This window comes from Hyla sarda, chromosome 7 (genome assembly GCF_029499605.1).
Source record: "Hyla sarda isolate aHylSar1 chromosome 7, aHylSar1.hap1, whole genome shotgun sequence".
Lineage (NCBI taxonomy): Eukaryota > Metazoa > Chordata > Amphibia > Anura > Hylidae > Hyla > Hyla sarda.
The window spans coordinates 34,124,733-34,185,680 of NC_079195.1; the positions used below are offsets into that span (position 1 = coordinate 34,124,733).

The window sequence follows — 60,948 nt, forward strand, 5'->3', positions numbered from 1 at the left end:
GTATACTAAAGAGAAATCCAAAAAAGAAATGCATTTCCTCTGATGTCATGAGCACAGTGCTCTCTGTTGACCTCTGCTGTCCATTTTAGGAACTGTCCAGAGCAGCATATGTTTGCTATGGAGATTGTCTCCTGCTCTGGACAGTTCCTAAAATGGACAGCAGAGGTCAGCAGAGAGCACTGTGGTCATGACATCGGAAGAAATGCATTTCTTTTTTAGATTTCTCTTTAGTATACAGCCCCTACAAAGTACTGGAAGGATTAAGATTTTTTTAATAGAAGTGATTTACAAATCTGTTTAACTTTCTGGCACCGGTTGATTTAAAAAAGAAAATGTTTTCCTCGGGAGTACCCCTTTAAAAGAGAAAACATCCGGGACTTCATGTGGTTTCTGCATCAGCAAAATGAAGGAGGAAATTACATGCAGGAACATGGAGGAGTTTGATATGTGACAAATCATTTTTTGTCAGCAGCAGATGACTGTATGGATACATCTTTTAGGGTGTCTGCCAGCTTTAAGTTATTGTCAAGTTGGCCAGGGAATAGTGCAATCCTGCTCTCACCCAGATCCACTATCCCTGCCCACTTCTGTAACCGCCCTAAGTGATGATTCCACCACTTGGAGCCGGTCCCTACTCTGGATTTGGTGCAGGGGTGATAAGTCAAAACAATAAGCAATACACTACAATTCAAAACAATACACTACAAGTCAAAACAATAAACAATACACTACAAGTCAAAACAATAAACAATACACTACAAGTCAAAACAATAAACAATACACTACAAGTCAAAACAATAAACAATACACTACAAGTCAAAACAATAAACAATACACTACAAGTCAAAACAATAAACAATACACTACAAGTCAAAACAATACAGTAGAATCCAGGGGAAAATGGTCGGGAAACAATGAGTAAACATGCACAAGATACAAAACACAGAGGGTAACAAACTGACAAAAAGAGAAAAGTCAGCAAGCCAGGTCAAACATCCAAGAAAAGTACCAAATTGCGGGACAAGGGGTTGACCGGGGGAAAAAGCCAGAATCAAAATACCAGAATATCAGAATCACATGCAGGAAGAAAGAAGCTGGAGGGAAAACTCTTTCACAAGCAAAGTCTGAAAGACAACCAAGAGCCTTTATAGCCAGGCTCAGCAGGGTGTGGACGTCAAGACAACACACCAGTGGCTAAACTTCCACAACACCTGATTGGCTAGGGCATCACCACAGCTACGCATAATGCTGCAGCCAAACACTAGAAAGTTAAGTCAATGTTACAAACTGAACATTTACGTATTAAATAGTAAAACACTGGGTAAAAGTGATTATTATTAATGATTATTGGTGTTCAGCAAACTCAACTTTGGCAACCAGTGGTCTTCTTTAGTAGTCTCTCTGTACCTAAACTTGAGAGTGTCCTTGAGAATGTAGACTTACTTTGTATGGTACTAGTTTGTGTTCCATTTGACTGAGAAAACTGGGAAGGATCTTCACAGGGTTGGGCCATGGTAAATGTGCTGAATTCCCCCCCCCCCCCCCCCCCCCATTTACTTCTATGGACTTTGCTGGGACACATTTCCTTTGGTGTATCCAGTAGGAACTCCGCCACATAATGGTGTGCTACTGGACCAGAACCTAAAGCAAGCCGTGCCCAGTTTTATTGTGTAATTGGGCCTTAGAAATCTAATTCTCCCACATGTTCCCCTCATCCTGGTATTCCTTTCTGCAGAATCTTTGCATTGGGATAATGGCTAGGCAGATGTACTTAACAGGACGAGCTCTAACTACACCAAGACTAAGTCTCCTGCTGACTGACTAACATGTTCTCTGACCAAAGGCCAGGACTAAACTTACTAACAAGAACAACATTTACCAACCAGTGGGTTTCCAGCTGTTGCAAAAGTATCATTGTCATCAGTGTCACCTGCAATAAACAGGTTAGTACTGGTGACACTGTTGACAGATTCCCTTTAACATTTTGTAAAGTCAACGCCTGAACAGTTTAGCAAACTTAAAGGGCTACTCCACCCCTAGACATCTTATCCCCTATAGTGATGGGCGGCCATATTCAAATTCGAGATATTTCGCGAATATATGGACGAATATTTGTCCTATATTTGCGAATTTCGCATATTCGTTCACTTTTTTTCATGCAAAATTTGGAATGAAATTCGCAAAATGCGCATGCGCGATAATGTCTTTCAACTAACTACTTTCCTATTGGTTGCTAGGGATATTGCTAACCTCTGACAACTATATTTGCATCTTTCTCATTGGCCCACAAGCTCAAAGAAGGGAGGGATCAGTGTCCCCTGGAAATGTGCCGATATACACGAATTTTCGCATATTTGCATATTCACCTTCTTTGGACCACAAGCTGGAAGCAGAGAGGGATGATCACTTTTTATTTACACAGAACACATCATTGTGATATGTACTGTGGGAAAAAAATTAATATTTGTCATAATGAATATATTTTGCAATATTCTAAATATTCGCAAAGTACCGTCATTCGCGATAAAAATTCACTATTCAAATATTCGCGCTCAACACTAATCCCCTATCCAAAGTCACGCCCCCTCCCATAGACTTGCATTGAGGGGGCCTGGCCATAACATCACAAGCGGGGAGTGACCGTGATGTCACGAGCGCTGCACCAGACTTGCCCTCCAATGGGTCCTAGGGGAAGAGTACCTCTTTAAACCCCTCAAACTGCAAAAGACTCAGTGTATGTGTTTTAGCACAGAAACACAAAAATAAATTTGCAGTGTAAGGAAACTCCGAGCTATAGGCCTTAGCACTCTAGACATATCTTTGACTGTCCAGCCATCCAAGACTACAGCCACCCGAGCTAAGTTTAGTGTAGCAGCTGGTACAGCGGTGCTGGGCCACCACACAGAGACCTCCTTTTGCCAATGTATTCACTCCAAGATGTAGCCCTCTGCGATAAAGTATTTTCATCTTCTTCCTTTAGTTTCTTTTATGTTCTTTTAGTCCCAGCCTTTCAGAATTAGATTTATATGCCTCGTGTATTGTCAGGCTGCTCTGCGGCCATCATTAGCGATTCCAAACATCAAGTGTTCAATTATCAGGAGCAGCTGTTGAAATGAGAGGACACTAGAGCAGAAGACAACAGGCAGATCTATTAATATTGTCTGAAATAAAGACAGAATAAACTTAGAAGAGACCAGCAGGAAATCACTGGGGTGCACATTGTCTGATAGATTTGGAACATCTTGATTAGTGATGAGCGGCATATGCCATATTCGAATTCGCGATATTTCGAGAATAGATGGATGAATATTCGTCATATATTCGCGAAATTCGCATATTCGATATATACCGTATTTATCGGCGTATAACACGCACTTTTTAGGCTAAAATTTTTAGCCTAAAGTCTATGTGCGTGTTATACGCCGATACCGCCCCAGGAAAGGCAGGGGGAGAGAGGCCGTCGCTGCCCGCTTCTCTCCCCCTGCCTTCCCTGGGGTCTAGAGCCCTGCTGCCGTCCCTTCTCACCCCCTGGCTATCGGCGCCGCTGCCCGTTCTGTCCCCCTGACTATCGGTACCGGCGCCGATAGCCAGGGGGAGAGAAGGGGCAGCGGCACCCATTGCCGGCGCCGCTGCCCCATTGCCTCCCCCCATCCCCGGTGGCATAATTACCTGAGTCGAGTCTGCGCTGCTGCAGGCCTCCGGCGTGCGTCCCCTTCGTCGTTGCTATGCGCTGCACGGCGCATGACGTCAGTGCGCCGCGGCGTGCATAGCAACGACGCAGGGGACGCACGCCGGAGGCCTGCAGCAGCGCGGACCCGACCCAGGTAATTATGCCACCGGGGATGGGGGGAGGCAACGGGGCAGCGGCGCCGGCAATGGGTGCCGCTGCCCCTTCTCTCCCCCTGGCTGTCGGCGCCGCTTCTCTCCCCCTGGCTATCGGCGCCGGCAGTGGGGCGCCGGTACCGATAGTCAGGGGGACAGAACGTGCAGCGGCGCCGATAGCCAGGGGGAGAGAAGGGCCGGCAGCAGGGCTCTAGACCCCAGGAAAGGCAGGGGAAGAGAAGCGGGCAGCGACGGCCTCTCTCCCCCTGCCTTTCCTGGAGATGTATCGGGGTATACACGCGCACACACGCACCCTCATTTTACCATGGATATTTGGGTAAAAAACTTTTTTTACCCAAATATCCTTGGTAAAATGAGGGTGCGTGTTATAGGCCGGCGCGTGGTATACCCCGATAAATACGGTTCGTAGTTATTTATCTATCTATCCATCTATCTATTTATCTAACCATCTATCCATCCATATTATCTATCTCCTAATATTCTTGGCCTATACAGAAGTGATAATGGGTCTATGACATTTTTTATTTTGAATATTGTCATTTCATATTTGCGAATATCGTCACTATCTACCTATCTAATTTTAGTGACGATATTTGCGAATATTCGCTCTCCAGTCTAATACAGTAAATAGTATTGGAGCCTTCTTTAGACCACAAGCTGGAAGCAGGGAGGGATGAGATCACTGTGATGTGTTCTGTGGGGGAAAAAAAAATTACGATTATTAGTAATTGCGAATATATAGCGCTATATTCGCCTTATTTGCGAATATGCAAAATTTGCGATAGATATTCGAATTGCGAATATTCGCGCTCAACACTAATCTTGATAGACATGGAGATACTCTTCTCTTATGCCACCTCTTGGTTGGCTAATTGGGTTGTGAAACCCAGATAGTATGGTGACCCTGGGGCCATTGGATGGGGAGACTGTGCTTGGACTTCTTGTAGTTACCCAATAGCAGGAGAGGGACCTCTAGCCCAAATACTCTATTGGGGTGCACTGGTAGCACAAGTCTTTGTCACCCCAGGGTACTCCCTTCACAATATATCTGGTGGATGGTAAATAATGGTTCCCATGGTGTTTAATTTGCAATGATGTAGCAAGACACAGTTTTTACTTAACCCCTTATGGACTCAGGGTTTTTCCGTTTTTGCACTTTCGTTCTTTCCTCCTCACCTTTTAAAAATCATAACCCTTTCAATTTTGCACCTACAGACTCATATGAGGGCTTTTTTTTTTGCGCCACTAATTCTACTTTGTGATGACATCAGTCATTTTACCCGAAAATCTACTGCAAAACCAAAAAAAAAATCATTGTGCGACAAAATGTTAAAAAATGTAATTTTGTAAGTTTTAGGGGCTTCCATTTCTACACAGTACATTTTTCGGTAACAATGACACCTTATCTTTATTCTGTAGGTCCATACAATTAAAATCATACCCTACTTATATAGGTTTGATTTTGTCTTACTTCTGGAAAAAATCATAAGTACATGCACGAAAATGAATACTTTAAAAATGTTTTATTTTTTGCGCCATGATCTGAAGTTTTTATCGGCACCATTTTTGTTTTCATCGGACTTTTTGATCGCTTTTTATTCATTTTTTTATGGTATAAAAAGTGACTAAAATACGCTATTTTAGACTTTGGAATTTTTTTACGTGTACGCCATTGACCGTGCAGTTTAATTAATGTTATATTTTTATAGTTTGGACATTTACGCACGCGGCGATACCACATATGTTAATATTTATTTTTATTTACATAGTTTTTTTTATTTTATGGGGAAAGGGGGGTGATTCCAACCTTTATTAGGGGTTAAATCCCATTTATTAACAATTTTTTTTACACTTTTTTTTGCTATGTTATAGCCCCTTCAGGAGACTATAGCATGCAGTACATTGATTGCAGACACTGATCAATGCTATGCCATAGCATTCCATTGATCAGTGTTATCGGCACTCCACTGCTCCTGCCTGGATCTCAGGCACGGAGCAGTGAATCAAAGATCGGACAACGAGGAGGCAGGTAGGGACCCTCCTCGTGTCCGTACAGCTGATCGGAACACCACGGTTTCACCGCGGTGGTCCCGATCAGCCCAACTGAGCTGCCGGGAAGGTTTTACTTTCCCTTTAGATGCGGCGATCAACTTTGATTGGCACATCTAAAGGGTTAATGCCGATCGCGGTCATGTCCAGTATTAGCTGCGGGTCCCAGCCATTGATAGCAGCCGGGACCGACCCGATATGACGTGGGGTCACCGCGTGATCCTGTGTTATATCGTGGGAGCCGGCGCAGGACGTAAATATACGTCCTGCGTTGTTAAGGGGTTAAGGTAGATCTCTGGCAAAAAATAACTTCATATACTATGGGAGTTCCATGTAAATTTTGGTAAAACAAGTATGAGGAAATTAATTTTACTTTATTTATTAATGTTTTTCCCTGTAATCTCTGTTCCTTTACACTGTTTACCATTTTCAGATAATTTTCCAAAACGTGGGTTTGGTTTTTAAATTTTTTTTAATAGGTCCTCCAACAGGATAATGGCCCAAAACACACAGCTAAAAGCACCCAAGAATGGCAAAGAGGAAAACATTGGACTATTCTAAAATTGCTTCTATGAGCCCTGATCTGAATCCTATTGATCATCGGTGGTAGGAGCTGAAACCTGCCGCCTGGAGAAGACACTATCAGACCTGAAAAAGCTGGAGCAGGATCTTATGAGGAGTGGGCCAAGATACCTGCATTCTGGAGAAGACACCTTCACACCTGAGACAGCTGGAGCAGTATCTTATGAGGAGTGGGCCAAGATACCTGCAGTCTGGAGAAGACACCTTCACACCTGAGACAGCTGGAGCAGTATCTTATGAGGAGTGGGCCAAGATACCTGCAGTCTGGAGAAGACAACTTCACACCTGAGACAGCTGGAGCAGAATCTTATGAGGAGTGGGCCAAGATACCTGCAGTCTGGAGAAGACACCTTCACACCTGAGACAGCTGGAGGAGAATCTTATGAGGAGTGGGCCAAGATACCTGCAGTCTGGAGAAGACACCTTCACACCTGAGACAGCTGGAGCAGGATCTTATGAGGAGTGGGCCAAGATACCTGCAGTCTGGAGAAGACACTTTCACACCTGAGACAGCTGGAGCAGGATCTTATGAGGAGTGGGCCAAGATACCTGCAGTCTGGAAAAGACACCTTCACACCTGAGACAGCTGGAGCAGGATCTTATGAGGAGTGGGCCAAGATACCTGCAGTCTGGAGAAGACACCTTCACACCTGAGACAGCTGGAGCAGGATCTTATGTGTAGTGGGCCAAGATACCTGCAGTCTGGAGAAGACACCTTCACACCTGAGACAGCTGGAGCAGGATCTTATGAGGAGTGGGACAACATACCTGGAGACAAGTGCAGACGTGTCATAGAGAGTTACAGAAATCACTGGATTGTAGCCATTGCCCAAAAGGTTGTGCACAAAATATTAAGTTCAGGGACCATCATTTCTGTCCAGTTTTAATAATTTATTTATTTATTTATTTTTTACATAATTCTGCTGTGCATTCAATTCAAAAGCAAAGTCTGATTGTATCAGTAAATTGTTATTCATTTATTATTTTTGTCAGTTCCAAGTCATTTCAGGAGCATTGTGGGTTTTTCTCTCTTTAATGAAAGGGTACTAACAATTTTGTCCACGTCTGTATACAAAAGTGGCTAAAATCAGGTGAACAAGTATAGCACACTATCAGGTGTTCTTACCTCTATGGGCCATATTCCTGTTACGCCGAGCGCTCCGGGTCCCTGCTCCTCCCCGGAGCGCTCACGGAGTTCTCCTCTCTGCAGCGCCCCGGTCAGACCCGCTGACTGGGAGCGCTGCACTGACATTCACGATGGGGATGCGATTCGCATAGCGGGGCGCGCCCGCTCGCGAATCCCATCCCAAGCCACTTACCCGTCCCGGTCCCCGGCTGTCACGTTCTGGCGCGCGCGGCTCCGCTCTCTAGGGCGCGCGTGTGCCAGCTCTCTAAGATTTAAAGGGCCAGTGCACCAATGATTGGTGCCTGGACCAATCAGTCTATTAGCTTCCACCTGCTCCCTGTCTATTTAACCTCACTTCCCCTTTACTTCCTTGCCGGATCTTGTTGCCTTGTGCCAGAGAAAGCGTTTAGTGTTGTCCAAAGCCTGTGTTCCAGACCTTCTGATATTGCTATTGACTACGAACCTTGCCGCCTGCCCCGACCTTCTGCTACGTCTGACCTTGCTTCTGCCTAGTCCTTCTGTCCCACGCCTTCTCAGCAGTCAGTGAGGTTGAGCCGTTGCCGGTGGATACGACCTGGTTGCTACCGCCGCAGCAAGACCATCCCGCGTTGTGGCGGGCTCTGGTGAAAACCAGTAGCAACCTAGAACCGGTCCACCGACATGGTCCACGCCAATCTCTCGCTGACACAGAGGATCCACATCCAGCCTGCCGAATCGTAACAGTAGATCCGGCCATGGATCCCGCTGAGGTGCCGCTGCCAAGTCTCGCTGACCTACCCACGGTGGTCGACCAGCAATCTCAGCAAATTGCCCAACAAGGACAGCAGCTGTCGGAGTTGACCGCCATGTTACAGCAACTTCTGCCACTGCTACAGCAGCAACCATCTCCTCCGCCAGCTCCTGCACCTCCTCCGTAGCGAGTGGCCGCTCCTAGCCTCCGCTTGTCCCTGCCGTACAAATTTGATGGGGACTCTAGACTCTGCCGTGGTTTCCTGTCTCAATGTTCCCTACATATGGAGATGTTGTCGGACCAATTTCCTACAGAACGGTCTAAGGTGGCGTTCGTAGTTAGTCCTCTGTCTGGAAAGGCCTTGTCTTGGGCCACACCGCTCTGGGACCGCAATGATCCTGCCACAGTCCAGTACTTCTTCGCTGAAGTCTGTAGTGTCTTCGAGGAACCAGCCCGAGCTTCTTCTGCCGAAACTGCCTTGCTGAACCTGGCCCAGGGAAATTCTTCTGTAGGCGAATACGCCATCCAATTTCGTACCCTCGCCTCTGAATTATCCTGGAACAACGAGGCCCTCTGCGCGACCTTTAAAAAAGGCCTATCCAGTAACATCAAGGATGTGCTGGCCGCACGAGAAATTCCAGCTAACCTGTCAGAACTTATCCTTTTGGCCACCCGCATTGACAAGCGTTTTTCTGAAAGATACCAGGAGCTCCGCCAGGAAAAGGACCTTGATCTCTGGGCACCTCTCTCCCAGTATCCTTTGCAATCTACCCCTGTGCCTCCCGCAGAGGAGGCTATGTGTCACGATTCGGCTGGCTGGAGGTGGATCCTCTGTGCCAGAGAGGGATTGGCGTGGACCGTGTTGGTGGACCGGTTCTAAGTTGCTACTGGTATTCACCAGAGCCCACCGCAAAGCGGGATGGTCTTGCAGCGGCGGTAGCAACCAGGTCGTATCCACCAGCAATGGCTCAACCTCTCTGACTGCTGAAGATAGGCGCGGTACAAGGGAGTAGACAAGAGTAAGGTCGGACGGAGCAGAAGGTCAGGGCAGGCAGCAAGGATCGTAGTCAGGGGCAACGGCAGGAGGTCTGGAACACAGGCTAGGAACACACAAGGAAACGCTTTCACTGGCACAATGGCAACAAGATCCGGCGAGGGAGTGCAGGGGAAGTGAGGTATAAGTAGGGAGTGCACAGGTGAGAATACTGATTAGGCCTGCTGCGCCAAGGAGCGGGGCTGCGCGCGCCGGGACAACACAGGCGGGGAACGGGTCAGGTACGGGAGCCGAGATGCGCATCGCGAGCGGGCGCGTCCCGCATCGCGAATCGCATCCCGGCTGGGAGTAATATCGCAGCGCACCCGGTCAGCAGGTCTGACCGGGGCGCTGCGAATGAGAGTACGCTGCGAGCGCTCCGGGGAGGAGCGGGGACCCGGAGCGCTCGGCGTAACAGTACCCCCCCCCCTTGGGTCTCCCCCTCTTTTTGGAGCCTGAGAACCTGAGGATAAGACTTTTGTCCAGGATGTTGTCCTCAGGTTCCCAGGATCTCTCCTCAGGGCCGCAATTCTCCCAGTCGACCAAGAAGAATCTTTTACCTCTGACCGTCTTGGATGCTAGAATCTCCTTCACAGAAAAGACGTCAGAAGATCCGGAAACTGGAGTGGGAGAAACAAGTTTGGGAGAGAAGCGGTTAAGGATGAGTGGTTTAAGGAGAGAGACATGGAAGGCATTGGGAATACGGAGAGAAGGAGGAAGAAGGAGTTTGTAAGAGACAGGGTTGATCTGGCACTTGATTTTGAAAGGACCAAGATAGCGTGGTCCCAGTTTATAACTGGGGACACGAAAGCGGACATATTTAGCGGAGAGCCATACCTTGTCTCCGGGAGCAAAAATGGGGGGAGTTCTTCTTTTTTTATCAGCAAATCTTTTCATCCGGGATGAAGCCTGTAAAAGAGAATTTTGGGTCTCTTTCCATATGGTGGAAAGATCACGAGTCACTTCATCCACAGCGGGCAAACCAGAGGGCAAGGGAGTAGGGAGGGGAGGAAGAGGGTGACGGCCGTACACCACAAAAAATGGGGATTTAGCAGAAGATTCGGAGACTCTGAAGTTGTATGAGAATTCGGCCCATGGTAGAAGATCTGCCCAGTCATCCTGGCGGGAGGAAACAAAATGCCGTAAATAGTCACCCAGGACCTGATTAACTCTTTCTACTTGCCCATTGGATTGGGGATGATCATTTGATCTTGAGCTGTTTACAGAGGGCCCTCCAGAATTTAGACACGAATTGGACGCCTCTATCTGAGACGATATGCGTGGGCAAACCGTGAAGGCGAAAAATGTGTACAAAAAATTGCTTTGCCAACTGAGGCGCTGAAGGAAGACCAGGAAGAGGAATAAAATGTGCCATCTTGGAAAATCGATCAACGACCACCCAAACAACTGTGTTGCCACGGGATGAGGGCAAGTCCGTAATAAAGTCCATACCAATCTGTGACCAAGGCTGTTCAGGAACAGGCAGAGGATGAAGAAGACCAGCGGGCTTCTGGCGAGGAGTCTTATCCCGGGCACAGACAGTACAGGCCCGCACAAAATCAATAACATCAGTCTCCAGAGTCGGCCACCAATAAAATCGAGAGATGAGTTGCAAGGATTTTTTGATGCCCACATGGCCTGCGAGGTGGGAGGAGTGTCCCCATTTGAGAATCCCGAGACGCTGGCGTGGAGAAACGAAGGTCTTCCCTGGAGGAGTTTGCCTGATGGAAGCTGGAGAAGTGGAGATCAGACAGTCCGGAGGAATGATGTGTTGCGGAGAGACCTCTACTTCAGAGGCATCAGAAGAACGAGAGAGGGCATCGGCCCTAATGTTCTTGTCAGCAGGGCGAAAATGGATTTCAAAGTTAAAACGGGCAAAGAACAACGACCACCTAGCCTGGCGAGGGTTCAGTCGTTGGGCAGACTGGAGATAGGAGAGATTCTTGTGATCAGTGTATATGATAACTGGAAATTTTGATCCCTCCAGCAGGTGCCTCTATTCCTCAAGCGCCAATTTAATGGCCAGTAGTTCTCGATCCCCGATGGAATAGTTTCTCTCCGCCGGGGAGAAGGTCCTAGAAAAAAAACCACAAGTCACAGCATGCCCGGAAGAATTTTTTTGTAGAAGGACAGCTCCAGCTCCCACTGAGGAGGCATCTACCTCCAATAGGAAGGGTTTAGATGGGTCAGGTCTGGAGAGCACGGGAGCGGAAGAAAAGGCAGACTTGAGATGTTTAAATGCGTCTTCCGCTTGGGGGGACCAGGCCTTGGGATTGGCATTTTTCTTGGTTAAAGCCACGATAGGAGCCACAATAGTGGAAAAGTGTGGAATAAACTGTCTGTAATAATTGGCGAACCCCAAAAAACGTTGGATAGCACGGAGTCCGGAGGGGCGTGGCCAATCTAAGACGGCAGAGAGTTTATCTGGGTCCATTTGTAGTCCCTGGCTAGAGACCAAGTATCCTAGGAAAGGAAGAGATTGACATTCAAACAGACATTTCTCCATTTTGGCAGAAAGTCTCTGAAGAACCATGCGGACATGCTGGCGGTGTTCTTCTAAGTTGGCAGAAAAAATCAGAATATCGTCCAGATAAACCACAACACAGGAATATAGGAGATCACGAAAAATATCATTAACAAAGTCTTGGAAGACGGCAGGGGCGTTGCATAGGCCAAAGGGCATGACCAGATACTCAAAGTGTCCATCTCTGGTGTTAAATGCGGTCTTCCATTCGTCCCCCTCCCTGATGCGGATGAGATTATAAGCACCTCTTAAGTCCAGTTTGGTAAAGATGTGGGCACCTTGTAAGCGATCAAAGAGTTCCGAGATAAGAGGTAAGGGGTAGCGGTTTTTTACCGTGATTTTATTAAGTCCGCGGTAATCAATACAAGGACGTAGGGAGCCATCTTTTTTGGACACAAAAAAAAATCCAGCTCCGGCAGGAGAGGAGGACTTGCAGATAAACCCCTTTTTTAAATTCTCCTGGATGTACTCCGACATGGCAAGAGTCTCAGGAGCAGACAGAGGATAGATTCTGCCCCGGGGTGGGGTAGTACCCGGGAGGAGGTCAATAGGACAGTCATAAGGCCTGTGAGGAGGCAAAGTCTCAGCTTGCTTTTTGCAAAAAACGTCAGAATAGTCCATATAAGCCTTAGGAAGACCGGATACAGGGGGAACCACAGGGTCACGGCAAGGAGTACTGGGAACCGATTTAAGACAGTCCTTGTGACAAGAAGTACCCCAGTTCTTGATTTCTCCTGTGGACCAATCAAGGGTTGGGGAATGGCGTTGAAGCCACGGTAATCCAAGAAGAATTTCAGAAGTGCAGTTGGAGAGGACCAAAAATTAAATTTTTTCGTGATGAGGTCCGATGCACATTAGGAGAGGTTCCGTGCGGTAACGCACGGTACAGTCCAATCTTTCATTGTTAACAGAATTGATGTAGAGGGGTCTGGCGAGACTGGTCACCGGGATGTTGAACCTGTTGATGAGAGAGGCCAAAATAACATTTCCTGCAGATCCGGAATCCAAGAAGGCCGTAGCAGAGAAGGAGAAGGTAGAGGAAGATATCCGCACAGGCACAGTAAGGCGTGGAGAAGCAGAGTAGACATCAAGAACTGTCTCATCTTTGTGCGGAGTCAGCATACGTCTTTCCAGGCGGGGAGGACGGATAGGACAATCTTTCAAGAAGTGTTCGGTACCGGCACAGTACAGGCATAGGTTCTCCATGCGGCGTTGTGTCCTCTCTTGAGGTGTCAAGCGAGACCGGTCAACTTGCATAGCCTCCACGGCGGGAGGCACAGGAACGGATTGCAGAGGACCAGAGGAGAGAGGAGCCGGGGAGAGAAACCGCCTCGTGCGAACAAAGTCCATATCCTGGCGGAGCTCCTGACGCCTTTCGGAAAAACGCATGTCAATGCGGGTGGCAAGATGAATAAGTTCATGCAGGTTAGCAGGAATTTCTCGTGCGGCCAGCACATCTTTAATGTTGCTGGATAGGCCTTTTTTAAAGGTCGCGCAGAGGGCCTCATTATTTCAGGATAATTCGGAGGCAAGAGTACGGAATTGGATGGCGTACTCGCCAACAGAAGAATTACCCTGGACCAGGTTCAGCAGGGCAGTCTCAGCAGAAGAGGCTCGGGCAAGTTCCTCAGAGACACTTCGGATCTCCGTGAAGAAGGAGTGTACAGAGGCAGTGACAGGGTCATTGCGGTCCCAGAGCGGTGTGGCCCATGACAGAGCTTTCCCAGACAGAAGGCTGACTACGAAAGCCACCTTAGACCTTTCAGTTGGAAACTGGTCCGACATCATCTCCAAGTGCAGGGAACATTGCGAAAGAAAGCCACGGCAAAACTTAGAGTCCCCATCAAATTTATCCGGCAAGGATAATCGTAAGCCGGAAGCGGCCACTCGCTGCGGAGGAGGTGCAGGAGCTGGCGGAGGAGATTGTTGCTGGAGCTGTGGTAATAGCTGCTGTAGCATCACGGTCAGTTGAGACAGCTGGTGACCTTGTTGCGCTATCTGTTGCGACTGCTGGGCGACCACCGTGGTGAGGTCGGCGACAACTGTCAGTGGGACTTCAGCGGAATCCATGGCCGGATCTACTGTCACGATTCGGCTGGCTGGAGGTGGATCCTCTGTGCCAGAGAGGGATTGGCGTGGACCGTGTTGGTGGACCGGTTCTAAGTTGCTACTGGTATTCACCAGAGCCCGCCGCAAAGCGGGATGGTCTTGCAGCGGCGGTAGCAACCAGGTCGTATCCACCAGAATACTGATTAGGCCTGCTGCGCCAATCAGTGGCGCAGCGGCCCTTTAAATGGCAGAGACCCGGCGCGCGCGCGCCCTAAGGAGCGGGGCCGCGCGCGCCGGGACAACACAGACGGGGAACGGGTCAGGTACGGGAGCCGAGATGCGCATCGCGAGCGGGCGCGTCCCGCATCGCGAATCGCATCCCGGCTGGGAGTAATATCGCAGCGCACCCGGTCAGCAGGTCTGACCGGGGCGCTGCGAATGAGAGAACGCTGCGAGCGCTCCGGGGAGGAGCGGGGACCCGGAGCGCTCGGCGTAACACTATGCAAGTGGATCGGTCTCGCCTGACCCATGAAGAGAGGACTCGCCGCAGAGATAAAAATTTATGTCTGTACTGCGCTAGTACCAAGCATTTCTTGGTGGATTGCCCTATTCGTCCTCCACGTCTGGGAAACGCACGCACGCACCCTGTTCAAATGGGAGTGGCGTCCCTTGGTGTGAATTCTGCTTCTCCACGTCTCACTGTGTCCGTGCGGATTGCTCCTTCTGCCAACTCCTCCTTCTCAGCTGTGGCCTTCTTGTACTCTGGTTCTGCTGGAAATTTTATTCTGCCCTCTTTGGTTAATAGGTTCTGCATCCCGGTGACCTGTCTCGTCAAGCCGCTCTACATTTCTTCGGTCAACGGAGTGAAGTTGGACTGCACTGTGCGTTACCGCACAGAGCCCTTGCTTATGAGCATTGGACTGCATCATGAGAAAATTGAATTTTTTGTTCTGCCCAACTGCACCTCTGAAGTCCTCCTCGGTCTGCCATGGCTCCAGCGTCATTCTCCCACCCTTGACTGGACCACCGGGGAGATCAAGAATTGGGGTCCTGCTTGTCACAAACGATGCCTCACATCTGCTCCTCATAGCCCCCTTCCTGGTGACACTCTGCCCCGTGACAAGCTTCACCCTCTGCCCCCCCTCCCCATTCCCACTTCTTCTGGATTACCTGCCGCTGATGTATCTACCCAGGACTTCTGTTTGTTCCGGAAGGAAACTCAAGAGGCGCTATGTTCTCGTCTCATTTGAAGGGACAAGGAGACAAAAAGAGGGGGAGACCTAAGGGGGGGGGGGGGGTACTGTTACGCCGAGCGCTCCGGGTCCCTGCTCCTCCCCGGAGCGCTCGTGGCGTTCTCCTCTCTGCAGCGCCCCGGTCAGACCCGCTGACCGGGAGCGCTGCACTGACATTCACGATGGGGATGCGATTCGCATAGCGGGACGTGCCCGCTCGCGAATCGCATCCCAAGCCACTTACCCATCCCGGTCCCCGGCTGTCACGTTCTGGCGCGCGCGGCTCCGCTCTCTAGGGCGCACGTGCGCCAGCTCTCTAAGATTTAAAGGGCCAGTGCACCAATGATTGGTGCCTGGCCCAATCAGTCTATTAGCTTCCATCTGCTCCCTGTCTATTTAACCTCACTTCCCCTTTCCTTCCTTGCCGGATCTTGTTGCCTTGTGCCAGAGAAAGCGTTTAGTGTTGTCCAAAGCCTGTGTTCCAGACCTTCTGCTATTGCTATTGACTACGAACCTTGCCGCCTGCCCTGACCTTCTGCTACGTCTGACCTTGCCTCTGCCTAGTCCTTCTGCCCCACGCCTTCTCAGCAGTCAGTGAGGTTGAGCCGTTGCCGGTGGATACGACCTGGTTGCTACCGCCGCAGCAAGACCATCCCGCTTTGCGGCGGGCTCTGGTGAAAACCAGTAGCATCTTAGAACCGGTCCACCGACACGGTCCACGCCAATCCCTCGCTGACACAGAGGATCCACATCCAGCCTGCCGAATCGTAACAATTCCTATTCTTCTGGGTCTTAGTATATGAGTACAGGTACTGCAGGTATCATAACTTAGGCTGCTGTCACGATTCGGCTTACGGGTTGTGGATCCGCTGTGTCAGCGAGGGATTGGCGTGGACCGTGCTAGTGGACCGGTTCTAAGAGGCTACTGGTTTTCACCAGAGCCCACCGCAAAGCGGGATGGTCTTGCTGCGGCAGTAGCAACCAGGTCGTATCCACTAGCAACGGCTCAACCTCGCTGACTGCTGAGAAGGCGTGGGACAGAAGGACTAGGCAGAGGCAAGGTCAGACGTAGCAGAAGGTCGGGGGCAGGCGGCAAGGTTCGTAGTCAGGATGGATAGCAGAAGTTCAGGTAACACAGGATTTGGACACACTAAACGCTTTCACTGGCACAAGGCAACAAGATCCGGCAAGGGAGGAGATCAGATATAGCCAGGGAGCAGGTGGAAGCCAATTAAGCTAATTGGGCCAGGCACCAATCATTGGTGCACTGGCCCTTTAAGTCTCAGAGAGCTGGCGCGCGCGCGCCCTAGAGAGCGGAGCCGCGCGCGCCAGCACATGACAGCAGGGGACCGGGACGGGTAAGTGACCTGGGATGCGATTCGCGAGCGGGCGCGTCCCGCTGTGCGAATCGCATCCCCGACGGCCATGACAGTGCAGCGCTCCCGGTCAGCGGGACTGACCGGGGCGCTGCAGGGAGAAAGACGCCGTGAGCGCTCCGGGGAGGAGCGGGGACCCGGAGCGCTAGGCGTAACAGCTGCATTCACACCTCGTTTTTTACATACGGGGGAAAACCGGGCGCTCCCGTACCGCAGCCGGATCAACCCGTGACTCCATTTACTCTAATGAGCCGACAGTATTGACCAGTATGCGGTTTCCTGACCGGACCTAAAACCGTAGTATAAACTGAGCCGACTGGAGTCACCGTTTGACTCCGGTCAGCTCATTAGAGTAAATGGAGTTACAGGCTTATCCAGCTGGGGTACGGGAGCGCCCGGTTTTCCCCTCCCCCAACCGGATCCGGCACCCGTATGTAAAAAACGAGGTGTGAATGCAGCCTATTTTGACCCAGTGCAACTTCTGAAAAAGGTCCTTGACCTATCATGTGCCATTTTTGTGGATTTTTTCATAAGATTTAGGAGCATTTGGACCCTCTCAGAGACTAGGGCCCAGGTGGTTCTCTCCAGTTGCCCTGAACTAGGAGAAAGATGGATCCCAACCCGGGTCCCCTGAATGCCAGGTGAGGAATGCCCCTGTACTTATGCATCAAATAAGCCTAATCACAACGGATTCTGTCATAACAGTGACCCCTATGGTTGCAAACCTACATTTTGCTTAAAGGGTTACTCTGGTGGAAAACAATTTTTTTTTAAATCAACTTGTGCCAAAAAGTTAAACAGATTTGTAAATTACTTCTATATAAAAAATCTCAATCTTTCCAGTACTTATCAGCTGCTGTATACTACAGAGGAAGTTGTGTAGTTCTTTCCAGTCTGGCCACAGTGCTCTCTGCTGACACCTCTCTCCATGTCAGGAACTGTCCAGAGCAGGAGAGGTTTGCTATAGGGATTTGCTTCTGCTCTGGACAGTTCCTGACACGGACACAGGTGTCAGCAGAGAGTACTGTGGTCAGATTAGAAATAACTACACAACTTCCTCTGTAGTATACAGCAGCTGATAAGTACTGGAAGGATTAAGATTTTAAATAGAAGTAATTTACAAATCTGTTTAACTTTCTGGCACCAGTTTATTTAAAAAAAAAAAAAAAAGCTTTCCACTGGAGTACCCCTTTAAGGACTTAATACCGATTTTGTGCCGATCAGTTTGCCTTTGCATTAGTTCATGTATGAATATACCTTGGTGGCAGCAAACACGTGCACAAGGCCTTAGATTATTCTTAATGACGTTTTCGCAGACCGCGCTTCTCCCGTAAGATGATTCTTAATGTTGGGAATCAATCTTCCCATTTTAAGCCACCTCTCTCTGCAACGCAAACACTGAATAATTGATCATGGAAAACAATTAGGCTTTAATATCATCAAGGCGACGTTCTGAGAAAATAATAACCTGCCCCGTCTGCCTATTACCAGCCAATTTATTTTATATTGGTAAAGTGCCCTAAAAGACTGATTGAATGGGAACGGGTGGGGGGAAGGGGTGGGGGGGGGCATGGTGTGTCGGAGAACTCATTACGGCAGATGAATATTACCTATCAATGAATAATAGCAACAGTGAAGAAGGTTAAATGTAGATAAGACACAGGCCCAACTTGTTGCATGGTTACCTTTCAATCCTGTATGAATTCACAGGAGGAAGTTAAAGGGGTACTCCACTCCTCAACGTTTGGAACAAACTGTTCCGAACGCTGGAGCCGGCGCCGGGAGCTCGTGATGTCATAGCCCCGCCCCCTCAATGCAAGTCTACGGGAGGGGGCGTGACGGCCGTCACGCCCCCTCCCGTGGACTTGCATGGAGGGGGCGGAGTGTTATGTCATTAGGGGGCGGGCTATGACATCATGAGCTCCCGGGGCCGGCTCCAGCGTTCGGAACAGTTTGTTTTAGACGCTGAGCAGCGGAGTACCCCTTTATGTATCTGGGCTTAACTGGCCTACTTATTGATCCACTCACCACTTATAAGACACGTCTTAATAGAAAACGAAAGATTGCGGGTCTCTTATAATTAACACAAGGCTCTGCAGTCAGCAGAACTAAAATTAGAAAGTCGCAGGTGTAGTGATGTGAAGCTGCTGCCGCCGTGACAGGAAGGATTAATGAGGCCATGAAGTATGGCGTCACGAACTACAGGTAGTGTCTTATCTAGAAGCACCAAACACACAGGAGCACACTCCTCCATTCATCAAAGGTGACGATCCCATCACTATCCATGTACATTTATCACACGGCCTCTGATCTATATATATATATATATATATATATATATATATATATATATATACTCTGATAAGACATAACACCAACACCTAATATTGTGTAGCCCCCCTCGTGTGGCCATAACAGGTCTGACCCTTAGAGACATAGGGGGAGATTTATCAAAACCTGTCCAGGGGAAAAGTTGTCCAGTTGCCCATAGCAACCAATCAGATCACTTCTTTCATTTTTAGGAAGGCCTGTGAAAAATGAAAGAAGCAATCTGATTGGTTGCTATGGGCAACTGGGCAACTTTTCCTCTGAACAGGTGTTGATAAATTTTCCCCATAGACTTCACAAGACCTATGAAGGTGTCTTTAGGTAGCTTAAAAATAAAATAGAAAAAGCGGGGGAACGCACCCCATATATTACCTAAGACACCAAGTGGAGAGGTGGGGGGAGGGGGGAACTGACGCCGGCCATACAGAACGCCACTCATCTTGTGACAGATAATAAGCGCTTATCACCCCAGGATAAGGGTACCAATATGTTCCTGGAGAAGAACTGAAAAGCCCGATGGGTCACAGGAACAGGATACCCAGTCTCGTCTGAAGAAGCAATTCATACGGCAAAAGGACCTAAGCATCAGGCGCTGTTCTTTGTTCCAGCAGAAATAAAGTGATATCCAAAACAGACTATTGTTGAAGTCCCAGTAGGCAATACTGTATGTTTATTTGAAGGAAAGGACCGATGACGCGTTTCGGAGGTACAGTCCTCCTTCCTCAGATTGACATACAATGTATTACACAAACGACATATTTGTAGAACAAAATGGGCGCCAGTTTATAGGTGGGTGGAGTTACGCTGCCCCACACAACTCTTAACTAGCTCCAGAGATTAGTAAAAAGACAATATCAAATAGAATCATACAGTATTATGAGTAACTTGCATACAAAAGGAACATATAATATGCATAAACATCAAAGAATCGTCATAACAACTAAAGTTCACAGCATGCCTGTTCACGCCGTGAACCGGCAGTGCTGTAGGGAAGCGAGGTTCACTGAAGGCAGATGTAAACAGGCACGTAGTGTTTTGCTATCTTGTGGGAACGAGGTTCAATGAATGTAAACATAAACAGCGAAGTTCGGAACGTTCTGCTGGACGGACCAGTGTCAGCAATCGCAGCACAGAGCGCATCACTGAGCTTTGTTGTGATCGGAGGCCACGTGATGCTGGGCAACACAGACTTTCAACTCCCTCCAAAGGCTTTCTATGGGGTTGAGATCTGGAGACTGGCTAGGTCACTCCAGGACCTTGAAATGCTTCTTACGAAGCCACTCCTTCATTACCCGGGCGGTGTATTTGGGATCATTGCCAAGCTGAAAGACCCAACCACTTTTCATCTTCTATGCCCTTGCTGATGGAAGGAGGTTTTTACTCAAATCTCACGATACATGGCCCCATTCATTCTTTCCTTTACATGGATCAGTCGTCCTGGTCCCTTTGCTGAAAAACAGCCCAAAAGAATGATTTTTCCACCCCCATGTTTCACAGTAGGTATGTGTTCTTTGGATGCAACTCAGCATTCTTTCTCCACCAAACACGACGAGTTGAGTTTTTACCAAAAAGTTCTACTTTGGTTTCATCTGACCATATGGCATTCTCCCATTCCACTTCTGGATCATCCAAATGTTCTCTAGCAAACTTCAGACGGGCCCAGACATGTACTGGCTTAAGCAGGGGGACACGTCTGGCACTGCATGATTTGAGTCCCTGGCAGCGTAATGTGTTACTGATTGTCCCAGCTCTCTGCAGGTCATTCACTAGGTCCCCCCTTGTGGTTCTGGGATTTTTGTTCACCGTTCTTGGGATCATTTTGACACCACAGGGTGAGATCTTATGAAGAGCCCCAGATCAAGGGAGATTATCAGTGGTCTTGTCTTTCAATTTCTAATAATTGCTCCCACAGTTGATTTCTTCACACCAAGCTGCTTGCCTATTGCAGATTCAGTCTTCCCAGCCTGGTGCAGGTCTACAATTTTGTTTCTAGTGTCCTTCGACAGCTCTTTGCTTGGCCATAGTGGAGCTTGGAGTGTGAGTGATTGAGGTTGTGGACTAGTGTCTTTCATACTGATAACAAGTTCAAACAGGAGCCATTAATACAGGTAACGATTGGAGGACAGAGGAGACTCTTAAAGAAGAAGTTACAGGTCTGTGAGAGCCAGAAATCTTGCTTGTTTGTAGGTGACCAAATACTTATTTTACAGAGGAATTTACCAATTAATTCATTAGAAATCCTACAATGTGATTTTCTGTATTCTTTCCCCCCATTCTGTCTGTCTTAGTTGAGGTATACCTATGATGAAAATTACAGGCCTCTCTCATCTTTTAAAGTGGGAGAACTTGCACAATTGGTGGCTGACTAAATACTTTTTTGCCCCACTGTTTATATATGATACCTTTTTTTATTGGACTAACAGAATTTTGTAGAGAAGCTTTCGGGATTCCTCCCTTTATCAAGTCCAAAGCAAATCTAAGCTCACAAGGAGAAGACACAGGTTACATCTCACCAAGACAATAAATGTGGAGAATTCACAAGAAAGATAGGCCATAAATTGTCCTGCTATAGGAACATACACTATTTGAAGCTAAAATGATACTGTTTTTTTTTTTATTCCAAAAACAGGGGACTCAATGTGGATTTGAGTTTTTTATCTCATTATCACAACTTCTTATATACTGTGCTGTACTGTATTCTCTTATAACCTGTGCTGCACTGGATTCTCTTATAACCTGTGCTGTACTGTATTCTCTTATAACCTGTGCTGTACTGTATTCTCTTATAACCTGTGCTGTACTGTATTCTCTTATAACCTGTGCTGCACTGGATTCTCTTATAACCTGTGCTGTACTGTATTCTCTTATAACCTGTGCTGTACTGTATTCTCTTATAACCTGTGCTGTACTGTATTCTCTTATAACCTATGCTGTACTGTATTCTCTTATAACCTGTGCTGTACTGTATTCTCTTATAACCTGTGCTGTACTGTATTCTCTTATAACCTGTGCTGTACTGTATTCTCTTATAACCTGTGCTGTACTGGATTCTCTTATAACCTGTGCTGTACTGGATTCTCTTATAACCTGTGCTGTACTGGATTCTCTTATATCCTGTACTGTACTGTATTCTCTTATAACCTGTGCTGTACTGTATTCTCTTATAACCTGTGCTGTACTGTATTCTCTTATAACCTGTGCTGTACTGTATTCTCTTATAACCTGTGCTGTACTGTATTCTCTTATAACCTGTGCTGTACTGTATTCTCTTATAACCTGTGCTGTACTGTATTCTCTTATAACCTGTGCTGTACTGTATTCTCTTATAACCTGTGCTGTACTGTATTCTCTTATAACCTGTGCTGTACTGGATTCTCTTATAACCTGTACTGTACTGTATTCTCTTATAACCTGTGCTGTACTGTATTCTCTTATAACCTGTGCTGTACTGGATTCTCTTATAACCTGTGCTGTACTGTATTCTCTTATAACCTGCGCTGTACTGTATTCTCTTATAACCTGTACTGTACTGTATTCTCTTATAACCTGTGCTGTACTGTATTCTCTTATAACCTGTGCTGCACTGGATTCTCTTATAACCTGCGCTGTACTGTATTCTCTTATAACCTGTGCTGTACTGTATTCTCTTATAACCTGTGCTGCACTGGATTCTCTTATAACCTGTGCTGTACTGTATTCTCTTATAACCTGTGCTGTACTGTATTCTCTTATAACCTGTACTGTACTGTATTATCTTATAACCTGTGCTGTACTGGATTCTCTTATAACCTGTGCTGTACTGTATTCTCTTATAACCTGTGCTGTACTGTATTCTCTTATAACCTGTGCTGTACTGTATTCTCTTATAACCTGTGCTGTACTGTATTCTCTTATAACCTGTGCTGCACTGGATTCTCTTATAACCTGTGCTGTACTGTATTCTCTTATAACCTGTGCTGTACTGGATTCTCTTATAACCTGTGCTGTACTGTATTCTCTTATAACCTGTACTGTACTGTATTCTCTTATAACCTGTGCTGCACTGGATTCTCTTATAACCTGTGCTGTACTGTATTCTCTTATAACCTGTGCTGTACTGTATTCTCTTATAACCTGTGCTGTACTGTATTCTCTTATAACCTGTGCTGTACTGGATTCTCTTATAACCTGTGCTGTACTGGATTCTCTTATAACCTGTGCTGTACTGGATTCTCTTATAACCTGTGCTGCACTGGATTCTCTTATAACCTGTGCTGTACTGTATTCTCTTATAACCTGTGCTGTACTGTATTCTCTTATAACCTGTGCTGTACTGTATTCTCTTATAACCTGTGCTGTACTGTATTCTCTTATAACCTGTGCTGTACTGTATTCTCTTATAACCTGTGCTGTACTGGATTCTCTTATAACCTGTGCTGTACTGTATTTTCTTATAACCTGTGCTGTACTGTATTCTCTTATAACCTGTGCTGTACTGGATTCTCTTATAACCTGTGCTGTACTGTATTCTCTTATAACCTGTGCTGTACTGTATTCTCTTATAACCTGTGCTGTACTGTATTCTCTTATAACCTGTGCTGTACTGTATTCTCTTATAACCTGTGCTGTACTGGATTCTCTTATAACCTATGCTGTACTGTATTCTCTTATGACCTGTGCTGTACTGTATTCTCTTATGACCTGTGCTGTACTGTATTCTCTTATATACTGTGCTGTACTGTATTCTCTTATAACCTGTACTGTACTGTATTCTCTTATAACCTGTGCTGTACTGTATTCTCTTATAACCTGTGCTGTACTGTATTCTCTTATAACCTGTGCTGTACTGTATTCTCTTATAACCTGTGCTGTACTGGATTCTCTTATAACCTGTGCTGTACTGTATTCTCTTATAACCTGTGCTGTACTGTATTCTCTTATAACCTGTGCTGTACTGGATTCTCTTATAACCTGTGCTGTACTGTATTCTCTTATAACCTGTGCTGTACTGTATTCTCTTATAACCTGTGCTGTACTGTATTCTCTTATAACCTGTGCTGTACTGGATTCTCTTATAACCTGTGCTGTACTGGATTCTCTTATAACCTATGCTGTACTGTATTCTCTTATGACCTGTGCTGTACTGTATTCTCTTATGACCTGTGCTGTACTGTATTCTCTTATATACTGTGCTGTACTGTATTCTCTTATAACCTGTACTGTACTGTATTCTCTTATAACCTGTGCTGTACTGTATTCTCTTATAACCTGTGCTGTACTGTATTCTCTTATAACCTGTGCTGTACTGTATTCTCTTATAACCTGTGCTGTACTGTATTCTCTTATAACCTGTGCTGTACTGGATTCTCTTATAACCTGTGCTGTACTGGATTCTCTTATAACCTGTGCTGTACTGGATTCTCTTATAACCTGTACTGTACTGTATTCTCTTATAACCTGTGCTGTACTGGATTCTCTTATAACCTGTGCTGCACTGGATTCTCTTATAACCTGTACTGTACTGTATTCTCTTATAACCTGTGCTGTACTGTATTCTCTTATAACCTATGCTGTACTGTATTCTCTTATAACCTGTGCTGTACTGTATTCTCTTATGACCTGTGATGTACTGTATTCTCTTATAACCTGTGCTGTACTGTATTCTCTTATATACTGTGCTGTACTGTATTCTCTTATAACCTGTACTGTACTGTATTCTCTTATAACCTGTGCTGTACTGTATTCTCTTATAACCTGCGCTGTACTGTATTCTCTTATAACCTGCGCTGTACTGTATTCTCTTATAACCTGCGCTGTACTGTATTCTCTTATAACCTGTGCTGCACTGTATTCTCTTATAACCTGTGCTGTACTGTATTCTCTTATAACCTGTGCTGTACTGTATTCTCTTATAACCTGCACTGTACTGTATTCTCTTATAACCTGTGCTGTACTGGATTCTCTTATAACCTGTGCTGTACTGGATTCTCTTATAACCTGTGCTGTACTGTATTCTCTTATAACCTGTGCTGTACTGTATTCTCTTATAACCTGTACTGTACTGTATTCTCTTATAACCTGTGCTGTACTGTATTCTCTTATAACCTGTGCTGTACTGTATTCTCTTATAACCTGTGCTGTACTGTATTCTCTTATACCCTATGCTGTACTGTATTCTCTTATATCCTGTGCTGTACTGTATTCTCTTATATCCTGTGCTGTACTGTATTCTCTTATAACCTGTGCTGTACTGTATTCTCTTATAACCTGTGCTGTACTGTATTCTCTTATAACCTTTGCTGTACTGTATTCTCTTATAACCTGTACTGTACTGTATTCTCTTATATCCTGTGCTGTACTGTATTCTCTTATAACCTGCACTGTACTGTATTCTCTTATAACCTGTGCTGTACTGTATTCTCTTATAACCTGTGCTGTACTGTATTCTCTTATAACCTGTGCTGTACTGTATTCTCTTATAACCTGTGCTGTACTGTATTCTCTTATAACCTGTGCTGTACTGTATTCTCTTATAACCTTTGCTGTACTGTATTCTCTTATAACCTGTACTGTACTGTATTCTCTTATATCCTGTGCTGTACTGTATTCTCTTATAACCTGTGCTGTACTGGATTCTCTTATAACCTGTGCTGTACTGTATTCTCTTATAACCTGTGCTGTACTGTATTCTCTTATAACCTGTGCTGTACTGTATTCTCTTATAACCTGTACTGTATTGTATTCTCTTATAACCTGTGCTGTACTGTATTCTCTTATAACCTGTGCTGTACTGGATTCTCTTATAACCTGGATTCTCTTATAACCTGTGCTGTACTGTATTCTCTTATAACCTGTGCTGTACTGGATTCTCTTATAACCTGGATTCTCTTATAACCTGTGCTGTACTGTATTCTCTTATAACCTGTACTGTACTGTATTCTCTTATAACCTGTGCTGTACTGTATTCTCTTATAACCTGTGCTGTACTGGATTCTCTTATAACCTGGATTCTCTTATAACCTTTGCTGTACTGTATTCTCTTATAACCTGTGCTGTACTGTATTCTCTTTTGCATCTCACTATGCCCTGCTTAATTTCCAGTCTCTCCCCTGCTCCCCCCTCCCTCCTCCTTTTTCTCATCCTTATCTATTTAGTCTTGTTCCTATAGCAGGACAATTTATGGCCGGTCTTAGTGTGAATTCTCCACATCTATTGTCTTAACCCCTGCATATTTGTGAGATGTAACCTGTGTCTTCTGCTTGTGAGCTTAGATTTGCCTGATAAAGGGAGGAATCCTGAAAGCTTGTCTCTGCAAAATTCTGTTAGTCCAATAAAAAGGTATCAATATATATATATATATATATATATATATATATATATATATATATACATATATATCAAAAGTAAAATTAAGGGAACCGGGCTTGAGAAAGGCTTCATTGTGAGGCTGAAACGTCGCACTTGACTTGATGGGTGAATAAATACACCTTTTTTCTGCCATTGGAGTGCCGCTTTCCTTTTTTGGAGTTATATATATATATATATATATATATATATATATATATATATATAGATACATACATCTATAACCAATGGAAAGATTACCTCAGCACACCGGAGTATCAAAAATGAAAAAGTGACTTTTATTCCATGAACAGATCTGCAATATATATATATATATATATATATATATATATATATATATATATATATATATGGATAGATAGATGTGTAGATATATATATATATATACACTCAGCAGATAACCACATACAGCCCCCATATACTCTGCCATTCTGTTGCCAATCCTTGATCCGGTGCCTCAGTATGGAGGGTGCTCTAATGAGTATTTTTTTCTGCAGAGAACATATGGCGTTAGGAAGTTGATTGTCTCAAATGAATTTCATTTGTGGTAAAAGCTGAGTGACAGGGTCGGCATAGCGGAGTGAATAGAAAATTTGGAGCACAAACAACTAAATCATCCAGTGTAATAAGACTGGAGACTCTGTCCATTAAGTGCGCAAAGGATGAGAATATAACAGAGAAGGAAAACCATACAGTATTATAGCACCATCAGGTTCTGCGGCGATGTACACAGCACAATGTTGTAGTAACATACTATAACAATTACAGAAGGTAGTAAGGTATAGACATTGTGAATAAGATACATGTGTGGTGTCAGGTGAGGGAAATGTGTGAATTAATCTATTCGTGACGCCAGGGTGTGGTTGACCTATACACCACCGAGGTAGACCAGCTTCTGCTGTGCCAGGCACAGGGCAAATAATCACTCCGACACAAGGTTATTTATAACTGTCTTGCTTTGCTGAGGTAAAGATGGTACAATCCATTACAGCTCAGATTAGCATGAAGGAGATGCAGGGTGAACTCTGGGACTTATAGTTGATTGTGCTGTATATGACTGACTTGACTTGTATGCAGCCCACGCTAGACTGTAGTTACTTGGACTTGAATAACTTGCTGGACTTAACTTGTATTAAATTCCCCGGACTTAGTGCTTACCACAAGGCTTTGACTTCCACCTGAGTAGTGGGGTTAACTGGTAGTAGGTGCATGGTTGCAGGACTAGGCCTCAGGCCTCCTTCAGAATCACCTCACAGACAGACTTCACACTTCGCCAAACTGTACCTCAGCAAGAGAGAAAGAACTGAACTCTGACCTCACTATACATGGGAGCAATTTTGAGAGATCCCATTGGCCGGATAAGTCACCCGGTTCACCTTTGCATACTCCCCTAACAACAAGGTTCATAGCAACAGGACTCTTAAAGTTACAAGTGCATAGAAAATACTTATACATTAACCATTATATAACATTATATTATACTGTGCATTATAGAGAGTTCTGAGGAGTGTGGGCCCAAGACAGATATTGAAGCAACATCTGCCACACAGGATGGGCAGGAGTACAGAAGAACACGTGATTCTGTACTGGGTCACCACACATGAAGTACATGGAGTTGAATTTTTGCAGACGCTACAGAGACACAGGTTGATGAACACTGACTTACAGTTCATGGGCCAGCTTATAGACTAGCTGGAAGAGTTAAATCCTATATGTGTATTATAATTATAACTGTGTGTGATGGATCATCCAAGACATGGGTGAGAGGTCATTCAGACTGTGTTTTGTGTATTGCATTTTATTGGGGGGGGGGGGGGGGTCTGGCTGTTTGTTTACATCTCCTTAGAAGTCAAAGGTTCTTTTGAAGTCATGCACTCTGATCCCATCATATAATCAAACAGATAAGGGGTCAGGAAGAGAGATGCCCCACCTGGTGGGATCAGAGGGGAAGGGGGAATGGAGTTTCCCTCCAAAGAAAGCAGATATGATATTTAAACAATGCTAGACTAAAAGTTGGTTGTTAAAAGCTGGGTCACAAGCTGACAAGACCATCCTAAGAACAGCTCTCTCATGGACTGCTATACCATCATGCTGTAAGAACTTCATCTTTTGTTTTCTGAACTTGTTTTGCTAAACTCTTTTATATATTTTTGTAACTGTATGTGTTCCTGTATTTATATATACTTAGCACTGTGATACTTTTTATCAGATTAAATGTTTTATTAATCAGCTCTGGTCTTTGATCTCTAAATATATGAGCTCACCTTTCTGAAGGAGGCTCTGGTAAAACACGTTTATCTAAGGGTTAATTTGGTGACTTGCTGGGACTAGTAGTGGATACCCAGAGGTCTGGCGGCTTTAACCCTTGCACCATCACACTCTCTCTAATGTCTTGGCTGGACCGATAGGGTGTGATCGTGACAAGGTACTCCAGAAAAAAAATGTTTTTAAAGGGGTACTCCGGTGGTTAATTTTTTTTTACTATATGGCATCTTCTTTGTAAGTTTTGTTTTTTTGCAATATACATGTGTTATATGTTTTGGCAGCATGTATGTATTTTTCTTACCTGTTTGTTGGGCAGGAAGTTCTGTAGCTCCGAGGGTTTTCTTTTACCGTTGTCCACAGTTCTGAGTCTGTTGTGGACAAGATGTCACAGCTTTTTTTTTTTCTCTCTCTCTGCATGAGAGGAATAAGCCACGCCCCCTCATCCAGCTGAGTACACAGATCCTCCCCTCCCCCCTGCTCTGTATTCTAAGGACGCAGGTCTGCACAGGAGAAGATAAGTGTTATCTGAAGGGGAGGATGAGAAGGTGCACGGGCTGGGAATGTATGGACTGCAGGGGACTAAATCTCATACTGGGAATGATCTCTATGGGGGAGATTTATCAAAACCTGTGCAGAGGAAAACTTGCTAAGTTGCCCATAGCAACCAATCAGATTGCTTCTTTCATTTTTCACAGGCCTTCATAAAAATGAAAGCAGCAAGCTGATTGGTTGCTATGGGCAACTGGGCAAGTTTTCCTCAGCACAGGTTTTGATAAATCTCCCTATATGTGAAGGGGGAGGGGGGGGACTCCTGAATGACACATGCTGGGAGTTGTAGTCCCTGTCGTGTGTGTGTGTGTATGCTAGTGTTTACAAACCAGTGTGCCTCCAGCTGTTGCAAAACTACAACTCCCAGCATGCCCTGACAGACTTTGGGCATGCTGGGAGTTGTAGATTTGCAACAGCTGGAGGTACACTGGTTGGGAAACACTGTTCTAACCTATTCAGCATACACATCATGTTACACCAGTGTTTCCCAACCAGTGTGCCTCCAGCTGTTGCAAAACTACAACTCCTAGCATGCTCAAAGGCTGTCAGGGCATGCTGGCAGTTGTAGTTTTGCAATAGCTGGAGGCACCCTGGTTGGGAAACACTAGTGTATGCCCTACAGAGGTGTGGTGAACTACAACCCCCAGGAGACTACAGAGGCAGCATGCTGGTGTTATACCACAGACTGGAGACTCCTGAATGACACATGCTGGGAGTTGTAGTCCCTTTTGTGTGTGTATGACAGTGTATCCCAACCAGGGCTGATTATATTAGTGTGCTGTGTATAAGGGGGCCGACCCGGGAAAATAGTAGGATGGGTAAAGGGCGGAACAAACAAACAAACAAACAAAAAAGGAGCCGCCCCAAACCAGCAAGGTATGTGGCATGCTGGGATTTGTAGTTTTCAGCACAGCAAGAAGCAGGAAATAGAAGCAAAGATAGGAAAACAAAGTGGGGATAAAAAGACAACAAAGAACGGAAATAGTCACCTAAACAACAAGAATAGAAATGAAACAAAACAAATAGGGTAAGTCAAAAACAGAAAAACACGTTGACCACCGGAGTACCCCTTTAAATCAACTGGTGCCAATATTTTTTAAATTACATAAATTTAAAAATCTTAACCCTTCCAGTACTTATCAGTAAAATAAAACTGATAGCACAGATATAATTTTCACTTTAAATGGGCACTGTCAATAAAACTAATTTTTACTACAGCACTCCTTATGGTAAATAAAAAATCTTTCTAATGTACTTTCTAATCTTTCTAAGTTTTCTATGTTTTATTTGTGTTTAAAAAAGCTGCCGCTAGGTGTCTCCCTACTTGTCCAGAGCACATTTACCCCCCCCCTACTTGCTGAAATACGTTTATGCAAGTATCTGTCTCCTTTTATGCCCCTGAGGAAGACATTTGACCTTGTCAGAAACGCGTCTGGCTATATGTTGGAGACGTGTAGACTGAGATAGTGACCTTTTCTGTAAGCATTGAGACACTTATGACTTTAACAGGAGTCTTAATTTGCATCTATTGGATGGTATTTTTTACCCATATATTTGTGTGTTTTTAGTGTATAACTAGTAAAAGTTACGCTTTATTTCACTCCCCTTATTTACTTATTCATCTCACACTGAACTGCTATGGGCTATGTGTAGCAGAGTGAGGGAGGAAGTTCTCCCCTGTATGGCTTCAGATGATGTCACACCTGCTGGGGAACGCCCCTTCCCAGTCTGTGAATTTGACTGAGACAGAGCAGAAAATACAGAGCAATATCAAGGTAGAAAACAAAAAAAATTATAAAAAATAAAGGCAGGGGGTGGTTTATCATGATGGGGGCAGTGAACTGGAAGGATTATAAAATGTAACAAGATCATGACAGGTCCTCTTTAAAGGGGTACTCCGCTGCTCAGTGTTTGGAACAAACAAGCTGTCAAGCCTCCTCCCATAGACTTACATTGAGGGGGCGGGGTGTCACATCATGAGGGGGCGGTGCCATGACGTCACAAGCTCCCAGCGCCGGCTCCAGCGTTCAGAACAGTTTTTTCCAAATGCTGAGCTGCGGAGTACCCCTTTAAGGTCACATTCACATGATGGAATTTCCGGAATCTGATGGACATTTCACTTGCGGCAGAGTCCCATTGTTTTCAATTACATTTTGCTGCCCTGTGTACACCCCGGAATTTCCACCACACATGTGTCTGCCACAAAAGTTTAGATTCCGGTATCCGCTGAAAGAGTTAACATGTCAATTCTTTTGACGGAAACAGCTGATTTCCGCGGTGATCTTAGCACCACCATGTTCCAGCCAGCACTAGCTATTTGCGGAATGTCCGCCCCCTGTTTTCCAATATTCTGCAAATTTTTCTGCCATGTTTTCCTTAAAGGGGTAGTCCAGTGGTGAAAAATAGAGACGAGCGAACTTACAGTAAATTTGATTCGTCACGAACTTCTCCGCTCGGCGGTTGCTGATTTTTCCTGCATAAATTAGTTCAGCTTTCCGGTGCTCCGGTGGGCTGGAAAAGGTGGATACAGTCCTACGAAAGAGTCTCCTAGGACTGTATCCACCTTTTCCAGCCCACGGGAGCACCAGAAAGCTGAACTAATTTATGCAGGAAAAGTCAGCAACCGCCGAGCCGAGAAGTTCATGACGAATCGAATTTACTGTAAGTTCGCTCATCTCTAGTGAAAAACTTATCCCCTATCCTAAGGATAGGGGATGAGTTTGAGATAGCGGGGGGTCCGACCGCTGGGGCCCCCTGCGATCTCTCTGTACAGGGGCCTGGCTCTCCGGCCAGATAGTGGGTGTCGACCTCCGCACGTAGCGCGGCCGACACGCCCCCTCAATACATCGCTATGGCAGAGCCGGAGATTGCCGAAGCCAGCGCTTCGGCTTTGCCATAGAGTTGTATTAAGGGGGCGTGTCGGCTGTCGCTTCGTGCGGGGGTCGACACACCCCCTTCCCGCGGGCTGTCGGGGCTCCATACAGGAGATCGCAGGGGGCCCCAGTGGTCGGACCCCCCGCGATCTCAAACTTATCCCCTATCCTTAGGATAGGGGATAAGTTGTTCACCACTGGGTCACCACTGGACTACTCCTTTAAGGCGCAAATTCCCTTTAAATATCTAGTACTGGAAGTGAATGCGGCGGGGCTATTACGGCAATGCTTTTAAAGCGATACCAGCTGCGCAGATTAAGAGTAGTCACTGACCCACATTGCAATAGATTACAATGCCAGTATAAATGGCTATCAGTGCCATCTGTTAAGGAGATTCCCATGGGTTCATGGGGGATTACATAATTTATGAGATCAAATATGCTTAATCCTTCTCGCTGATCCCCTCTTTTGTTCCTCTTTCGCAGGGTAGGGCTGGAGCAGGTTGGGAGGATGAAGTTCTTGGTTACAATGCGGTCCAGCCGGGAGGTACAGCCGAGGGCCGCTCTAAGGTTACTGTCATTACCATTAATAATGCATAGTGTTGGTGTCTTTACCCGCGTATGTTTCTATGTGACACTGTACGGAGCAGATCATAGGGAAAATGAATACAATACAAATTCATTACAAATTCGGCATTTATGACAGCTCTGCCAAAATCCCAAAGTGGCAAAGATACGGCAAAAAGATATACGTACAAATGTAGCAGAGCTGAATGTGTTATTGTGATCTTATAGAGGTAGGAGAGTACTGTTGACTTACCTACAAGCCTACAGTCATGGCTGACAAGAACATACAATATTGTAATGAATTCACAGGACATACTGGACTCTGTTAGGGTATGTTCAGACTACGGATTATGAACGGAATCTCCGCTCACAGAATTCCGTGAGCGGAGATTCCATTCTGGTGGCCGCCGCCGCATTACTTTGGCGGTAGCACCGTGGGGCACTGCGCCGTCACCATTGATGGCTATGCAGTGTTCGCGGACTTCCGCGCAGAGAATGAACATGTTCTTTCTTTGCGCGGAACAATTTCAGCGGCGGAATTGTCCGCCGCTGAAATTCCGCAGTGTGAACGGGTCTCGGGGAAAGCCATTCACACTGATGTTTATGTTCACAGCACGTAATTCCGCAAGAATTACGTAGTGTGAACATACCCTTATACTTAGGCTAAGTTCACACTAAGGGATTTCCGCTTGCTAAAACGTATAGTGTAGTGAATGGATTTTCCGTTCACCAATTCACACTTCGGAATATGTGAACGGAAAATCCGCTTGAAAATTTCCGCTTGAAGAATGGCGTTGCTCAATCTTCAGGCGGAAATATTCGCGGTACACATTGCAGTCTAATGAAGACAGCAGTGTCCGCGCAGTCCTAGCGCCGACTGATTCAGCAGTGTGAACCTAGCCTAAGGGCCTATTCACAAGGCGGAATCTCCGCTTGCGGAATTCTACCTCAAATGAAAGCCCAATATACTTTTATGGGATACCGCACTCCCATTGACACTTCTGAAATTCCGCTTGCGGAATTCCGCTTGCGGAATTCCGCAAGAGGAATTTCAGAAGTGTCAATGGGAGTGTGGAATCCCATAGAAGTGTATTCGACTTTCATTTGAGGTAGAATTCCACAAGCGGGAATATGCCCTTAGGCTAGGTTCACACTGCGGAATCTCCGGGCAGAAAGTTTCCGCTCGGAGATTCCGAGTGCGGCCGCCAGCGCCGACTGAATCAGTCGGTGCTAGGACCATGCGGACACTGCAGTCTCCAATAGACTGCAATGTGTTCCGCGAGTATTTCCGCCTGAAGAATGAGCAACACGATTCTTCAGGCGGAAATTTTCAAGCAGATTTTCTGTTCACAAATTCCGCTTCACAAATTCCGAAGTGTGAGTTTGTGAGCAGAAACCCATTCACTATACAGTACATTTTAGCAAGCGGAATTTCTGCCTGCAGTTTCAAAGTGGAACTGCAGGCAGAAATTCCGTAGTGTGAACCTAGCCTTACTACATCTTTTTGCCTCTTTTTACTCACCGCAGGGATGAAGGCATGTTTCCACTGCCTATCAATAATTGTCGGGAAAGTGATGGCCGCACCTTGCTGACCCGGTGAAAACCTTTTTTCTTTTAAATCAACTGGTGGCAGAAAGTTAAACATATTTGTAAATTACTTCTTTTAAAAAATCTTAATCCTTCCAGTACTTATTAGCTGCTGAATGCTACAGAGGAAATTCCTTTCTTTTTGGAACACTGATGACATCACGAGCACAGTGCTCTCTGCTGACATCTCTGTCCATTTTAGCAACCATGCATAGCAGATGTATACTAAGGGCAGCATGGTGACTCAGTGGTTAGCACTGCTGCCTTGCAGTGCTGGGGACTTGGGTTCAAGTCCCACTAAGGACAACAATAAATAAAGCATTATTATTTTTATAATAACGTCAGCAGAGAGAACTGTGCTCATGATGTCATCAGAGAGCATTCCAAAAAGAAAAGAATTTCCTCTGTAGTATTCAGCAGCAAATAAGTACAAAAAGGATTAGGATTTTTTAATAGAACTAATTTACAAATGTGTTTAACTTTCTGCCACCAGTTGATATAAAAGAAAAAAGGTTTTCACCAGAATACCCCTTTAAGAACTGTCCAGAGTAGGAGAAAATCCCCAAAGAAAACATTTGCTGACAGTTCCTAAAATGGACAGAGATGTCAGCAGAGAGCTCTGTTTTCCAAAAAGAAAAGAATTTCCTCTGTAGTATTCAGCAGCTAATAAGTACTGGAAGGATTATGATTTTTTAATAGAAGTAATTTACTAATCTGTTTAACTTTCTGGCACCAGTTGATTAAAAAAAAAAAAAAGTTTTCCACCGTAGTACCCCTTTAATAGGAGTCTGAAAACATTGGGAGATTCTTCTCCATTGGTGTTTAGGAAAAAAAATATAGAGTGATACCTGGTTCTTGGTAACTTCTACGGAGAGGCAGCCTGATGAGAGGTTGCTTCGACAGGCTTTCTCACGAGAGAGGCTAGCTCTAAACTGACCCAACTTACTTCCACTCAGTAAAGAGTCCGACTCATAGAAATCTTCTCCCTTTCCTCTGGAAGGTTCCTAGCTGTGTGCCTGTATATGGACATGTTAATCCCTCCGCTCCCAGCTATACCTGATACAAATTTATTTTCGGTAGAAAACATAACAAAATAATACAAATATGTAAAACACATAAGAAACAAGGCACTGGCCTGACGACGACCAACCACAGGCCCCACAGGGATCCCAGTGGGACACTGCATATGATTTTTATACTGTACACCAGTAAGTCCCAACCTGTGGCTCTCCAGATGTTGCAAAACTACAACTCCTATTATGCCGGAAGGCCTTCATCTGTCAGGACATGATGGGAGTTTAAGTTTTTGGGTATACTGCTGTCCTCCACTGGCAGTAAGTATATAATGAGGCTATGCTCACATCAAAGTTGAAGGTTCAGTCTGACATTTCACCACGGTGCAGCATGCAGTACTTCATGACAAGACAACGAAAACATTGGCAAAGCCCAACGGCCCCACTGTAAGCCAATAAGATCCACCCGGCAAGATGGCATCCGATGTGTGGTGGATCTGGCACCTCAAGCATTGTCTCCATTTATTTCTAGTGGTTTGGAAGGTAAACACCACATTAAATGTTCTGCCCTATATACAGATTCAACTTTTTACTCAATCCTCCCCCCCCCCCGATCCTGTCATGTATTCCACACAAGATTGCTTTCCATCTGTCACCAATTCCACACACCATCGCCTGCCGCAAACCTAGTATAATATAACCGCCATCTGTCACCGAGGCTGTCTCATGCTACTTCATGACTTTCACTGGTGGCGCAGCTGCCGGCTTCGTCCTTACAAGAGGACAACTTTAAACAAGCGGTAACAAAGTATAGTATTAAGACGAACAAGAGGAGCCGAGATGAAGATACTAAAGATGGTACTGTAATAACTTTACCATTACCTGCTATGACTTACCTGCCCGAAGCCGGCATTCTGAACAACATTTTCAGAACGCCAGGGTGCCGGCACGGAGATTGTGGGGGGTGGGGGGGTCCCAGCGGCCGGACACCCTGCAATCAGACATCTTATCCCCTATCAAAATGTCTAGGGGCAAAGTACCCCTTTAATTATTTTTCCCAATAAACTGGTACGCTGTGTGGCGGAAACAGGGATGTGCATAGACATTTTGGGGGTCAGGGGCTCAAGTAGAAAAAAAATAAACTTCTAATTAAAAAAATGTTTGCAAAAACCTTACATGTTAAAGGGGTAGTCCAGTGGTGAACAACTTATCCCCTATCCTAAGGATAGGGGATAAGTTTGAGATCGCGGGGGGTCCGACCGCTGGGGCCCCCTGCGATCTCTCTGTACGGGGCCCCGGCTCTCCGGCCAGATAGCGGGTGTCTACCTCCGCACGAAGCGGCGGCCGACACGCCCCCTCAATACATCTCTATGGCAGAGCCGGAGATTGTCGAAGGCAGCGCTTCGGCTCTGCCATAGCGTTGTATTGAGGGGGCGTGTCGGATGCTGCTTCGTGCGGAGGTCGACACGCCCCCCTCCCGCGGGCTGTCGGGGCTCCGTACAGGAGATCGCAGTGGGCCCCAGTGGTCGGACCCCCCGCAATCTCAAACTTATCCCCTATCCTTAGGATAGGGGATAAGTTGTTCACCACTGGGTCACCACTGGACTACTCCTTTAACGCAACACAGATCTTGAGGTCAGGGACCTTCACCAGTCATGTCAGCTGAAGCTGAATGGGACCCGCATCACCCCACGAAGGTCCCAATGAGTGAGGCCATTATAGGGCAGGCGCTTTAAAAGGGCAGGGGCTCAAGCCCCCTTTTAAATCTATGTCTGCACATCCCTGGGCAGAAACCCAACAATGAGCTGCTGAAGTTGAGTTTTTCTTTTCTGTCTAAGTGCTCTCTGATGACACCTGTCTCGGGAACTGTCCAGAGTAGAAGCAAATCCCCATAGCAAACCTCTCCTACTCTGTGCAGTTCCCGAGACAAGCAGAGATGTCAGCAGAGAGCACTGTTACCAGACAGAAAAGAACAACTCAACTTCAGCAGCTGGTAATTATTGGAAGGATTAAGATTTTTTAATAGAAAAATTTACAAATCTGTTTATCTTTCTGGAGCCAGTTGATATATATAGAAAAAAAAGTTTTTCCCTGGAATACCCCTTTAATCCAATCTATCTATGACTTGAAAACTGCCGCTCACAGACGTCTCCATCCAATCTGACTGAGCTTCCGTTTTTTTTGCCAAAAAGGATGGGCAAAAATTTCCATCTCCAGATGTGTTAAGTTGGTTGAGACATCCACCAAAAGGCTTACAGCTGTAATTGCATCGAAAGGTGATTCAACCAAGTATTGACTCAAGGGGGTGAATACTTACGCATCCAACAGATGTCAACTATTTTGTTCTCATTATTGTTTGTGTCGCCCCCTCGTGCCATCACACCACGCCCCCTCCGTTCATGTCTACCGACACGCCTCCTCCCATAGACATGAATGGAGGGGGCGTGGCATCACGAGGGACAGGGGGCGTGGTCATCACGCCACAACCATTGCCACATGAACCTAGCGTTTGTTTAGAACACCAGGTGCTGCGGGAGATCGCAGGGGGGCCCAGCAGCGGGACCCTCACGATCAGACATCTTGTATAGATGAGATGTCTAGCAGCGGAATACCCTTTTAAGTCTATTGTAATTCAATTTATGTACAAACAGCAAAAGGGGCGAAAAGTCAAAAATGGGTAAATACTTATTCAAGGCAACATGTCTCTATTTATTTTATTTTTAGTTATTTTTTAATTTAATTTTTACAAAATCTGTATAGTTCCAACTGCAACGTGGATTCCCATTGACAATACAGAGATTTTTTTTTTTTTTTTTGGGTGGGGTGGGGGATAAACAGTGATTTTTAGTACAGAATTTGCACAGATTCTCAACCCTATTCCACCGTGTGAATAGGATCCATCAGTGCCCTATGCATGCACTGGGGGGTTCGCAAATCTTTGCTCCAGAGCAAAATCCGAAAGACAGAAAATATTAAATGCAATGGAGAACATAAATCTATCCTGACAAGGTGTTTGCTATTCATAGAGGTTGTGTCCGGCCACCCTCCCCGGTGATTAGACTACCAAGAGACCCAAAAGATTCCACCATCTACAAGAAGAGGCGAAGGGCTGAGTGTGTGACCCCAATGTGCAGCCTCATCACCACTTCATTAAACGCCACCAGCACCACGACATCAGTCATTCACCTGCGTATAACACCGGACGGCACCACCGTCTATGGAGATAATATAGAGGTCTGCACCGTGGTTCACTTTAAATACAGAAGACAATCTGGGGACAGGATTACAGTATAAACCCCCAGCTTTCATCGAAGGAATATGGTCCGGGGATGGGGGGGGGGGGGGGTGGATTTCCATGGAAACCAAAAAGGCTAAAAATAAGCATCGGAGTAGCAGCTCTGTCTGTGTTTCTTAGAATGAAGCTTTCACAACTTAATGCAGAAAAACCTGCAAGAAGAACTCCAGGTGTCAGGGTGGGGGGGTGGGGGGGGGACCAACTTCATAGGGAGGCGTCTGTAGGTCCTGCCCGGTGAATAGTAGTTTTTAGAGATTGCGACTGAGAAAGGAGTAACCTGTAGCTTCTGGGGCCCCAATGAAAAATCTGTAACAGGGCCCCGTGTGCCATTTATAGTACTGGTCTCTTATGGGGCAATTGTGCCTTGGGGGCCCCTTTAGGTACAAGAGCCCCTGTGCGACTGCTACCTCTGCACCCCCTATAGTCACACCCCTGGCGACTGATATGACATGTTGGATCATAATCTGTCATGAAATAAGTGATGCCAGATATAGCAAGTAGTTTCTTATCTCCTTGAATGTTCAGCTTGGGCTCAGGTCTCACCCTGTTTTGGTACTACGTCAAAATGCACGTCACAATAACTGCAGAAAGGTAGACTGATGTATTCACTTTAATTGGCTGAATGTAATCTTCAAGTACCCAGGTGTCCAACCTACACCACTCCAGCTATTGCAAAACTACAACTCCCAGCATGCCCAGATAGCCTGCGGCCCTCCAAATCTTAAAAGACTACAACTCCCAGCATCCCCAGACCGCATTTCCACAAGTCTCTATATAATAATCTGCTTTATGAGTATAAAGCCTAATTTCCGTTAAAAAAAAAAATATATAAACAATCCTCAGTGTACAGAGCCCCGCTTGTCCTCAGTGTACAGAGCCCCACTTGTCCTCAGTGTACAGAGCCCCGCTTGTCCTCAGTGTACAGAGCCCCGCTTGTCCTCAGTGTACAGAGCCCCACTTGTCCTCAGTGTACAGAGCCCCGCTTGTCCTCAATGTACAGAGCCCCGCTTGCCCTCAGTGTACAGAGCCCTGCTTGTCCTCAGCATACATAGCCCTGCTTATCCTCAGCGTACAGAGCCCTGCTTGTCCTCAGCGTACAGAGCCCCGCTTGTCCTCAGTGTACAGAGCCCCGCCTGTCCTCAGTGTACAGAGCCATGCTTGCCCTCAGTGTACAGGGCCCCGCTTGTCCTCAGTGTACAGAGCCCTGCTTGTCCTCTGTGCACAGAGCCCCGCTTGTCCTCAGTGTACAGAGCCCCGCTTGTCCTCAGTGTACAGAGCCCTGCTTGTCCTTAGTGTACAGAGCCCTGCTTGTCCTCAGTGTACAGAGCCCTGCTTGTCCTCAGTGTACAGAGCCCCGCTTGTCCTCAGTGTACAGAGCCCCGCCTGCCCTCAGTGTACAGAGCCCCGCTTGCCCTCAGTGTACAGGGCCCCGCTTGTCTTCAGTGCACAGAGTGCCGCTTGTCCTCAGTGTACAGAGCCCTGCTTGTCCTTAGTGTACAGAGCCCTGCTTGTCCTCAGTGTACAGAGCCCCGCTTGTCCTCAGTGTACAGAGCCCTGCTTGTCCTCAGTGTACAGAGCCCCGCCTGCCCTCAGTGTACAGAGCCCCGCTTGCCCTCAGTGTACAGGGCCCCGCTTGTCTTCAGTATACAGAGCCCCGCTTGTCCTCAGTGTACAGAGCCCCGCTTGTCCTTAGTGTACAGAGCCCCGCTTGTCCTCAGTGTACAGAGCCCCGCTTGCCCTCAGTGTACAGGGCCCCGCTTGTCTTCAGTGTACAGAGCCCCGCTTGTCCTCAGTGTACAGAGCCCCGCTTGTTCTTAGTGTACAGAGCCCCGCTTGTCCTCAGTGTACAGAGCCCCGCTTGTCCTCAGTGTACAGACCCCTGCTTGTCCTAAGTATACAGAGCCCTGCTTGTCCTCTGTGCACAGAGCCCTGCTTGTCCTCTGTGTACAGAGCCCTGCTTGTCCTCAGTGCACAGAATCCTGCTTGTCCTCAGTGTACAGAGCCCTGCTTGTCCTCAGTGTACAGAACCCTGCTTGTCCTCAGTGTACAGAGCCCTGCTTGTCCTTAGTGTACAGAGTCCTGCTTGTCCTCATTGTACAGAGCCCTGCTTGTCCTCAGTGTACAGAGCCCTGCTTGTCCTCAGTGTACAGAGCCCTGCTTGTCATCAGTGTACATAGCCCTGCTTGTCCTTCCACACTTCCTGTATTTTGTCTCTGCACAGAGACACAGCTGCAGGGACAAGTCAGGATTTTTTCACCCAAAAAAATACAATATTTGTATTTTACAAGTATACATATAATGTTTATATCTACATAATATAAAATGTTATTGAAAATGACAGGTACACTTTAAGGGTACATTCCCACACGGCGTATTTGCTGCTGCATATTTTATTTTCTCTGTTGAAGTCAATGGGTAGGAAAATACGCAGCACCAAATACGCAGCAAATACGCAGCAAAATACGCCACGTGGGAATGCACCCTAAGACAAATCTTAAATATCTGTAGTACCTGTTGTAGTGACAGAGCTCAATAGTGCTACACACCAGCAAGAATATATAATGAATAATAAAGGGATTTCCTGGGTCGCAGCATCTCACATCACAGAAGTCTCTTCCTCCTGCTGGGACAGATTAGATGACTGGTCTCACTTAAGAAATGCATCATAAATAAATCAGTTCTTTACAGTATATCAATTGTATGAAAGAGCATTGTTGAATGCAGGAAGCTGTGAGGGTCACCTTGTGGGTTAGGATCACACCCACCAGGTCCTTGTCCAGAACCCTAGCTGTGGACATCCATAACTCCTAGACAGCACCTGTCTATTGGTGACAGTAGACTCAGATCTCTCCTTCACTCTCTCTAGTCATCCTTTTATGTGCACGTGAACTGCAACTCAAAATCATCTCCAGAATCTGCCTTTTTCTTGCGACTGAATCAAACAGGAAACATATTGTTGCTTTCATAATTCTCAGCTTTGTTACGGAATTTGCAAACAAAATTAAAGGGGCATTCCTGAATAGTTTCTTATTTAACTATGCTACAGGTGCTGTAAAGTTAGTGTAGTTCATAATATAGTGTCTGTGTCATGAACGAGGGTGGGGGTGGGGGCAGGGAGAAGTGAGCTCTAAAGCTGTCCCTATAAACCACTCTCCCTATACGACGGATCGACAACTTGGAGCAGGTCCCTTCCTTGTGCTAAAGTGTGTGGGCTTCAAAGTCAACAAAACAAACAGAACTGTACAAGGTCAGGAAACAAATCAGGAACATAACAGGAATACAATAACCAAAAAACAGATAAACCAGGCAGGATATAGCATGCTAACATACAGTCCAGAAACCGGAATCAAGATTAATGGCAGATATGATAATATGAACAAAAATAGATATGAGTATAAGTATACAGCAGACAAAACCAGGAGATGCAGGAGAGGAACAGGTTAACTGAATGTCAGAACACTGAACAGGTCAGAAAATCATAAGCACTGTTCACACTGGACTCTGAATAAGGAACACACTAGACACCCCACTCCAAGAATGGAGGGACATTAATACTAAAGCCAAATAGGCTCTTAGCTAGTGGACACTCTCCACAGAGGGATCAGGATACTAGCCTAGGAGGAAACAGAAATCCTAAATACAATCAAACACGGGTACAGGCACAAGACTCACTCACTCCTGGATAGACAGAATAGCACAAGGCTCAGAACAGGATTCTATCATCAGAGTTGCAGGATCAAACAAAGTCAAAACAGGACTGGCATAACGCACAGCATGAATATAGACTAAGGCAACACAAAGCAAATGCAGAACAAACATATAAGAATAATAAAACCCGACAAAGGTACTAAAACAAACAAAGCAGGCAAAAATCTATATATCAAACAAGACAGATGACCATGGTTAAAACTCAGGATATGTGCACAGAGACAAAGTTAGCATGATGCCAACATGGCCAGAATACAGGTCTAATCACCAGCACCAAACAGCACCTGAAGAGGCCTTATATATCCTCCTAGTACTGAAATCAGGAATGTTAACTCTTCCCATCCCAAGTAGAATTAACACAGAAACTGTTCAGACACAAACAATGTCTAAACAGGACCCAAAGAAAAAAATACAAATTACAGATAAACTGACATTACAGTCCGTACCTGTGTTTGATGGTGGTCTCACAATTCTGTGATTTTTGCCCCAATGTTTATTTTTATCAGCATACGAAATGAGTGTCATCTCAGGTTGCAGTGGGGCCCGAGACATGACATCACTAGTCAGGTGATGACAGGGAGCCTGTCTTCCTTCAATGGGTGGAGCGACTTCTGGGTGGGAAGGAGATCATTCGGCAGGGAATTGTAGTTTGCAACAGCTGGAGGCACCTGGCTAGAAAACACTGATCTATTGTTTACAGCACAGCATGGTAGGGAGCTGAGGATGGGGCAGAAGATGGGGCTGAAGATGGAGCCCCACCCCCTCAATGTAAGTCTATGGGAGGGGGCGTGACGGCAATCACGCCCCCTCCCATAAGGGACAGGGTGTGACGTCACGAAGCCCGCACCAGCATTCAAAACGAAATGTTCCGAATGCTGGGGAGTTGAGTACCTCTTTAACTAATGTGAATTGCCCTAAAACATTTTTATTTCTTTATTCATTTTTAGTGGTTCCATTCTGGGTTACATAGACCTTTTAATAACATTTTATAACGGTTGTAGGGGGGCGGGATATGGGCAAGATTAAGCCTATTTTGATTTATATTTTTTAGGTTGTTTTATATAAAACAACTTAAAGGGGTACTCCGCTGGAAAACATATTTTTTTTAATCAACTGGTGCCAAAAAGTAGTGTTGAGTGGCATAGGCCATATTCGAATTTGCGATATTTTGCGAATATATGGACGAATATTCGTCATATATTCGCTAAATTCGCATATTCGTAATATACGCGTTTTATTTTCGCATATGCGAAATATTCGCGTATACGAAAATTAGCATATACAAAACAGCATAAGCGAAAATTCGCATATGCGAAATTAGCATATGCAAATTTTCGCACATGCGAAAATTCGCACGCCAGTCTCACACAGTAGTATTAGAGCCTTCTTTACACCACACAAGCTGGAAGCAGAGAGGGGTGATCACTGTGATGGGTACTGTGAGAAAAAAAACAAAAACAACAAAAAAAATATATATACGTAATTACGAATATATAGTGCTATATTCGCGGATATTCGCGAATAAAATTCGCATTGCGAATATTCATGAGCAACACTACCAAAAAGTTAAACAGATTTGTAAATTACTTCTATTAGAAAATCTTAATCCCTCCAGTACTTATCAGATCCTGTATACTACAGAGGAAGTTCTTTTCTTTTTGAATTTCCTTTTTGTCTGACCACATTGCTCTCTGCTGACACCTCTGTCCATTTTTGGAACTGTCTAGACAGAATAGAATCAAATCCCCATAGCAGACCTATCCTGCTCCAGACTGTTACTAAAATGGACAGTGGTGTCAGCAGAGAGCACTATGGTCAGACAGAAAAGAAATTCAAAAAGAAAAGAACTTCCTGTGGAGCATACAGCAGCTGATAAGTACTGGAAGGATTAAGATTTTTTAACAGAAGTAATTTACAAATCTGTTTAATTTTCTGGCACCAGTTGATTAAAAAAAAATAATGTTTTCCAGTGGAGTACCCCTTTAAAGGTTGCTGTCAGCGGCCCTAGCCCCTTTTGTCTATGCTGTAATCTGGCCCCAGCCCCAAGTATACAGAACATATAGTAAGAAAACACCTCTTACCAGGTAAATTGTCATACAACCCAGGAGGCATAGTATTCTAATGACAATGATGTCTTCATCTCAGTAACATGATTTCTATGTAAAAAACAACACTCAATTAAATTGAGATGCCAAAAATGGTACAAGACCTATCTAGTAAATTGGGTGGATAGCTGGAGGCAAATGATCACTGCGCCAATTGCTTTTAACAGACAGTATATGTATACGAAGTCACCATCGTCTTCCAAAAAACGGAGATGCAGATGGCGCTAAATTGAAAAAGGAAAATTGCATCAATTAACTATTTACATCATCTCCAGATTTACTATTCGAGGGTGTCCATCTCTGAGCTAAATATTAAAGGGGTACTTCAGTGGAAGACTATGTTTTGTTTTGTTTTGTTTTTTCAATTGAACTGGTGCCGGAAAGTTATACAGATTTGTAAATTACTTCTGTAAAAAAAAAATCTTAATCCTTCCATTACTTATCAGCTGCTGTATACTACAGAGGAAGTTGTGTAGTTCTTTCCAGTGTGATCGCAGTGCTCTGTGCTGACACCTCTGTCCATGTCAGGAACTGTCCAGAGCAGGAGCAAATCCCCATAGCAAGCATATGCTGCTCTGGACAGTTCGTGACATGGACAGAGGTGTCAACAGAGAGCACCATGGTCAGACTTAAAGGGGTACTCCGGGCCTAAGGCATCTTATCCCCTATCCAAAGGACCCCCGCAATCTTTCATGCAGCACCCCGCTATCATTAGCCTCCAGAGCGAACATCGCTCCGGGTCTGATGAATCATGATCACGGGGCTGGAGTATTGTGACCTCACGGCTCCGCCCCCTCAATGCAAGCCTATGGGAGGGGGCATGACAGCCGCCATGCCACCTCCCATAGACTTGCATTGAGGGGCAGAGCGTGACATCACACGAGGGGCGGAGCTGTGATGTCACAATACTCCACCCCCGTGATCGTGATTCATCAGATGTTCCCTCTGGAGGCTGATGATAGCGGGGTGCTGCATGAAAGATTGCGGCGGGCCCCCCATGATCAGGAGTACCCCCTTTAAAGGAACTCCAGAAAGAAATACAACTTCCTCTGGCGCATACAGCAGCTGATAAGTACTGGAAGGAATAAGATTTTTAATAGAAGTAATTTATAAATTGCTCTTTTGATTCAAGCAACAATGTCTAAATACTATCTGGTGGAATAGAATAGATATTCTTCGGAATAGAGCAAGTAATGAAACATTGGAGAGGTGGAGACTATATAGCAGCCATGTCCAGAACAGAAGGCAGATGGATTTTTAATTTGAATTCTATGGCCCCACTTGGTCTAAAAACAGATTTTGAAATGTTTGCCTATGTATAAAATATCAATTTTATTATTTAACCCCTTAAGGACACATGACGTTCTCATACGTCTCCATGTCCGAGTCCTTAAGGACACATGACGTATGAGAACGTCATGTGCTTTACCGGCCCCCCGCAGCCATCTGGAGTGGAGCCGGTGCCCAATGCCTGCTGAAATCGTTCAGCAGGCATCGGGGCATATCGCCCAGGGGGGTCATGATGACCCCCCCATGTCGGCGATCGCAGGGCACCGCTCGTCAATTCAGACAAGTGATGCGCTGCGATTCCGTTCCCCGCAGCTCGCCGGGCGGGGATCGGAGCCGGATGTCTGCTGATTTTAATCAGCAGACATCCCGGCAGTGTGCCGGAGGAGGTCCGGAGGACCTCCTATACCGGCGATCGCTGCAGGATGCCGGTAACTACTTACCAGCGTTCTGCAGCAGTTCCGGGTCATCAGGGTCACGTGTGACCCTGTGACCCGGATATAGATGGTGACTGGTGGTGTAGTATACACCACCAATCACCATCCATGCTGTACTGGGGGCTGGCATTGTGGCCACCCCCCTCAGTACAGTTGTGATTGGGTGGCCAAAGTGGGGTTTTTTTGCGCTAGAAGTCCCCTTTTTTTTTAAAGTCCCCTTTTTATTTTATATTTTTTTCTGTTAGGGCGGGTTAGTTTAGTTAGTTTAGGTTAGGGAGGGTTAGGTTAGGTTAGGGAGGGTTAGGGCGGGTTAGGGAGGTAGTATCGCACCACACCACACCACACCACACGCAGCACACACACCAATAAAGTTTCCCCCCCCCACACACATACATACCCGTATCCCCATTAGAGTAGGGAAATGGCCCGCAGAGTGTTTTCGGCGGAGGAGGCATATGACATAATTGCCTCCGACACCGAGAGCGGCTCAGAGGACGATGAAGACCTCACCTTCCTTATTTCATCGTCCTCCTCATCATCTAGTTCAGATGATGAGCCACCAAGGCGGCCAACTCGCCGCCATGCGGTTCCGCAAACCTCCCCTGCCCTTGACCCTGTGCCCCATGCTAGTATGAGTCCCCCTGGCGCTAATACTAGTGAAGCCCCCCTGCCAAGGTCACTGGTACCTTGTACCGGAGAACTTGACTGGGCTGAGCCAGCGGACCACGAGCCCGTGATTCCTGAGTTTGTTGGCGACTCAGGAATCAAAATTAACATTGCCGGGTTCACTGAAAAGGACTTTTTCGGTCATTTTTTCAGTGACAACTTTGTTAATTTGATGGTTACACAGACGAATCTGTACGCCCAACAGTTTGTCGCCGCTAACCCGGGCTAATTTTTAGCTAGACCCGGCGGCTGGACTCCAGTCGATGCAGCCGAAATGAGGACCTTGTGCTGCATATGGGTCTAGTTAAAAAACCCAGTGTCAGGCAATATTGGAGTGGGGACGTCCTTTACCAGACACCCCTCTACAGTATGGCCATGGCACGCTCCCGGTTCGAGGCCATTCGGAGATGTTTGCATTATGCTGATAAAGCGGCATGTCCCCCCCCCGAACTGATCCCGCGTATGACCGCCTGTATAAAATCAGGCCGGTCATCAATCACTTCGGGGCCAGATTTTGGGAGGCCTATGTCATGGGGCGGGAGGTCTCTATTGATGAGTCGCTCATCAGCTTCAAGGGGAGACTCAGCTTCCGGCAATACATCCCGACCAAGCGGGCGCGGTATGGCGTGAAGATGTATAAACTTTGCGAGAGTACCTCCGGGTACACTTGCAAGTTTATAGTGTATGAGGGACGAGATTCCCGTTTTGAACCCCCAGAATGTCCCCCCACTCTGGGTGTTAGCGGGAAAATCGTTTGGGGCCTTTTGCTAGATAAAGGTTACCACCTTTACGTGGATAACTTTTATACTAGTATCCCTCTCTTTTCATCCCTCGCCGCCAGATCCACGGTCGCTTGTGGGACAGTCCGGAAGAATCAAAGAGGCCTTCCGCCCCATCATTCCCTACATGCTCCTATCCCCCGGGGTGAGTCCCGTGCCTTTCCCCATGAGAACCTGTTGTTGGTCCGGTATAAGGACAAGAGGGATGTCCTTATGCTCACCACAATTCATGGGAATGGCAGCACCCCTGTCCCTGTGCGAGGTACCGCGGGACCGGTCCTCAAGCCTGATTGTATTCTGGACTACAATCAGTATATGGGGGGAGTTGATCTTTCTGATCAAGTCCTCAAACCATATAACGCCATGCGGAAAACACGCGTATGGTATAAAAAGGTTGCGGTCTACATGGCACAGGTTTCCATGTACAACTCTTTTATACTGTACCAGAACGCTGGCAACACAGGGACATACCTGGAGTTCCAAAAGGTAGTTCTAAAGGCCCTCATCTTTGGTGACTGCCAAAGAGCGGGTCAGAGCACCTCTGGAACTTTAGGTCCCCGGATCGTCCCAGAGTGTGTCACAGGAAGGGGAGACGGAGGGACACCACCATTCAGTGTGACACTTTCCCCGATCATCCGGGCCTCTGCATAGGCTGCTTCAGGGAGTATCACACTTCCATGGAGTACTAAATTTTCCATCCTTTGCCCTAAATTTCATTCCCCAGAATTCGGCTCCAATGTACCAGGCCAGGGTACATTGTCTTCCAAATTTTATACCAAAATACCCTACCCCCAAAAAATCAAACCCAAAACCTCTTTCCCAATGCCCTCATAATATCTTTGTCCCCCAAAAATGGGTCATGGGACACAGAGTCAACAGCATTGGAGGTTTGCAGTTGCCTCAAATGCGCAAAGCTCTCTCTCCCCACCTGAGCGGGTTGCGCATTTGAGGTAACAGAATAGGGTCGGCCCCACATATCCCCTTCCCAGAATGATGATTCAGAGAATAGGGTTTGGGGCGGGCATCATTTTTACTTTTGGCTGTACTCTGGGTCATCATTCTGGGAAAATAATTGGCATATCAGTTCTAAAATTGCATTTTCTTCCCCCCATAGTACACTTCATCCATTCCTGGAAAATAAATGAAGGGAACACCCGTCTGTTCCAAATCTCCACTTCACCCTATACACCTTCCTTAGGGGGTGTACTGTTTGTAATAGGCTCACATGTGGGTGTTCCTTTCTTGTATTTTCCTCTGAATGTATGTAACTGTTAGGTCCGTAACAAATATCCGCCTCAAATGCGAAGAGTTCTCGCTGAGCTCTGTTGTATTTCCAGGCGACAATTCGAAGTCACATGTTAGTTGTTCCCAGAAAAATGAAGCAGAGCATAGGTTGAAAATTGTAATTTTCAAAAGCTACCCTTCATCCATTCCTGGAAAATAAATTTAGGAAACACCCGTGCGTTAGAAATGTCCTCTTTACCCCTATACCCATTCCTCAGGGTGGGTACTTTCTGTAATGGTGTCACATGTGGGTGTTTCATTTTTGTATTTTCCTCGTAATGTATTTAACCGTCAGCTACTGATATGCCATAGGCCACAAATACAAAGTGATCTCTATGACTTCTGAGCCTTGTTGTGCGCCCGCCCAGCACGTTACCCCATATGTGGATGTATTTTTATAGTCAGGGGGAAAAGCCCTCCAAAATTTGTAACCCAATTTCTCATATTACTCCTTGTGAAAATGTTAAAAATTGGGTAACCCCAGCATTTTACTGTAAAAAAATCAAATTTTTCAATTTATGGCCCACTTTTCAAAAACCTGTGAGGTGTTACTTCCCACTGTACCCCTTGTTACGTTCATTGAGGGGTGTAGTTTCTAAAATGGTGTCACATGTGTTTTTTTTTTTTGGGGGGGCTGTTATTGCACAATGGGGGCTTTATAAATGCACATGACCCCCGACTTCAATTACAACAAAATTTTCACTCCTATTCTGAGCATTGCAGTGCGTCCACAGAGCAATTTACATCCACATATGGGGTGTTTTTTTTCTCAGACAAAATTGTTCTACAAATTTTGGGGGCCTTTTGCCCTATTACCCAATGTGAAAATGAAAATTTGGGGTAACACTATCAATATAGTGCAAAAAAAATCAAATTTTTCACTTTTACGGCCCACTGTTCAAAAAACGTGTGAGGTGTAATCCTGTGTCCCCCCACTACCCTCTTCCCACATGATATCTTTGTGAGTATGAAATAAAAGAAGATTTACTCAGCTGGCCGCGGTGAGTTGCCGATTATTTCTCTGCTTCTTTGTTGCGATTCCATGCACTATTACTAGTCAGAGCACCACCTCCAGCAATCCTTAGTCCTAGTTTGCCGTGACATCACTGTTCTGCACCTGAAGGGAAAGTAGTGCCGTGCTGTCTATCTATGAACTGTACTCACTGTAACACTGTTACGTTCCGAGAGGGGTCTAGTTTCCAAAATGTAATGCCATGTGTTTTTTTTTTTTTTTTTTACTGTCCTGGCACCATAGGGGCTTCCTAAATGCGGCATGCCCCCAGAGCAAAATTTGTAACTCCTTCTCTTCTGAGACCTGTAGTGCGCCAGCAGAGCACTTTTCACCGCCATATGGGGTGTTTTCTGAATTGGGAGAAATTGGGCTTCAAATTTTGGGGGGTATTTTCTGCTTTAACCCTTTGCAAAAATGTAAATTTTTTGGGAAACCAAGCATTTTAGGTAAAAAAAAAAATATATATATATATTTTTACATATGCAAAAGTCGTGAAACCCCTGTGGGGTATTAAGGTTCACTTTACCCCTTGTTACGTTCCCCAAGGGGTCTAGTTTCCAAAATGGTATGCCATGTGGGTTTTTTTTTGCTGTCCAGGCACCATAGGGGCTTCCTAAATGCGGCATGCCCCAAGAGCAAAATTTGCTTCAAAAAAGCCAAATGTGACTCCTTCTCTTCCGAGACCTGTAGTGCGCCAGCAGAGCACTTTTCACCCCCATATGGGGTGTTTTAAGAATCGGGAGAAATTGGGCTTCAAATTTTGGGGGGTATTTTCTGCTATTACCCTTTTTAAAAATGTAAAATTTTGGGGAAAACAAGGATTTTAGATAATTTTTTTTTTTTGTTTACATTTGCAAAAGTCGTGAAACCCCTATGAGGTATTAAGGCTCACTTTATTCCTTGTTACGTTCCTCAAGGGGTCTAGTTTCCAAAATGGTATGGCATGTGGGGGGTTTTAGCTGTTCTGGCACCATAGGGGCTTCCTAAATGCAACATGCCCCCCAAAAACCATTTTAGAAAAACGTACTCTCCAAAATCCCCTTGTCGCTCCTTCCCTTCTGAGCCCTCTACTGCGCCCGCCGAACACTTTACATAGACATATGAGGTATGTGCTTACTCAAGAGAAATTGGGCTACAAACACAAGTAAAAATTTTCTCCTTTTACCCCATGTAAAAATTCAAAAATTGGGTCTACAAGAACATGCGAGTGTAAAAAATGAAGATTTTGAATTTTCTCCTTCACTTTGCTGCTATTCCTGTGAAACACCTAAAGGGTTAAAACGCTTACTGAATGTCATTTTGAATACTTTGAGGGGTGCAGTTTTTATAATGGGGTCTTTTATGGGGTATTTCTAATATGAAGACCCTTCAAATCCACTTCAAACCTGAACTGGTCCCTGAAGAAAAGCGAGTTTCAAAATTTTGTGAAAAATCGTAAAATTGCTGCTGAACTTTGAAGCCCTCTGGTGTCTTCCAAAAGTAAAAACACGTCAATTTTATGATGCAAACATAAAGTAGACATATTGGAAATGTGAATAAAAAAAAAAATATTTTGAATATCCATTTTCCTTACAAGCAGAAAGCTTCAAAGTTAGAAAAATGCAAAATTTTCTAATTTTTCATCAAATTTTGGGATTTTTCACCAAGAAAGGATGCAAGTTACCACAAAATTTTACCACTATGTTAAAGTAGAATATGTCACGAAAAAACATTTTTGTGTTGGACCATGTTCACACTAAGGTGTGTTTTTGATGCATTTTTTTGCACAGGGATTGCTCTTTTGATTCAAGCAACAATGTCTAAATACTATCTGGTGAAATAAATGAGGCCCCTTTAACCTCTTAACCTGTATGTCCTAAGCCCGGTGTGAAAATGTCCAAACTATAAAAATATATCGTTAATTAAATTGCACGGTCAATGGCGTGTGCGCAAAAAAAATTCCAAAGTCCAAAATAGTGTATTTTTGGTCACTTTTTATATCATGAAAAAATGAATAAAAAGCGATCAAAAAGTCCGATCAATACAAAAATGGAACCGATAAAAACTTCAGATCACGACGCAAACATGAGTCCTCATACCGGCCCGTATGCGGAAAAATAAAAAAGTTATAAGGGTTAGAAGATGAGAATTTTTAACATATAAATTTTCCTGCATGTAGTTATGATTTTTTCCCAAAGTACGACAAACTCAAACCTATATAAGTAGGGAATCATTTTAATCGTATGAATCTAGAGAATAAAGAGAAGGTGTTATTTTTAAACGGAAGCCCCGAAAAGTTACAAAATGAAATTTTTTCTTCAATTTTGTCGCACAATGATTTTTTTTTTTCGTTTCGCCGTGGATTTTTTGGTAAAATGACTTATGTAACTGCAAAGTAGAATTGGTGGCGCAAAAAAATAAGCCATCATATGGATTTTTAGGTGCAAAATTGAAAGTGTTATGATTTTTAGAAGGGGATGAGGAAAAAATGAAAATGCAAAAACGGAAAAACGCTGAGTCCTTAAGGGGTTAAGTTGGAAGCTTTTAACCATAGCCAGGTGGATATTGTAATTAAAGATGGACAAACTGAGGATAAATAGCCTTGACCCAGCATAGCCAACGATCTCTGAGGAAGGAAAGCGTACTTTCTGAAACGCGTTAAGATCCTTTTTTTGGCCCTATGCACTTGCAGTAGTGACCCCCGTGATCTTGCACGCAGCACCCCAGTTAAAATCAGTCCCCGGAGCATGTTCGCTCCGGGTCTGATTACCGGCGACCACGGGGCCGCCGGCCCCGTGGTCGGCGGTAATCAGACCCGGAGCGAACATGCTCCGGGGACTGATTTTAACTGGGAGGGAGGGACCCCCACCATCAGGCATCTTATCCCCTATCCTTTGGATAGGGGATAAGATGTCTAAGCACCGGAGTACCCCTTTAACTTTCTGGCATCAGTTTATTTGAAAAAAAAAAAAATAATAATATTCCACTGGAGTACCCCTTTAATGTTAACCTATATTTATCAAGCCTTTTCAACGCCATTCTTTGCTTTCATTTATCGTAATATAGCAGTGTATACAGATACTGGAAGCCTGTGCTAGCATTTCTCCTGCGGTGTATATAGTAGTATATAGCAGTGTATACGGATACTGGAAGCCTGTGCTAGCATTTCTCCTGTGGTGTATATAGTAGTATATAGCAGTGTATACAGATACTGGAAGCCTGTGCTAGCATTTGTCCTGCGGTGTATATAGTAGTATATAGCAGTGTATACAGATACTGGAAGCCTGTGTTAGCATTTCTCCTGCAGTGTATATAGTGTATATAGCAGTGTATACGGATACTGGAAGCCTGTGCTAGCATTTCTCCTGCGGTGTATATAGTAGGATATAGCAGTGTATACAGATACTGGAAGCCTGTGCTAGCATTTCTCCTGCAGTGTATATAGTAGTATATAGCAGTGTATACGGATACTGGAAGCCTGTGCTAGCATTTCTCCTGCAGTGTATATAGTAGTATATAGCAGTGTATACGGATACTGGAAGCCTGTGCTAGCATTTCTCCTGCAGTGTATATAGTAGTATATAGCAGTGTATACAGATACTGGAAGCCTGTGCTAGCATTTCTCCTGCGGTGTATATAGTGTATTTAGCAGTGTATACGGATACTGGAAGCCTGTGCTAGCATTTCTCCTGCGGTGTATATAGTAGTATATAGCAGTGTATACGGATACTGGAAGCCTGTGCTAGCATTTCTCCTGCGGTGTATATAGTAGTATATAGCCGTGTATACGGATACTGGAAGCCTGTGCAAGCATTTCTCCTGCGGTGTATATAGTAGTATATAGCAGTGTATACGGATACTGGAAGCCTGTGCTAGCATTTCTCCTGCGGTGTATATAGTAGTATATAGCAGTGTATACAGATACTGGAAGCCTGTGCTAGCATTTCTCCTGCGGTGTATATAGTAGTATATAGCAGTGTATACGGATACTGGAAGCCTGTGCTAGCATTTCTCCTGCGGTGTATATAGTAGTATATAGCAGTGTATACAGATACTGGAAGCCTGTGCTAGCATTTGTCCTGCGGTGTATATAGTAGTATATAGCAGTGTATACAGATACTGGAAGCCTGTGTTAGCATTTCTCCTGCGATGTATATAGTAGTATATTGCAGTGTATACAGATACTGGAAGCCTGTGCTAGCATTTCTCCTGCGGTGTATATAGTAGGATATAGCAGTGTATACAGATACTGGAAGCCTGTGCTAGCATTTCTCCTGCAGTGTATATAGTAGTATATAGCAGTGTATACGGATACTGGAAGCCTGTGCTAGCATTTCTCCTGCGGTGTATATAGTAGTATATAGCAGTGTATACGGATACTGGAAGCCTGTGCTAGCATTTCTCCTGCAGTGTATATAGTAGTATATAGCAGTGTATACGGATACTGGAAGCCTGTGCTAGCATTTCTCCTGCAGTGTATATAGTAGTATATAGCAGTGTATACAGATACTGGAAGCCTGTGCTAGCATTTCTCCTGCGGTGTATATAGTGTATTTAGCAGTGTATACGGATACTGGAAGCCTGTGCTAGCATTTCTCCTGCGGTGTATATAGTAGTATATAGCAGTGTATACGGATACTGGAAGCCTGTGCTAGCATTTCTCCTGCGGTGTATATAGTAGTATATAGCAGTGTATACAGATACTGGAAGCCTGTGCTAGCATTTCTCCTGCGGTGTATATAGTAGTATATAGCAGTGTATACGGATACTGGAAGCCTGTGCTAGCATTTCTCCTGCGGTGTATATAGTAGTATATAGCAGTGTATACGGATACTGGAAGCCTGTGCTAGCATTTCTCCTGCGGTGTATATAGTAGTATATAGCAGTGTATATGGATACTGGAAGCCTGTGCTAGCATTTCTCCTGCGGTGTATATAGTAGTATATAGCAGTGTATACAGATACTGGAAGCCTGTGCTAGCATTTCTCCTGCGGTGTATATAGTAGTATATAGCAGTGTATAGAGAAGAGGGTTGCATTGACAATCCAACACAATGGGCAGCACATTGAACACATTTTATAAGTGGTCAGAAACTTGTAAATAACTCATGAAAGAATAAAGTTACGTTAAAACCAAGCACATCATTGTTTTTCTTGTGAAATTCCCAATCAGTTTGATGTGTCACATGACCCTCTTCCTATTGAAAAAATAAAAGTTGGATTCAAAATGGCCGACTTCAAAATGGCCGCCATGGTCACTACCCATCTTGAAAAGTTTCCCCCCTCACATATACTAATGTGCCACAAACAGGAAGTTAATATCACCAACCATTCCCATTTTATTAAGTGCATCCATATAAATGGCCCACCCTGTATTATCCCATATGGGCTAAGGCAGTAAAGAGATTAAAGAAAAAATCCTTGGTGGACTAGGACAGTAAAGAGGTAAATGATTATATATCTATATATCTGGGGCAGTAAAGGGGTAATGATAACATCCCCGGTGTGCTATGGCAGTAAAGAGGTAAATGATTATATATCTATATATCTGGGACAGTAAAGGGGTAATGATAACATCCCCGGTGTGCTATGGCAGTAAAGAGGTAAATGATTATATATCTATATATCTGGGACAGTAAAGGGGTAATGATAACATCCCCGGTGTGCTATGGCAGTAAAGAGGTAAATGATTATATATCTATATATCTGGGGCAGTAAAGGGGTAAATGATAACATCCCCAGTGTGCTGTGGCAGTAAAGAGGTAAATGATTATATATCTATATATCTGGGACAGTAAAGGGGTAATGATAACATCACCGGTGTGCTATGGCAGTAAAGAGGTAAATGATTATATATCTATATATCTGGGACAGTAAAGGGGTAATGATAACATCCCCGGTGTGCTATGGCAGTAAAGAGGTAAATTATTATATATCTATATATCTGGGACAGTAAAGGGGTAATGATAACATCCCCGGTGTGCTATGGCAGTAAAGAGGTAAATGATTATATATCTATATATCTGGGACAGTAAAGGGGTAATGATAACATCCCCGGTGTGCTATGGCAGTAAAGAGGTAAATGATTATATATCTATATATCTGGGGCAGTAAAGGGGTAAATGATAACATCCCCAGTGTGCTGTGGCAGTAAAGAGGTAAATGATTATATATCTATATATCTGGGACAGTAAAGGGGTAATGATAACATCACCGGTGTGCTATGGCAGTAAAGAGGTAAATGATTATATATCTATATATCTGGGACAGTAAAGGGGTAATGATAACATCCCCGGTGTGCTATGGCAGTAAAGAGGTAAATGATTATATATCTATATATCTGGGGCAGTAAAGGGGTAATGATAACATCCCCGGTGTGCTATGGCAGTAAAGAGGTAAATGATTATATATCTATATATCTGGGATAGTAAAGGGGTAATGATAACATCCCCGGTGTGCTAGGGCAGTAAAGAGGTAAATGATTATATATCTATATATCTGGGGCAGTAAAGGGGTAAATTATAACATCCCCGGTGTGCTATGGCAGTAAAGAGGTAAATGATTATATATCTATATATCTAGGACAGTAAAGGGGTAATGATAACATCCCCGGTGTCCTAGGGCAGTAAAAAGGTAAATGATTATATATCTATATATCTGGGACAGTAAAGGGGTAAATGATAACATCCCTGGTGTGCTAGGGCAGTAAAGAGGTAAATGATTATATATCTATATATCTGGGATAGTAAAGGGGTAAATGATAACATCCCCGGTGTGCTAGGGCAGTAAAGACGTAAATGATTATATATCTATATATCTGGGACAGTAAAGGGGTAAATGATAACATCCCCGGTGTGCTATGGCAGTAAAGAGGTAAATGATTATATATCTAGCGGCCTAGGGCAGGAAAGGGATTAACAAAAACATCCTTAATGGGCTGGGGCAGAAGAGGGGGCTTAAAGATAACATCCCTGGTGGGCTGGGACAGTAAATAGGTTAAAAATAACATATTTGGCAGGCTACGGCAGGAAGGAGCTTAAAGGGGTTCTCCGCCCCCTTCCATAGACTTGCATAGAAGGGGCGGGGCTATGACGTCACAAGCTCCCGGCGCCGGCTCCAGCAATTTGGAACAGTTTGTTCCAAACGCTGAGCAGCGGAGTACCCCTTTAAACTTCGTTCTTTCTAAAGGAGAGCTAATTTGCATATTTTTTTCCCATGAAGCATTGCCTGAAATGAATTCTCCGTCACCAGCTGGGTCTTGTAAATGAACTGAATTGGGGCTGGGAAAGATGTTTAAATAATATAGTTATGTAGGTTTAAAATCTTGGCTGGTGTAAACTATATTTGTTTAAAAATAGATTTTGTTTTTGTTTTTATCACTTTCTGTAATATCCACAAACATTATTGGAGTGTTTACTATATAATACTCCCTCCTCTGTGAACACACTGCCCCCCAGCTGAGACGGAGAAGAATGCACCGTACGTTTTTCCTGCGGAGTCAGAAATCATCAGACCCAGCAGTGTTTCCCAACCAGCGTGCCCCCAGCTGTTGCAAAACTACAACGCCCAGCATGCCCGGACAGCCTACGGCTGTCCGGGCATGCTGGGAGTTGTAGTTTTGAAACAGCTGGAGGCACACTGGTTGGGAAACACAAAGAATTTTGTGGTGTTGCACAGGTTTTGGTCAGTCATTTCCAATTAAGATTGCACATCTTTACACAAGCAGTGGGCATCAGATGACCGAACCGGGGTGATGACCGAAGACGCCCGCTACTGAACACAGAACGGGGCTGGAGGCAGCATGGGGGATCAGCGTGGGAATGGAGGCAGAGGTAAGTAAAATAGTTTTTTTTATGACTGAACAGACCGTAATAACTGTGACACAGGTGAGAGATGAGAGGACAGTAATAACTGTGACACACAGGGAGTTGATGAGGGGACAGTAATAACTGTGACACACAGGGAGTTGATGAGGGGACAGTAATTACTGTGACATAAAGGTGGGAGATGAGGGGACAGTAATGACTGACACACTGGGTGGTGATGAGGGGACAGTTATAACTGACACACAGAGGGGTAATAAGGGGACAGTAATGGGTGTGACACAGGTGGGAGATGAGGGGACAGTAATAACCGACACACAGGAAGTTGATGAGGGGACAGTAATGACTGTGACATTAAGGTGGGAGATGAGGGGACAGTAATGACTGACACACAGGATGGAGATGAGGGGACAGTAATGACTGACACACAGGGTGGGGATGAGGGGACAGTAATGACTGACACACAGGGTGGGGATGAGGGGACAGTAATGACTGACACACAGGGTGGAGATGAGGGGACAGTAATGACTGACACACAGGGTGGAGATGAGGTGACAGTAATAATTGTCACACAGAGGGGCGATAAGGGGACAGTAATGGGTGTGACACAGGTGGGAGATGAGGGGACAGTAATAACCGATACACAGGGAGTTAATGAGGGAACAGTAATGACTGTGACATTAAGGTGGGAGATGAGGGGACAGTAATGACTGACACACAGGGTGGAGATGAGGGGACAGTAATTACTGTGACACAGGTGGGAGATGAGGGGACAGTAATGACTGTGACACACGGGAAGATGAGGGGACTTGCTGAATGAAGCTAGGACAGCCACTGATGTTTCTTCATTAGTGACAGATTTTATGCGTCCACATTTTGGCAAATCCAACACTGAACCAGTTTCATGAAACTTAGCGAGCAATTTGCTAACTGTAGCATGGGAGATGGGTGGTCTCGTAGGGGGTCTTGCATTGAAATCTGCTGCAATGACCTCGGCGACATGTCAATGGAGTGTAAACAAAAAAAACTTGTAAATAACTCATGAAAGAATAAAGTTATGTTAAAACCAAGCACATCATTGGTTTTCTTGTGAAATTCCCAATAAGTTTGATGTGTCACATGACCCTCTTCCTATTGAAAAAACTAAGGTTGGATTCAAGATGGACGACTTCAAAATGGCCGCCATGGTCACCACCCATCTGGAAAAGTTTCCCCCCTCACATATACTAATGTGCCACAAACAGGAAGTTATCACCAACCATTCCCCTTTTATTAAGGTGTATCCATATAAATAGCCCACCCTGTAGTACTTATTTTGTTTTCATGTCATAATGTATTTGAGTGATATTTTAGATTAATAAATGTCGGGGAACGTACAGACCTTACAAAGACCCAGCAACATGAGGGGACAAAATGCTGCCATTTTCTCTTTGCATTTTCTGGGCACAATACAGAAGATAATCTGAACTTGGATGCAGAAGCAATTGTTTTATTTTATTTGGATGTCAGAATAAAACCAAACGTCAGACTATATATCTATATTCTAATAATAATAATACAGATCTTTGGTCAATATTTATAAGAACACAATTTCAGATTTTATTTACTTCCTCCTGACAGGTCATCGTACAAACATTGATCGCCCTGAATGAAGAACCGCACGTATTCCCAATAAGATCGCCAGGCGCGACCCTTCCAGAGCGCAGCTAATAACTGGTCGATAACCGCAGAAATTCTCAGTAATAACAGACAGAAATAGAATAAATGACACAAAGCAAAATAAATAAAATTACACAAAAAGTCAGCTGGAAGATCTTATACCGTCCATGATAGACTCCATTGACATCAAAGTAACCAGATCTATCTGCAGTCAGACCGGGCTGAGAGTGACCTGGCCGGCCCAGCACCGCCCTGACACGGTGACCCGGCAGGCCCAGCACCGCGCTGACTCGGTGACCCGGCCGGCCCGGCACCGCCCTGACACAGTGACCCGGCCGGCCCGACACCGCGCTGACACGGTGACCCGGCCGGCCCCGCACCGCGCTGACACGGTGACCCGGCAGGCCCAGCACCGCGCTGACACGGTGACCCGGCAGGCCCAGCACCTCGCTGACACGGTGACCCGGCAGGCCCAGCACCGCGCTGACACGGTGACCCGGCAGGTCCAGCACCGTGCTGACACGGTTACCCGGCAGGCCCAGCACCGCGCTGACACGGTGACCCGGCAGGCCCTGCACCGTGCTGACACGGTGACCCGGCAGGCCCAGCACCGCGCTGACACGGTGACCCGGCAGGCCCAGCACCGCGCTGACACGGTGACCCGGCAGGCCCTGCACCGTGCTGACACGGTGACCCGGCAGGCCCAGCACCGCGCTGACACGGTGACCCGGCAGGCCCAGCACCGCGCTGACACGGTGACCCGGCAGGCCCTGCACCGTGCTGACACGGTGACAGGGGGAATCCCAACACTTATTACACTGTGTTCCCTTCTATTTTATACTTGTAAAACTGGCGACAGTGCAGAAGGGGTTAACAAGCCTATGCTAGACTTACCTTTCTTTTTTGTTTTCTTAGATTTAAATCCATAAATAATAAACTTTTTTATATACAATGCTTGAGTGTCAGAGAGGCGGGGCCTGTGACCACAACACTTGCTCCTGGTGATTGACACACAGGGCTCCCCTGCCGGCGCTGGCCCTGTATAATTAGCCTGTGCATGTGTCATCAATGAGCATTAGGGCACACGCTCAGTTAACTTACAAACTCACCGCGCATGCGTCATTATACACATTAAAAGGGGTACTCCGGTGGAAAAAAATTTTTTAAATCAACTGGTGCAACAATGTTAAACAGATAGATTTTTAAATAGAAGTAATTTACAAATCTTTCAGTACTTATCAGCTGCTGTATGCTCCAGAGGAAGTTCTTTTCTTTTTGAATTTCCTTTCTGTCTGACCACAGTGCTCTCTGCTGACATCTCTGTCCATGTCAGGAACTGTCCAGAGCAGGAGAGGTTTGCTATGGGGGTTTTCTCCTGCTCTGGACAGTTCCTGACATGGACAAAAGGTGGCAGCAGAGAACACTGTGGTCAAACAGAAAATAAATTCAAAAAGAAAAGAACTTCCGGTGGCATGTACAGCAGCCAATAAGTACCGGAAGGATTAAGATTTCTAAATAGAAGTAATTTACAAATCTGTTTAAAAATCTGGCACCATTTGATTTAAAAAAAAAAATTTTTTTTTTAAATGTTTTACACTGGAGTACCCCTTTAACGGCACGTGCTCAAGCTTACTACATAGGGCCGCCACGGACAGTGTGTCAATCACCACAAGGAGCAGATGTGACGTCAGCGACGAAAAGAATTGAAGCCCTGGGGCAGTGCTACATGGTATATATAAATTTTAATAAAATAAAAATTTTAATTATTTTAGAAAGTCACAGGCAAAACTAGCTGGCACAAATATTTTCCCTTAAACACTTCTAAAAAAAAATATATTAAACCCTA

The 60,948-nt window shown here is 45.2% G+C and overlaps 1 long non-coding RNA gene across 1 annotated transcript; it reads left to right on the forward strand.

The window, feature by feature from the left end:
• The first annotated feature begins 28,804 nt into the window (after nucleotides 1–28,804).
• Nucleotides 28,805–59,545, forward strand: LOC130281844 (uncharacterized). The gene is made up of 3 exons (XR_008846131.1): nucleotides 28,805–29,026; nucleotides 32,389–32,472; nucleotides 59,064–59,545. It is a non-coding gene; the product is annotated as an uncharacterized LOC130281844 (long non-coding RNA).
• Nucleotides 59,546–60,948: the final 1,403 nt, after the last annotated feature.